General features: G+C 40.3%; 3 protein-coding genes across 13 annotated transcripts; 1 reads left to right on the forward strand and 2 right to left on the reverse strand.

Moving 5' to 3' along the window:
* Window positions 1–10,005: 10,005 nt before the first annotated feature.
* On the reverse strand, window positions 10,006–29,552 carry LOC107521415 (zinc finger protein 599). Its single transcript, XM_016166076.2, has 3 exons — window positions 29,353–29,552; window positions 24,931–25,057; window positions 10,006–13,734 (listed from the first exon to the last, which is right to left on the reverse strand). Exons 1-3 carry the CDS (start codon window positions 29,365–29,367, stop codon window positions 12,641–12,643), a joined length of 1,236 nt encoding a protein of 411 aa, XP_016021562.2. The 5' UTR covers window positions 29,368–29,552; the 3' UTR covers window positions 10,006–12,640.
* A 6,949-nt stretch (window positions 29,553–36,501) lies between these two features.
* ZNF181 (zinc finger protein 181) lies at window positions 36,502–44,724 on the forward strand. Of its 10 annotated transcripts, XM_016166075.2 has the most exons (6): window positions 36,511–36,777; window positions 37,351–37,498; window positions 41,413–41,533; window positions 41,803–41,901; window positions 42,468–42,541; window positions 42,764–44,724. In XM_016166075.2, the coding sequence occupies exons 2-6, from the start codon at window positions 37,490–37,492 to the stop codon at window positions 43,952–43,954; spliced, it is 1,494 nt and encodes a 497-aa protein (XP_016021561.1). In that variant the 5' UTR covers window positions 36,511–36,777; window positions 37,351–37,489; the 3' UTR covers window positions 43,955–44,724. The 10 variants fall into 10 exon arrangements, with proteins under 10 accessions (XP_036088055.1, XP_036088056.1, XP_016021556.2 ...); XM_016166070.2 differs by having other exon boundaries at window positions 36,509–36,777; window positions 42,468–44,724; XM_036232160.1 differs by having other exon boundaries at window positions 36,511–37,498; window positions 41,341–41,533.
* Window positions 44,725–54,090: 9,366 nt separating this feature from the next.
* ZNF599 (zinc finger protein 599) lies at window positions 54,091–67,980 on the reverse strand. 2 transcript variants are annotated; one of them, XM_016166064.2, is made up of 4 exons: window positions 67,284–67,980; window positions 65,157–65,283; window positions 63,160–63,255; window positions 54,091–57,189 (listed from the first exon to the last, which is right to left on the reverse strand). In XM_016166064.2, the coding sequence occupies exons 1-4, from the start codon at window positions 67,305–67,307 to the stop codon at window positions 55,832–55,834; spliced, it is 1,605 nt and encodes a 534-aa protein (XP_016021550.2). In that variant the 5' UTR covers window positions 67,308–67,980; the 3' UTR covers window positions 54,091–55,831. The 2 variants fall into 2 exon arrangements, with proteins under 2 accessions (XP_016021550.2, XP_036088071.1); XM_036232178.1 differs by lacking the exon at window positions 67,284–67,980 and adding an exon at window positions 66,747–67,212.
* Window positions 67,981–72,089: the final 4,109 nt, after the last annotated feature.

Raw genomic sequence — 72,089 nt, forward strand, 5'->3', positions numbered from 1 at the left:
GATGGTTGTTGCCTGTGCTGGATCTATAGGTAAGTGGAAGAGACAACGCCGTAGGCGGTAGTCTGGATATCCCCCATCCCTGACCTAGGGCAGTTTAGCAGAGGGACCAGTGCTCCTCCAGGTCTGACATTGCCTCTCAGTTGCCCATAAGTCTCTGAAACTGGAAAAGCCTCTGGGTGACATATGTGTTGGGTAGCGCAGGGGATCCGCCTGCCACTGCAGTGTCAGTTTACATGCCAGCACTGTCTCTGTGGCTCCCTGTACAAGTTTCCAATTACAGCAAGGTCAGCTGCTGCCATCTTGGGCCTGAATGCACCACCCCAGGGCAGGGACAGCTGCCTATCAATGTGCAGCAGGCACTTTGTGTATTGGATGACACAAGAGCTCAGGGAGTCAAGGACTGTCAGGCCAATACAGACCCCTGCAATCCTCTCAAGAGATATTGCAGCTTGTACAGGCAGCAGTGGTCAGTCTGAAGAGGAGTTTTTCACTCAAATGGCTAACCTCACAACCTGCTCTTTGTTCTGCTTCTGTAGACATGCTTGCCACATAGGCCGAAGGTCAGGGTGACCTTGAGATCAACTGAAGACTCACCCTCCCCTTTGCTTGTTCTGCCTAGATAAGAGATGTATCCCCTTTGCTTGTTCTGTATAGGTAACAAATGTATCCCCTTTGCTTGTTCTGTATTGGTAACAAGTGTATCCCCTTTGCTCATTCTGTATAGGTAACAGATGTATCCCCTTTGCTTGTTCTGTATCAGTAACAAATGTATCCCCTTTGCTTGTTCTGTAGAGGTAACAGATTGTCCCTTTGCTTGTTCTGTACAGGTAACAGATGTATCTCCTTTGCTTGTTCTATAGATAATAGATGTATTGCTTTTGCTTGATAACAGATGTATTGCCTAAATTCTTGTCTGAGAATCTCGTGAGCCAATTGGCCCATGCCAACTGTAACTGTTCAGATAAGTCCTATAAAATAAGGTTGCCCCTGAGCTTGGGGCCCAGATCTTCAGAGTGCTAGCTCTTCTGGGATCGCCGGCATAATAAACCTGAGTTCTCCAACTCTCCAAGTGGTGCTTGGTTTCTTGTCAGTCTGGTTTTTCTGCAACAAGTCCACGACTGTTTTCCCCGATATATGCTTACTATGTTAGCCAAGATCTGCTGCCTGTGCAGACTGCACAACCTCAGAGCCAAGCAGGGCAGGGGAGGGTGCCTGTCAGTGGTCTGCAGGCACTTTGTGGCTTGGGTGAAGCAGAATCTTAGGGAGACAAGGGCCATCGGCCAATACAGCCTCAGTTTTGCTACACCTTCTGTGCCTCGGCATTCCTGCTGTAGTCAAAGATCACGGTGAGACAAGTGGCCATCTGGGGCAGTCCCACAGAACCCTATTTTTCCCGGACGCAATACTGCAACTCTTGCAGGGAGCAGAGTTCTGCCTGCAACTGATTTCTGTGCAGTGCTCACCCTGGGCTAGCAAGTTTGTTGCCTGTGTGGATAGGGAGACCTGGTGGGGAGGGGCAGGACAGTGGCAGTTCACTGTAAATTGGCCACCTAGGGCAATTTGTGGGTAGGGCGGTTTGGGGTCTCAGGGAGACAATGGCAATTAGATCAATACAACCTCAGTTTTGCTGCAACTTCAGTTTGTGTGTTCCTGCAGAATTTCCAAATCACAGCAAGACCAGCTGCTCTCTGGGACTTGGCCACTAATCCTTCACACCCGCCCAAGTTCGTGTTGGCAGCAGTGTCTGCCTCACCTCACTGGCTTCCAGCTCTGAATGCCAGGCCCTGAACTGGCACAGGGTGTGGCAGCCATCCAGCAACAAAAGCCTTGGACAATCTGCAGGTTGGGTAAGGTGGGCTGATCCCCTCAGGACATCAGATTCCTAATGGCCCTGTGGGAGGGGTCTGCACAGTCAAGCTGGTGAGGTCTGTAGATTGCCTGGTAAGGGTGCCAGACTAAGGCACAATGGTGGCTGCCCTTCTATCCCTTGTTCTGATGCCAGGTAATACAGACTTTCTAGGTATGAATCCCACATGAACTTCTGACCCACTGCCGGAGTCCTGGGTGAGTGTTCACAGGTCAGAAAGCCTGCGCGCCAGTCCTTCAAAGGGGTGTCTAGGGTTTCAGTCTTCTTCTGTCTCACTCAGATGGCCAGAATCCCCTCTGGTTTATACAGTCAGAGTTATTGGAATCTCTCCACTTCCCTCGGTTGGGATCCTGGGCTGGGGAGCCCTTGAATAAGGCCAGGATCCCCCTCTCTTTCAGGGGAGTCTCGTTCTCCCTCCTGGTGATCCTCCACCACCTGCGGGTGCAGGTCCATCCTGATTCGAGACTTTGCCCCTCCTACCGGCTTTGATGGGGCTCCTTTAGATTACCAGATGTAAGTGTTACAACCAGCTGAACTTCAGGTGATTTTCCATATCTATTATTTTATAATTTGGTTGTAATTTCACTGCAGACCTGGATGGAGGCAAACCCTGCTTTTATTTAGTCTGCCATCTGCCCAAGCCTCAGGGAACAGTTTTTAAAAGGCTTGCACGTGCAGATTCATCCGCCCCAGAGCCCATGGTAGAGACAACTAACTGAAAAGCACTTTGTGAAAGAGGCTTATTTGCTTATCTTAAACCATTGGTCCAAGGAGCAGGCATCTAATTTAACACACATCTACAGGCCTACTGAAATACTCTCTAATGACAAAAACTAATGGGCACCATCTTTGCACTCGCCCTCTGCCTCCAGCCCTTCTAGGAAGGGGCTTGTACCCTCATCTGGTGCTGTGACTTTTGCAGCTGCTGCCCAAAGGACACCTCTAGATCGCCTGGCTCTGGTGGCAAACTGGGCTCACATTTGTGGTCCAATGAGACTAACAAACAGACATTGGCTGGCTATCATCCCTAGGACACTAAAACATACACCCTGTCTGTAAAAGAGGTCTATGTGTTTGTCCGAGAGCTTCAGCCTGAAGTGTAATCTGGTTTGGCAGACATCTCGGGGCCTACCGAGGTGCTTCCTGGGGGCGGAGGCTGGTGGATGCCATCTTTATGCTCTCCCTCTGCTTCACTCTAGGTTGCTGGTATCCTGAAAAGGAAGTTGCGGGTGCTGTCTTCCTGCTCTCCCTCTGTTGTGCTCCAGAATGCCAGGTATCTCCCAGAGGGGAGCTTGTACCTGCATCTGGTGCCCTGGTTTTTAAAGCTGCCATCCAGGGAACACCCCTTGATTGCTGGCTCTTGCAGCCAGAAGGTATTATGTTCACCAGTTCAATGAGATGGTAGTAAAGAAAGAAACAGTTCTTAACTTGCTGTCACCTCAGGCTCAGTGCAGAGAGGTCAGACAGAAACACTCATTGTCAGTGCCAAGTGGATCATGTCAGCTATACCAAGTGTCAGCACTATTGCTTCCCGAGAAGGGAAGGTTCGATGGTGAGACACCCAGTTGGAAGAATGCACACGAGGCAGACATGAGAATGAAATGGCAGGCGCCGACTTTATTGCATGGAGCGCGCTTCTGTTGGGAAGTGCAGCTCTATGGGGGGGGGGGGTGCAGTATTGCGCACACTTCTACGCCCCTTTTTGTGCTTCCCTTCTTCTCTCCAGGGGACCACATGGCTCCTCACATAGCAGAGTACAATAGTGGCCTTCAGCCACACATGCGTGATACAATAAGCTGAAGTATGTTTACATAATATTCTAAATCTGGGGTCCTATTCCTAGCCATGGGCCTGGGTCACAGTCATACCTTGGGCCAGTCAGGCCTTGGATCAGCCAGGCCTTGGATCACAGCCAGACCTTGGGTCAGCCAGGCCTGGCGCCCATACTCATCTCCTGAATTTCCCTGGAAAGAGGTATATATTTCCATGCTTTAAAAGCTGCTGCCTCGGGGTCTGGCTTTCAATCAGCCTGAATCTAGGTGCTGACTGAAACCTTATTAATTAATTTGTTTGTTTGTTTGGTTCTCATCTTTATTGAAATATAATAAACAATTAGTTGCTTGTATTTACATTGTACAATTCCATGAGTTTTCCCTAATTATAGTTGGCATACAATAATATACCAGTTTCAGTTGCATAGCATAGAGTCAGAGACCCACATAACCTGCAAAGTGATCCCCTACTAAATCTAGTACCCCTCTTCCCCCCACCTATTTATTACATTATTAACCATCTTCCCCATGTTACACTCTACATCTCCATATCTATTCTGCGACTATCCATTTGTACCTCTTAATCCCTTTGCCTTTTTTTGTCCCCCCAACTCTGTTCCCATCTAGTATCTCTTAAAATATTCTCTGTGTGTATGTTTGTTTCTGTTTTTTTTGTTGTTGTTGTTGTTATTTTGTTCTTTAGATTCCACATGTACATGAAATCATGTGATATTTGTCTTTATCTGACTTGCTTCATTCAGCATAATACCCTCTAGGTCCATCAAGACGATATCTTTTTCCATCCCCTGCCTTTTAGTCCATGTGTGTCTTTTAATCTGAAGTGAGTCTCTTGTAGGCAGCATATGTAGGAGTCTTGTTTTCTAATCCATTCTGCCTCTCTATCTTTTGGTTGGAGCACTTAATTCTTTTCCATTTGAGGTGCTCGTTGATAGGAATGTAGTTATTTCCATTCTTTATTCCTGTTTTTGATACATATTTCTTCTTAAAGAAGTCCCTCTGACATTTCCTGTAATCCTGGCTTGGTGCTAATAAATTTCTTTTATCTTATTTTTGTCTGGGAAGCTCTTTATCTGTCCTTCGACTCTAAATGATAGCTTTGCTGGATAAATAAAGTATTCTTGGTTGTAGATCCTGGGTCTTCATCACATTGGATATTTTGTGTCAAGCCCTTCTGTCCTGCACAGTTTCTTTTGAGAAATCAGCTGCGTCTTATGGGTGCTCCCTTGTAGGTAACTGCTTTTCTCTTGCTGCTTTTAATATTTTTTTCTTTGTATTTAACCTTTGGCATTTTAATTATGATGTGTCTTGGTGTGGGCCTCTTGGAGTTCCTGGTTTTGGGGCTCTCTGAGCTTCCTGGATTGTATGTCTATTTCCTTCACCAGGTGAGGGAAGCTTTCCATAATTATTTTCTCAAATATATATTCAACTTTTTGTTCTCCCTCCTCAACTTACTTCTATGATATGAATATTTTTATGTTTAATAGTGTCCCATAGGCTCCTTAAATTGTTATTATAGTCTTGGCTTCTTCTTTCTTGCCATTCTGATTGAGTGTCCTTGGCTTTCCCATCCTCTGTTATAGGTTATTTGATCCTCTTCTTTATTCACTCTGTTTATTCCATTTAATGTACTTCTCATCTCAAATAATATATTCTTCATTTCTGACTGGTTCTTTTTAAATTTCTTTTATATATTTTATCTCTTTGTCAAAGTTCTCACTGAATTCATCTACACTTCCCCAAAGTTTATTGAGCATCTTTATAACCAGTGTTTTGAACTCCGCATCTGTTAGATTGCTTGACTCCATTATTTCTGGATCTCTGTTCTTTTCTCTCATATGATTTCTGCTTCTTTGTCTTCTCATTTTGGCTGACTCTCTGTGTCTGTTTCTATGTACTAAGCAAAGCTCCTAAGTCTCCCAGTCTTATTAGTGTGCATTTGTGTAGTAGGTATCCAGAGGCACAGTCCTGAGAGGGGTTCAGCTGCAGGCCAAGTTTAGTCCCAGCCTGTGCCCCTTCAGGGCCACCTGTTAAGATTCAGGAAGCAATTAACAGATGCTGTACTTATAATTGCCTCAAAAGTCCACACCAGAAACTGCGATCTGCTGTCACCAGTGTGAGTCTAGGTGCTGCTCAGCAAGGGGCACCTGACTTGCTGAGGAAACACCTGGATGTGGCTTGGGTGGGGGCCACGAGTTGGGGGATGTGGAGTTACAGGGAATTCTCTGGGTGGAGCAACCTCTGTTATCCAGTTTGATGATGTCTCAGCTATGGTGGCACTGAGTCTGTGCACTGGGAGTGGGAAGGACACAACAGAGGAATGGTGGATACCTTCAGCACTTCTGTACAGAGCGAGTCTTGCCTCAGCCCTCATGCTGACAACTCAGTTTCCTCCTGTAAGTCCCTGGTGCCCCTCGTGCAGCCTAACCAGGCACTAGTGCTCAGAGAGAGCAGGTTCATTGCTGCAAATGTCCGCTGGCAGACACGTCCTTTTTAAGAGGCATCTGCAGCTGCCGCTGCTATGGCATCTGTCCCCCTCGGCTGCTCAGGACAGGACAGCCTCGTGTCCTTGCCTCATCTTACCTTCTGCCATCGCAGGGTGATTTCTTAGATTTCTCCCTAGTCATGTGGCTTGTTCATCTAGATCCAAGGTGATTGTCCTTGCTGTTTGCTCCTTGTTTCTGTCACATCGTTGATTTGGTTGCCAGAGGAATGAACAGAGCCTCTATCATCTATGCCATTTCCTCCCCCCCACCTCTGGCCAACTAAAACCTTTTCTTTTGGAACTCCGAAAGATCTTGGCACACTCTCAACTACTGGGAGACATTAAAAATAAAGTAGACTGCTTGGACAGTCCCAAAGGTTTGAGAGACAAATAAGAGCTAGGGCAGGGTTGAATGATAAGATGATCTCCTACATGAGGCCACTCCTTCAAGACTGGGAGAGGTGACTGTTTTATCTAATGCATAGAAACCAATACAGAGATGCAGGAAAAATGAAAACAACAACAACAATGGAATATGTTTCAAATGAAAGAACAAGATAAAACCTCAGAAAAGACCTTAATGAAATGGAGATAAATAATTTACATGATAATGATCATATTTTAAAATCATGATCATAAAGATGCTCACTGAACTCAGGAGGAGAATGAATGAATTGAGAATTTCAACAGAGAGATGGAAAATATAAGAAAGGACCACACATGGGGGTGGCTCCATAGTGTAGTGGTTAGCATGTCTGCTTCCCATGCAGAAGGTCCTAGGTTTGTGCCCCAGGTGTGCCATGGCCCGGGTGCGCCAGATCCCGGGTACGCACTGTGAATGTGTGGGAGGAGATGCCCCGCCTTCAGAGATTCAGTTCTTAAGGGAAGACGGCAACATCCATAGGTCAGGGGTGGAAGTGGGGGAGGGAGGGATTAAAGTGGGGTTGGCGGGGAGAAAGGACCATATAGAGGCCACCTTGTGACATCTCATTTGGTTTTGACTTGCATTTCTTTGATGAATAGTTATATCTAGCATCTTTTCATATGCTTATTGACCATTTCTATATCTTCCTTGGAAAAATGTCTATTGAGTTTTTTTTCTTATCATCTTTTTATTGTTCAATTGTAAGTGATTAAATATTCTTGATACTGGTTTCTGATTTACAAATATTCACTCCCATTCTATCGTCTTTTCACTTTCGTGATTTTTTTTTTTTTTGCAGCATAAAAATGTCTAATTTTGATTTAGTTGAAATTTTTATTTTTGTTTCTTGTGTTTTGGGCCCTATCTAAAACTTCCTTTGCCAAATCTGCTATCAAGAATATTTGTCTATGTTTTCATCTGAGTTTTATAGTTTTAGCACTTATATGTAGGTCTTTTATCCATTTTGAGGTAATATTTAAATATGGTGTGAAGTGTGGGCTCGGTGGCTTTCTTTTCATGTTGTCCTGTCACCATTTGTCCCATCATCCAGCAAGTCTTGGCTCCTTTGTCAAACATCACTTGATCATAATGTGAAGATTTATTTTGGGGCTATCTATTCTATTCCACTGGTCTATATTTCTATCCTTGTGCCAATACCATTGTCTTGATTACCATCATTTTGTAATAAGTTTTGAAATGGGGAAGTGTGACTTCTCTAACAGTGTTCTTTTTCAAGAATTAAATTCCATATTAATTTTAGAATTAGCTGATTTCTACATAGAAGTCGGCTGTGATTCTGTTAGGTATTGCATTGAATCTATAGATCAGTTTGGGTTTATTGACATTATTAAGTGTGCTGATCCATAAAAATAGATGTTTTTCCATTTATGTAGATATCCAATTTCTTTTAACAATGCTTTTCATCTTATAATATTGCACTTTTTTAAAATTTATTTTTTTATTAAATTAACATTGGTTGATAACATAAATTTCAGGTGTACAATATTATAATTTGATATCTGTATACTCTATTGTGTGCCCACTACCAAAAGTCTAATTTCCAACTGCTGCCAAATATTTACCCACTTTGCCCATTTTGCCCTCCCCAATCCCTTCTGCTCTAGTAACCACCATTCTGTTGTTTGTATCTATGTTTGTTTTTATTTTGATACTTCATTTGTTACTTTTTGTTTTATATTCCACTTGAGTGAAATCATATGAATTTCTTTCTTTCCCATTTGACTTATTTCACTTAGCATATATGTACATGTGGATATGTATATTAATAAATGTTGTCTTGATAGATTATCTTTTTTATCATTATAAGATGTCCATATTTGTCTCTTACTATATTTTTTGTCTTGAAATCTATATTGTCTAAGAATGGCTATACCTGCTTTTCTCTGGATATCATTTGATTGGAGTATCATCTTCTGCCCTTTCATTGGAGCTGAGATGGGTCTCCTGAAGGCAGCATATATTTGGGTCTTGTTTTTCAAGCATCGGGCTACTCTGCGCCTTTTGTTTGGTGAGTTCGGTCCATTTATATTTAGGGCAATTATTGATATGTGAGAAGTTACTACTGCCATTTTATCCTTTGTTCTATGATTGCTTTGTACCTCCATTGTTTCTTTTCACTGTGTTTCTGTCTGCTATTTTAGTTTGGTGGTTTCCTATGATGTTTTCCTTTTTCCTCCTTTTTTTTCTGTTTTGAGCAGAAGAACCTTTGTTGAGTTATAGATGGCTGACTAGTTGTAGATAGATTTAAGGGGAGATACAAATGGGTCTTCTCATTCCACCATGATGCTTACATCACTCCTTCCATTTACTTTTAAAGTCATGGACAGTTGAGCGCTTACCATCACCATTGTGTTTATTCATTTGTGTTTGTTTCGTAGTTCTTTTTTTTCTTCCTTTCCTGTTTTACTTTGTAAGCTGATTTTTTTGGTAGTGATATACCTTTTACCTTTCTTACATCTGCTATAGATTTTTTCTTTGTGGTCTCTATGAGGCTTGCATAAGACTTATTAAGTCTATTTTGAGTTAATTACAACTTCAAACACATACAAAAATATTTTTACTCCAACACATTTTATATTACTGATGTAAATTCATTTTTTCTATTGTGTACCTACTAAAGAAATCTCGTGGTTATTCTTAATTTTTACGCTAAGGTTAAAATTTATCTATGAATCATCCTTAGTTTTACTTTATATTTGTCTGCATATGTATCTTTACCTGTTGCTTTTCTTACTGTTTTAAAAAATTCTCTTTGATTTTTGACAAATTATAATGTGTCTAGCTACCTACCTCTTTAGGTTCAATTTATCTGTATTTTTTGGGCTCCCTGAATTTGGATGTCATCTTCTGTCATTAGATTTGGAGTTTTCAGCCATTTTTTGTTTAAATACACTTTTCTTCCCTTTCGACTTCCATAATGTGTACAGTTATCCCTTGCTATCCTCAGGGGATTGGTACCAAGACCCAATGTGGATACTAAAATCCTTTATATAAAATGGCATAGTATTTGCATGTAACCTAAGCACATCCTTCCTGTAATTTAGACTGTCTCTAGATTACTTATACCTAATACAATATAAATGCCATGTAGCTTATATTGTATTAAGGAATAATGCCAAATAAAAAGTGTATGTTTTCAGTACAGAGGCAGCCATTGTACTAAACTACATATTACATAGGCCTAACTACATAGTACATGTCAGCAACAATATAACTTTTTTTCCCAAATATTTTTGATCTGTGGTTGGTTGAATCCGATGATGTGGAACCCATGGATATGGAGGTCTGACTGTATATTGGTTTGCTTGATGGTGTCTGTTTTGTACTGGTCTCAGCCTATCAATAACCAGTGCTGTGGCTGGACCAGCCCATGTGTTTATTATGACTGCAAAAAAACCCTTTAACAATAACCATCAGGAAACTCTGAAATGATATAGGTTTATTACAAGACCTAGAAATTACACAGCAAGTTCTCAGGCAGAGAGAACACATAAGCCTGGGGTTCCGCTTTTATTGGGGTTGAGGGTGGTGGCCTAGGGTTTTACAGGCTCACTCTATACTGTTGAATTTAAAACATAACGTGGGAATTTAAAGTGCTGGAAGAGAAAACAGGTAGCCCACATAGTTATTAAAATCAACAATGACCTCTAAAACAAAGGAGCCTCGGTGGGCTGGTTCTTAGGCTGTGTGGCTGGTGATGTGTGGATGCAAGATAGCTATTTTTGAAATAGATGCCTCTGAAATGGATGCTTCAACAATCAAAGCTGAATCAGGCACTAGCATTACAATAAAACAAAACAAGCAAATATCGGCTTATTCCAGTGTCCCAAAGTCCAGTAAATAGCCTTTCTTCACTTTCTTCTCTTTTGGTTTCTGTGTACTTTCAGAACTGTTTTTGAACTTGCTGACTGATCAAGTTTGCTCTAGGTGTCATTATATTTAGTTCCATAATTTGGTTCTTTTTTAAAATTTCTATTCCATTGCTGTCTTGTTTTATGTATTGTTATCCTGATTTTGCTTAGGTGACTATCTGCTCTCTTGTAGCTCACTAAGCCTCCTTGTTTTGAGTCATTTTTCAGTCTATTTGTAGATCTCTATACATTTAGGGTCAGTTATTATTACTTTCATTCCTTTGGTGGCACTGGTTTCCTGATCCTTCATGATTCCTGCAACCTTGCATTCGTGTCTGCACACGTAAGGAAATTACTTCTAGAAATTACAGGTTTCTACGTGGAGAGTCCTTCACCAGTCAGCCTGGGTAGACATTCTGGGAGCGGCTGCTGGTGGTTTCCTCAGGAAAGCCTAGTACCAGAGTCCATGGGTGGTCAGGACTGGTGCCAGGACCTGTAGGAGCTGGTCTGACACCAGCCCACTCACCAATAGACCCTGGCACTTGAGTCAACCAAGAATCCAGCCATATAGCCTATCGATATGGACAGACTTGAAGCCTGGGTGCATAGAGTCTGGCTTGTAACCAGGAACCAATGTGACTGGCCTGGAGCCTGGTTCCACTGGGGCTGACCTGGCACCTGGATCATACGGGGTAGGCCTGGAACCTGGGATTGAGGGAGTGGCCTGGTGCCAGGAACACTGGGGCAGGCCTGTTGCTTCTGTTCATGGGTCCTGGCCTGAAGCTTGAGTCTGCAGGGCACAGCCTGGAACCCAGGTAGGTAGGTCTGGATCCTGAGTCTGACGGAGAAAACTTGGTCCCAGAATCCACTGGGGAAGGACTAAACCTGGGTCTGTGGGTGCAGGCCACTAGGATGGTGGTTGGTGGGGGCTGGAGTGGGGATTGGAGTAGTCCTGGAAACTGCTAGAACCCAGGTCTGCTGGGGTGGGCCTGGTCCCTGGATCCGCAAAAGTCAAATACTCAGTCCACTCTTTTCTCTGGGAGAAAGCTCCTGAGTGGAGAGAATCTCTCTCGATGCTCACCTAAGTGGGTCTGAGGTAGAGGTGATGCAAGAAAACAAAATCTGTTGATTCTATCCTTGTCAATGCATCTTTTCTCATTTCTATGTTCCACCTGAGCGCTGAAATCTCTCATGTGGATACCAGAGCATTCCAGAAGGCATTTCTGCATGTGGATCATTGTCAAACTGGAGTTTCTGAGAGAAAATGAAGGACGAAACTTCCTATTTCACTACCGAGCTGATGCTGCTCTTTATGTCTTAGTACCATGAAATTATTCATTCTATGTGTTTCTACTAGCATCCAGATGATACAGATCCCTTGAAAGACACCATTTGTAGATGAAGATAAAGAAGGTCAAGGAAATAATCTGACTTGCTGAAATGGATAAAATGGTAAGCACTTGATTCAATTTGGGAATCAGGTCTATCTCTGATATCTATGCTCTTTAACCAAAACTTCACAAAATTGCTCCAAAAGGTCTTGAATCCAGGCATAACACAATGGGACTGTAACTGCCAATCGACATAGACTCAGGGAGCAAGGGACTCTATTCTCGGGTTTTGTCATACATGAAAACATTTACTCTCACAACAGCCCTGTGAAGTAAGTACTATATTACTAAATTACCCATTTGACTAATGAGGAAACCGAAGCAGAGAGAAATGAAATAACTCTGCACAGGGGCAATACAGCTGCTAGCCAGCAGAGCTGAGATTTGATGGCAACTGTTATGGCACCAGAGACTGGGCCCCAGAGACCTGTACTAAGCTCAAAACACCTCATGGCTCTGGCAGGAGCCAGTAGCCTTGGAGGAAATACGCCATGGTGGTACAAGGGAGAGGTGACTGAGAGGATGTAATCATGGGGAACACGAGAGCAAGCGGGGGTGGCATTTTGGTTTCTTCATGAATTAAAAAATACATTTCCTACAGTGAGGATCCTATTATGCTGGATAAAGATATTAAGTGAAAGCAATTCCACACTTACTGGCTTATCTTATGTGAATCTGCTGGTGTTTTAGAGGTGTAACTTGAGAGTGAAAGCTTTCTACACTCATGGGGCTTCTCTCCAGTGAATCTTCATGTCATCCAAAATTAGAGCAGCAGCAAAAGGCTTTCCTACACACTTTGCCTTCAGAGTTTTTATCCAGTGTGGGTCATATGATGAATACGAGATGAGCGTTGGTTGAAGGCCTTTCTATATCTGTGGCGTTTATGAGGCTCCTCTCCAAAGTGCTGCACATTCACGTGCTGACGTAAATTAAACTTGGAGCAAAAGGTTTTCCCACATTCTTTGCACTTAAAGGGTTTTTCACCAGTGTGAATCCAAGTATGCTGGACAAAACCAGAGTGGTAGGAGAAAGACTTTCCACATTTACTGCATTCATAAGGCTTCTCTCCAGTGTGAATCCGCCGGTGCTCTGTGAGGTGCGATTTGCGACAAAAAGCTTTCCCACAGTCACTGCAGTTATAGGGCTTTAGTCCAGTGTGAATCTGCATGTGTTGAGTCATATTATACCTGTTGCAAAAGGCTTTCCCACAGTCTTGGCATACAAATGGTCTTTCTCCAGTGTGGATCTTCTCATGCTTAATTAAATTACACTTATTGAGGAAGGCCCTGCCACATTTACTGCATTCATAGGGCTTCTTTTCAGTGTGACTCTTCATGTGTTGCCTGAGAGCAGAACTGTTGCAAAAGGTCTTCCCACATTCATGGCACTCAAAAAGTTGTTCTCCAGTGTGAATCTGCTGGTGCTGCATGAGGTCTGATGTACAGCTGAAGGTCTTCCCACACTGTATGCATTCATAGGGCTTCCCTTCACCGCGTACACAGCCACGTGCAAGATCCCGATTCCTGATATTCCTGCATTCACTGTATTTGTAATGGTTCTTCCCTGCTTGATTCATGGGGTCTTTAACTAGTCTGTGTGCATGAGTTTCATGGAGAACACCTACTGGAGGGACGTGCTCCTGTAAAATCTTTGCGTGTAGATTGTCGTCTATCCCCAACTCATTGCATTTATGATTCACCTTCCCAGGGCCAATCTCCTTGTAGGGGTCTGCCACTGGTTTTAAGATTCTTTCCTGCATTTCTGATGGTTCCACCTCAGTCTTGGTTTTTCTAGTCCCAGAGTCCCTTGAAGCTCCCTGTTCCAGCCATACCTGAAGTGAAGGTTGCTTGGACAAAAGCAGCTGAGAAGTGGTTGGTCCTGTAGTCTCTGATTTTGTTCTGGCTCCTGAAAAGAATTCAACACAAAGTAACCTATTAGTGATGCCAACACAGAAGAAACATAATCACCACTTTTAGAGGGGAAATGAAGATGAAAATAATGCATCTGAGCCTGTTATGTTTTCACACCTCTGAAATCCAGGTTTACAACTTTGTTCCTTTCTGTTCCTTTGGCTCTTGACATTTAAAGAGGGAAATTCAAGGGACAGAGGACAGAGGATCTGCTGGGAGAATCCTTATAGTCCTGAATCAAGGAAGGTAGACAGAATTATGGTGACATATACAGTGTGTTGGCTCTAAGAGAGAACATCTCATCACAGTGCCAGGGGAGATGCACCAATTCTGGTCCAGAAGGGAGCGTGAAAGAGTCTCAGGAGGTGTGCCATGAGTTCTTTCCTAATAGAGAGGTAGAAACTGCCTGACAGGGGAAGTGGAAGGGAGTGCTGTATGCAAAGGAGAGAGAATGTCCAAAATCAGCCATGTGAAACATGGATGCCTAGAGAACTTCAGGGCATGAGAGGATGTTGGAGATATGGAGGTAGAGGTACACAGAGGCAGAGGGCAAGCAGAGACCCAGGATCCTGACTCAGACAAGGTTTATAAGGCAGAAGTGAACGGACATACTGAGTATGCTGTGCCAGAGGAACGGCCGGGTAAAAAACACAAAACACATACAATCTAGATACTGAAAATTATAAATATTTACATGGAGACATTATGTAAATGAAAATATTAACAATATAAAGGTGTTCATCTTCCTCAATGGACTAATAAATTCAATAAACTCTACATAAATTCGCTAGTGTTTTTCGTAGAACTTAAAAAGATGATTCTAGACCTTATGTAGAAGAATAAAGGGCCAAAAACATAGAGCCAGGTTATTTACTGCTAAATTTTATGAAACATTTAAGGAAGAAATAACACCAAATATCACTTCGAGAAAAGAGGATGGAATACTCTCCATCTCATTTTATGAGGTCATAAAATACTAAAACTGAAAACAAATTATTACAAAAACTACAGACTAATACCTCTCAAGATCATAGACACAAAAATAATGAACTACATATTAGAAAACTGAATCCAAAATATGTAAGAAAATACATCACAAAGAACAGACAGTGAATGCAGGAATAAAAAGCTGTTTCAACATTTAAAAATAAACCGATGTAACTGGCCCTATTGAAGGACTAAAAAAGAGAACTGTATGACTACATCCAGATAGAAAAATCAAACAAAATTCCACACCCATTAATGATTTAAAAAAAAAAAGACTGTCAAAAACATATAGAATAGTATTCGTTAAGTATAAATATAATAATATGTGTAGAATTTGTATGCTAAAAATCACAAAACATTGGTGAAAAAAATCAAAGCAGATCTAAATAAATGGAAAGATATTCCATGATCACGGATTGGAAGACTGAATACTGTTAAGATGTCAATTCTCCTAGATTTAATCTTTCAAGTCAATGCAAACCTAACTGAAATTCCATCAAGTTCTTTTTGAAGATATTGAATAGGTAATTATAAAATTTATGTGAAAAGGCAAAGAAAATAGAATCGACAGAATAATTCAGAAAAAGAACAAAGTCAGAGGATACACCTTACCAATTTAAAACCTACTATGAAGTGACAGTAATCAAAACTGTAGTGTTGGCAAAAGTATAAAGACAGAGAGATCTGTGGAACAGAGCAGAGAGCCCAGAAATAGCCACCCTAGAATACTGTAAGCTCCTTTCGAAGAGTCGCATAGTCAGTTCAATGGAGAAAGGATAGTCTTTTCAATGAATGGCTCTGGATGTTCACTGGGGCTAAAAAAAAAATACACCTGAACACATACCTCATATCTTAGAGGAAAAAATAACTCAAAATAGATCAGAGACCAAAATGAAAATCATAAAAATATAAAATTTCTAGAAAAACACATAGGAGAAAAGCTGTGAGACCTAGTGTTTGGTGATGAATATTTTAATAAGAAAAGCACAACTACTGAAAAAATATGGATGAATTGGACTTAATCAAAATTTTAAAAAAATTGTTCTATAAAAGATACTGTTAAGAGAATGACAAGACAAGCTGCAGATGGAGATAAAATATTTGCAAATCATATATCTGATAAAGGACTCATCTAGCATAAAAAATCCTTAAAACTCAAATAGAAGAAAACAATAACAACAAAATGAGAAGATCTAAATAGACAATTCACAAAAGTTATACATGAAAAACGAGCACGTTATTAGACATTAGATTGTCTAATGACAATCACTTCTCATTATAGAAATGAAAATTAGAACCTCCACATATGTTAGAAATGGTGAAAATGCAAAAGAAAAAAACTGACAATACCAAATGCTGGTAAAGATATGGATCATGAGGACTTCTCATTGCTGGTGGGAATGCAAAATGGAATAGTCACTTTGGAAGTCAATTTGATAATTTCCTAAAAAGTTAAAAGACATACCATATAACCCAGTGATCTAATTCCTAAATGTTTTTGCAAATGAATGGAAATCTTATGTTCATACAAAAATCCGTATGCAAATTATTACAGCAGTTGTATTCATAATAGCCAAGCATCAGAAGTGGCCAAGACGATGAATGAATAAAAAAACTGGTACATCTGTATATTGTGAAACTATTCGACAATAAAAAAGAATGACTTGTAGATTCGCCCAATGCCATGGATATTAAATGTATTTTGTAAATGAAACAAGCCAGACTCAAAAGGTTACAGATTCTGTTCCTATAACATTCTGGAAAGAGTAAAACTATGGACACGGAAAACAGATCAGGGTTACTAGTGAATGATGAAGGGGAGAGTGGCTGATCATATAGGAGACGCCGAAGGAAATTTGTAGGTAATAAAACCATATTGTATTGTACTGGGGTGTCAGCAACATGCCTCTACGTATTTGTCAAAACCCATAGAACTGTATATCAGTGAATGAATATTAATGTGTGCAATTTAAACCGAACCAAACCAAAAACACAGGATGTCAGGGGATCTCAAGATAGAATGCAGACTGTGACAAATGAACCTATGTGAATTATAAATGTATGGCATAACCTCACTGAAAGAGGTGGAGGAAAACGAGTTGACCTAGATAACTTTGGAGAATGGTGTTTAGACTGTACACTGTAAGCTAAAAACAAAAATAACTACAGTTGACACTTAAACAACACGGGGGTTAAGAGTGTCCACCATCCACGCAGTGGAAAATCCCTGTAAACTTAGGTCATCTCTCTGCACAGCAGATTCCCAACTGCAGTTCCGCAATTTGTATAAACATTGTACTCTCTAGTTGGTAAATCTGTTTCCCAGGGGAACTACTTTACATGTGTAATAAAAAAGTCAATAAATTGTAGATAATTCAGGTAGAAGCCAGGTTTGTCATGGTCAGAGAAGGAAGTTAAAAAGAAGCAAGGAGGGAAGGCTAGAATGAACCATGTCCGACAAGACTGGAATTGAGAAATAATTATAGTACACACACCCATACTCCTTAGCTCTGTTCTGAGAGGGTCTAGAAGCAACACTGTAGCCGCAAGCTCACCGGGGCCTAGATCTTGGTTCTTCGCACTATTATTTGACAGTATTTTGGAAAGAAAAGCAAGGATCCCTGAAGAGATGGCTGAGTCCATGGCAGAGACAAGGAAAAGAGAAATCAGAAGCCTCCCACAGTACCAGAAAATGAGAAAGTCCCCACATCAAAGGGACACAGGAGCCACCCTGAAAGCACTCACGAGGTCCAAAGTTTGCACAACAAAACGAATAAATGTAATATTAGATTACAACTCAAAGTATAAAACAAATATACATGAGTCCATACTGATATAAATAAATGATCAACTGGATAAATAAATAATGTGGGGGAAGGGACAAATTCTTTTAATAGAGGATCCTAAATAATATATGTAGGTGGTTCTCTCCTTGAGTGTGGGCTGGACTTGAGACTCACTGCCAAAGAAGAAAGTGTAGAAAGGGAAAAATAATAACTCTGCAGTGAAATCTGGTAAATGCTACCTCAAACCAAGTGCTTGGAGTCACCATCGCCATGATGTTGTGTGGAAATTATGTATTCCTCATATGCGGTGATGAGACAGACACTTTGCCCCTGTGGCAGTCTTCTCGAAACCTATCACCTCAGTCTAAACACGAGGAAAGCATCACAGAAGCTAAATGGAAGGACATTCTACAAGATGCCTGACTAGAGTTCTTGTTCAAAGTTGCCAACAACAAAAAATAAGGAAAGACCGAGAAACCATCACAGGCCAGAAGAGACTAAGGGTATGTAACAACCAAACAGGATAGGCTACCCCAGATTAAATCCAAGGAAAGATAAGGAACATGTGTGTTAAGACTGGTGAGATCCAAATGAAGTCTGGAGTTAGTAAACTGAACTTGACACACGTAGCACGGTGATGTATGATGTTAGCATAGAGTAACAGGTGAAGAAAGAGTATACAGAAACTATACTATTTATATAACATTTTTGTAGACCTCAGATGATTCTAAAACAAAGTTTACGTAAAAATGAACTTTTGAAGTTTCCTTTGAAAGCTATACAATAAGTTGTTAAATGCGGTACCACAATTATACCTATAAAAATATTTAAATAAAGTACACAATTCTCCTAATGCCAGTATTAAGGGAACTTGGGATTTGGGATAAAATCTCTTACATCAATCACGATTCATCTCAAACAGTACAGACAGGAGAAAATATGAGGTGGGTACTGTATTAGATGATGACAATGCCAAAGTTGAATAAATGAATAACATTCATTCATGTATTGTCAAAAAGTATCATTAAAAAATTCTAGTCAATAAAAGACAAGTAAAAGATACAATAAAAACTAGAATATATTTGCACTATATATAGTTAATAGAACATTAATATAATGTATAAAAATTTTTAAAAATCTAAAGCAGGAGTGCAAAATACTTTAAAAAAGGACAAAAACCTATGAACTTACACTTCACAGAAGATATACATTGGCCAAAAAACATGAGTTCAGCCTCAATGGAAATGAAATGTGAATAAAGACCAAAGTGAGAAACCGCTTTGTACCCACTCAATTGGATAAAATTATAGAGCTGGACAATATTAAGTGTGGAACACGATGTAGTCTATGAATCTCTTATTCATTGCTGGTGAAGTTAACAAATTTGTAAAACCACTTTAGAAAACACTGTGTAACATCTTGTAAAGTTGTTTTCCATCATCTAGTCGTTTCGCTCCTTAAAAAAATTACAACTCAAACTCCTGCACGTGTGGATGAATACACATATATAAGGTTCTCCACAGCAGCAAAAAAAAAAAAAAAAAAAAAAAAGGAAGAAAAGTATATTTGATTGATTAGTTTAGAGTCATCAGATTTTTTTGGATATAATTATGGAAATAGGTAGATGTCCACAAAAAATGGACAAATACATTGGGATATATTGATGTAACAGAATATTTTGAGAAGGAAAAAAACTACAGCTAACATACCATGATTCTTAGTTGTATCATGCTGAGCTCTAAAAATGCATGTATCAGAAGACTACATTAATGCCTTAGTCCATTTGGGCTGCTATAACAGCATACCACAGACTGGGTGGCTTATAAACAACAGAAATTTATTTCTCCAAGTTTTGGAGGCTGGGAAGTCTAAGATCAAGGTACCAGCACGGCTGAGTTCTGGTGAGGGCTTTCCCAGCACCTTTTCACTGTGTCCCCACATGGCAGAAAGGGCCAGAGATCTCCCCTTCATGAGGGTTCTCTCACAGCTTAAGCGCCTCCCAAAAGCCCCATCTCCTAATGCCATCATCTTTGGAGGTTAGGATTTCAATATATGAATTTTGTGAGATATGTTCAAACAACAGGAATCAACTATGACACTATTTATCAGAAGTTAAAAAAAAGAGAGCGATACCATGCACTGTGTAAATATGCTTACAAATAGTTATGACACTATAACAAAACCAACAATAAAATGAGAACTAGATGAAACAAATTGTTTGAAAGATACAAAATAACAATACCAACACAAACAGAAAATCTGAAGTGTACCATCTATAAAAGAAATCCAATTTATAATACGAAACACTCCCATCTATAAAGTAATGAAATTATAAAAGCAAAGTTAATGGAAGTGATTCTCCATGGGGAAGGGAGAAGATGGGAAAGGGAAGAAGTGTATAGACTGACACAGGGCACCGGCCATGTTCCTGTTCTTGCATTTGCTGATGGTACTCATTATTACTTTTTTAGAGGGAATACATGGCTGGAAAATTTTTTAAATAATCACAACAGCTCATTGACAAATGTTGAGAGTGTGCTATAAAATAAGGTTTGTGATCACTATGACTCTGTACGTCTGCAGGCAATCACAAATGTTAGAAGCCGACAGAGTACTGCGCTTACCGTCACAGGACCTAGAGACAATCAGCTCAGGCTCAAAGCCCAGTAACAGCCTTGCTAGTTTTGTACCCTTTGGTAACCAATCAACTCCCACAGGGTTCTGCTCCCTCATCTAAAAACTGGGGATAGAAACAGAGCCTGCCTCAAGTGAAACAGTACATTTACAGTGCTTAATAGTGTGAGCACCGAAAAAGCAATCGATAGGGTTAACTACCCTATCTCACAGCTTTGATATTGGCTGCGACATCTCTGAGTTGAAGCTGAAGAATGAAGTAGAGGTGGATCATTCTGGGAGACTAATGACAGTAAGAAGAGAGGGCTGTGAGATGCCAGGTGAAGCCAATATTGAGGGGGCGATTAAGGTAAGAGGCAGACAACAATGCAGTCAGAAAAGAGGGAGCAATGGGACTAAGCGCTACCAAAGTTCAAGTGCATTAAAGCGGAACAAGTTTTTCCGCACTGAAAAGCAGTAAAGTGTGGTGAAGACTCGCTTCAGTTCAAATCCTGTCTCCACCAAGCAGTCATCTTGACAGTTGTTAACTGCCTCTAAATCTCAATTTCCTACCCTGAAAAACTGGGAGACTCCCAGTTCCTAACTTACTAGCCCGCCGTAAGCATAAACAATACCTATAAAGTGTACGACATACTGTCTGGCACAGCATGATGTTCGGTAAATTGCGGGTCATTATCCATTGTCATTATTATTATTGTTAACATTTGGCATTTAGGATAAGAACAGCAGCCTTAAAAAAAAAAAAAAGGCAGGGGAGAGATGTCAAGTGCTGAAGAGGCCGCGGAACAATGGGCGCTCTCCACGCGCTGCTGGGGGTGTGGAAGGGTGAGACCGTGTGCGCAACTGTGAGGCAGTTTCTGTCCAAGCTAAGCATATACTTACCCTGAGACCCAGTCATTCCACTCTTGTATCTATTCCCACCAAAAATAATGAGAAGATGAATATGCATAATATCAGATGCAGGAAAAAAATTAAAGTGGCAATGGCAGGAGAAAGGATACACTTACAATGAGAAACTGCTGAGTATGGAGTAAGATCGGAGTTCAACTGTATGCTGCTACGAGAATGAATCTCACAGGCATACTGGTGATCAAAAGCAGACAGACATGACAGACTATACGATGGGGTTCCATTTCAATTAACTCGAGAACAGTCAAAACTACTCCGTGGTGATAGAGTCTAAATACTGATTACTGGTCTAGGAGGAAGTATGAGAAGCCTCCCAAATTGCTGGAAGTACTGTATGTGTTGACCTGGGTGGTGGTTACTTGGGTTTACATCTATGTATAAATTTCTCAGACTTGATTCTTAAGATACATGTATATTGCCATATATAAGTAAAAAAAGAAATAAGGAGTAAACTGGAGCTAAGGAAGTCAAGTGTAGACAACTTTTCGTTGAATAAGAACTCCTCCAAGAGTTTGTTTGTACAAATGTAGTGGTCAATGCTACTCAGAAACTGCCGTGGAGCCAGGACTGTTGTGTTTTATTTATCCCGAGAAAGCACCCTGAGTATGTTTTTTAATGTTGAGTAGAGAAGATAAAGATACAAAAGAAACAGAAAATAAGTGAAGAAACAAGGTCCCTGAGAAGACAGGAGATCTGATTTGGTCTCTGGCGCAGGAAATGGCCATGGCAGGAGGCAAGACCTCTGCCATAGAGATTAGAAAGAAAGCTACAGGTACGAGACAGACAGATAAATCTGTAAGGTCGAGGGACAAGCTCAGGACATGAAGTAGGTTGCCTGCTGAGACATCGGTGGCTCAGGGAGTGGTCAAGGTTTGGATCCGTGGCCGAGTGGGTAGGGGAGCTGGTACAGGAGACAGAGCTGACCAGACACAGAGCGCAGATGTGGGCCGACCAGTTAGCAGTGTGTTCATGTCACCCTGGCAAAAGGTGATGAAGGGCTGGACGAGGATGTTAGTGGTGCAGCTCATGGAGGTGGTGGAGGTGACACTCGATGTGAAAACTATAAAATGAGCCAGATGATGGCTGGATGTTTAGATGGACGCAGTGTAACAGGTTTGTACAAGAGTGTTTCCCACATTCTCGACTGAGTGACAGGGCCATCCAGTGACACTGTGGAGGATGAAGGAGTGGGAAAGATCATGATTTCCTTCTGGGCATGAAGAATTTGATGGAACACGTGGAATGTAATTGAAAGATAAGTGGAGGAGGCTCAGGTGGGCTGAGAAGGGGCTGGCCAGAGCTGGCTGAGCAGTGCAAGGAAGGAGAGGGGCGAGACCATGGCTCTGCAGTGGCGCCGACCAACACACTCGACGACTCCGACTGCCCTCAGTACCCACATGTGAGACAGACAAAACCAAATGCTGCCTTGAGGTTTTACAGTAAGGAGGGACAGGAGGCCACTGGCGCTAGGAATTGCTTCTGCCTGACAAATGGGAGGATGGGTGAATGGAGGAGGGTGGGATGCAAAGTATAGGCAGATAAAGATAGGCTCTTTTTTCTGAGTCCAGAAGGACATGTGAGATAGTATGCATTGTGATGGATATCATTACATGAAAGATCCCAATAGCTGACTTTTGTTGGGCTCCTAATTACAGCTCAGGCACGGTGCTAAGCAATTTTATGCATTAAATGATTACAACTTCAAACGACCCAATGAGTTAGAAATTCTTACCACTTTCATTTTTCAAAAGTAGGCTGAGTGCAGCAGACTGGGTTGATGTAAGCCAAACCCATCTGCTCGTCTCCTTGGGCACACAGCTAAACCTCATCTCCCTGCTGCATCCAAAGAGAAAAGGGCAACTGCTGAGTTCTCGAGTAGAACCCGAGGGAAAGTGATGTGCATGTGCAACTGGGTGTGACTCTATCCTTTCTCTCTGGTTTCTTCTCTGCCAGCAGAATGATACCACGATAATCATAAAGCCACATATGACAGAAGGCACATGGGTCTCTGAATAATGTGATATGAACTCCCACGCTGACTGACATGGATCCTCCCATAAGTGAGAAAAATATTTTTCATGTGTTGAGCCACTGAGATTTTGGAGGTTATCTGTTACTGCTCACTGCATATAACTTAGCTAAATGAGGCACGACAAAACCATGCCACTTCCCTATTGTCACAGGGCTGGTGAGCGGCCAAGGCAGGTTTTAAGATCAAGCAATTGAAGCCCAGAGCCTCAGTCTTACCTAACAGGACAGGTTCTTTACCCAGTGGCGGTAAAGAATGTACTGAGGTGAGAGGACAAGGGGCCTCAAGATGAAGGGCTCTACACTGACCCACGCACCCAAGGAGGTTGCAAGAAGAAGCTTCTCATGGAATTCCAGAGGCAGCTAAGGCTGCCATGACACCCACTGCCTAAATCTTGGCCACCCACCTGGACAGACAGTTTGGGAGAGGCCTCTCTTCACCATCCATAGCTCCTGCCTGTGCCCTAGTAGATGCATTGGCTCTAATTGGGTAACTGGATATTCTGTTTGTGGAGAAAGAAATGAGATATGCACATTTTAGCAAAGACAAAATCAAATGCCTCAGTGCCGTCTGGGACTTTGGGGTGGAGCGGATGCCTTGGAATGAGGTTGCTCTTGTTCGAGTGGACATGTGACCTGGAAACCAAGGCCAAGAATATCATCACCGGGCTCTAAAGTCCAGGTAAGGTAGTGCTGGCTGTCTAGGCTGACCCGTCGCCCTTGACTCCACCCCAGAGAACCCTCCCAATTGTTCAGACACAGTCCCGGGACCTGAGCACACAAGTGATCACAGAACATTAATTATTACCATTGCTATTAATTGCTTTTTAAAATACTGACCAATAGTCAAAAGGGCATTAAAAAAGACTCAACACAAAACAGATACTTTCTCCCTAAACAATCAGTAAGCAGGAAAGGAAAAGGAATGGTTTTCTCTGATTGCCCATTGATGCCATTTGTCACATTTATAACCCCTAAAATGATCTTGCGTACCAGGAGAGGATCACGGTCCAGACTTTAGGACAAAAAGGAAGAGCAGGTAGGCCTCAGGGGCCACAGAATCCTTTAAAATGAATTGTGATGCCTAGAATGATAGTAGGACTCACAAAGACGCCTCCTGGTGTCTTGTCTGGTTGACTCATTTTCTGAACAACATCCCATTACCCATGGGTCCTGCTGACTGGGCTGTGAACCAACCAAGCCTGGCCACTCAACTTCCATCTTGCGGGAATCCAGAGAAGGGAAAGACTAGGGCCAGCCTGTGCCAAGTACTGCAGTGAGAAGTAAAGAGAAGTGTGGCTTAAGGTGGCTGTTTCCTGCCACTAGGACATCTGCACAGAGACAACCAGGCAGAGAGGAAGACAGAGAAATGAAAGAAAAAAACATACGTAGAGATAAGAAATTGGAGGGTTTCTTAGAGTGAGGACAGGGATGGCCACTTCTGGCTATCAACTCCACATGGCAGAAAAAGCCAATTTGCTGAGAATGGCTCAAGGAGACCTACAAAGAGACATAAAGATCAGAAGTCCCCGAGGCCAAGATCTAATCAGGATTTCTTCCATTTCCTGAGTTTAGTCTTTCAGGTTCCCAACTGGATATCTTGCCTTTGGATACTAAAAGAAGCCCATATGCCCTCCTACAACTCCTCCTCCTTTGGTCTCGGAGATATCTGGAGGGGAACTACATTTCTTGCCCAAAATTCCCTGTAGGAGATTATAGGAAGACAAGGCAGGAGAAGGTAAAACCAATACATGTTGGGGCTGTGGGGATCCTGCAGAAATCTTCTGAACAAAAAGTGGAATGAAGAAGGCTGTAGGTCCCCACAGAAAGGAGCAGTGAGGCCTTACCCAGGGAGATCAGGAGCCTACAGGTCTCCAGCATCACTTCCCAGTATAGGGTCCTCTGGGCAGGGTTCAGCTGCTCCCACTCATCCTGGGTAAAGGTCACTGCCACGTCCTTGAAGGTAACTGATGTCTGAAAAGTCAAACAGAGGTAGCTTCGTTGGACCAGGGCAGGTGAGATGAGAGTAGAACCCAATGCCAGGTCACTGGTAAATGACCATTGGGCCCTAAGGCCGGTATCGATGAGCACTTCCTGGGGGCCTAGCTTTGTGCCAGGTTCCAAAGAGTCAGACCCTGCCATTGTACAGAACATGATTGTGTTAGAGACAAAAGTTTTTTATGCCAAAAACATTCAGGGAAGACACAAGGCAATGGCATGGCTGTGGTACCTAAGAGGCATAGACAGCCAGCACTTTGGGAATGAAAGGGAATAGGGAGGACATGACAATGATCAAAGCACTAATCACGACAAAAGCAGCAGCAGCAGTTGAGTCCCACTGGTCCTTACTGTGTGCCTAAGCCATGCTGAGTCTTCCCAACCCATTCCGGTTCTAGAGCAAGATTCTGACTTTGAATATGGCCTACTGGGAATGATACCCACCTTCTATAATCTGAGGGAAGTCAACTTATTTCTCTGATCTCTGATTTCCACATCAATATAGTAACAGTTCCCACTTCACTAGGTGGTTGGAAAATTACTTAAAGAAAAAATGCTCACGAAGCAAACACTGGAGTGTTTTGGCACATGTCAGTGCTTGGCATGTTTTCCCTACTTCCGTGAATCTCCCCACAGCTATGATGTAAACACCATCATCAGCTCTAGGGCACAGTCAATGACCTGGGGTTCAGCAGTTCTAGCAAGTCACCCAGAGTCACATGTTCCAGGAACACAGACAGAATTTGAACATCCATAAAAGACCACACAATCGCACCCTCCCGAGACACATCTCAGAAATACTCCCTGCCAGTGTACATAGACGTCCATCTGGCTGGAAGTTCTGCCATGCCCCCTCGTTCCCAAGTCCACATGCCAAAGGGACACCTCCTGCCTTGCAAAGGTTGCATTAGGTATAAACTCTGGGCCTACTGTGGTGAAAGGATGATTAAGGAAGCAGGCTATGGTGGTCAGTGTACTGGGTGTTGACTTTGGCTGCTTAGGAGCTCTGTGATCTTTGGCAGGTGTGGGGTTAATTTAGAACATAGCCTTTCCATGTACTCAGAAGACAGAGGGCTGCCTGGTCAGCAGCCATAAGGAAGGCAGTGATAAGGGCTCTCGGCACTGCCTGATCCCATGGACATTATCTGCTTAACCCGTCTGAGAAGGTGGCTGCTCCCTCAATGAGATAACCCCTCTCTGCTTGTGTGAATAAAACGATGCTTCCTCTTAGCTGCGTGCAGTATTTTGCAGCTCAGACCAGCCACCATTGGAGCTCCCCTGCCTCGTGTGTAATAAACGGCATGTCTGACCCCTTTGGTCCTCCTTCCTGGTGGTTTTTGGGAATATCCAAAAAAAACCCCAAAAAACCTCAAAACAAATGAGACCCCATTTCTGCTTTTGTAACTGTATCAGAATCTGTACACAAGATTTCAGAAGATGGGCAGGTGGGGGCAGGGAATACTTTATCTAGAATTAGCAAGGCTAGGGAAAGGCCCTTCTAAGAAGTGACAGTGGCACAGAGCTGCGAAGGAAGAGGCAGCCCTGTGGAGATCCAGAGGTGGTTTTCCAGGCTGAGGAAACTGCATGGGCAAAGCCCAGGAAGTGAGAAAGAGCTTGGAATATTCAAGACAGCTTAGCTGGAGAGCAGTGAGCAAGGAAGAACAGGAAGAGAACAGAAGGGGAAGAGGCAGAGCTGGGTGGAGATGAAGGAGAGCCTTGTGGGCCATGGCAGAAGTGTGACAGCAAGCCCTGGAGGAGTCACTCACTTATTAACCACGATGGAGTGCTGGCCACAGGCCCTGTACTGTTCTAGGCCTGAGGCTAAAACAGAAAACAGGAGTCGAGGACCCAGGTTCCCAAGAAGGAATGAAAAATACTATCTTGAAGAGCCTTATGGATTCTACAGACAACAAAACAATGAGGGCATCAGGGATCGGGATGACTTTAAATGTGGTGAGTGGAGAAGGCCTCTCTAAGGAGGGAACACTGGAGGGAGCATGAAATGAAGTGAGAAAGGGAACCACATACACAAACAAGACAGGTCCTGACAGTGATTAGGTTCATGACAAAAGTGAACAGGGTGCCAAGCTAGAGAGCAATTCAGGGCTGTCATGTGTTTATGTCTAAAAAGACACAACACTCCTGCACATCATCATTACTGATGTTGATATGAGAAACATCCAAACTTGTAGAGGAGTTTCAGAAGAGTTTATTTGAACCAAACTGGCAACATTGCCAAGAAGTAAGATCTCAAATACTCCAGAGAATGCCAGTTTAGCAGTCTCTTTTTATGTATGCAGAATTAAGGAGAGGAGTAACGATTACACAAAGGTGGTAGAGGCTACTAAACAAGATCATGTGCTCTCTTGTGGGTGGTTACAACATCCAGGGGTCTGGAAAAGAGGACTGCTTCTGGCATTTCAAAGGTATGTTAAACTAGAAGCACAAGAACAATGGAAGGGTTTGCTTAAGGCGAAGGTAAACCATTTACTAAGGAAGTTATATGTCTGTGGCATGCCTACCCGCCAGGACCTGCCCAGTTAGGAATTTGTGATCAGATCATCCAGTGAGGTGACTTTCTGTCACTGATTTAGTATAACACCACTTTGTTCATTCACACTGAATATGTAATGGATTTGCTTTTCACATGTGTCTTAAACATGTAGATTGATTCACTGTTGTCAGTAGCAGGTTAAACCCATTTGCAAGATGTCAATTGCCAAAGATGAATTTAGGAGCCTTCTTGGCCCTCAGCCCGACCTGTGATCTTCAGTGCTTCAGCAGAAGAGCAGCAACTCCAAAAGTGTTTTTCCCATCCACCTTTCCCCCCAGGCTATCCACCTCCCACTCCACTCATCACTCTGTAGAGGCCAGAGCCTAGGAAGGCTCAAAGGCTGTGGGCGCCAGGCCTGGCTGGCCCAAGGTCTGGCTGTGATCCAAGGTCTGGCTGTTATCGAAGGCCTGGCTGATCCAAGACCTGACTGGCACAAGGTCTGGCTGGTCCAAGGTCTGGCTGTGATCCAGACCCGTGGCTAGGAATAGGACCCCAGATTTAGAAAATATGTAAACATACTTATTTATTGTATCACGCATGTGTGGCTAAATGCCACTTTTTACTCCGCTATGTGAGGAGCCATGTGGTCCCCTGGAGAGAAGTGCACGCAATACTGTTCGCCCCCTGCAATACACTGCACTTCCCAACAGAAGTGTGCTCTGCACAATAAAGTTGGTGCCCGCCGTTTCATTCTCATGTCAGCCTCTTGTGCATTCTTCCAACTGGGCATCTCACCACCTAAACCTTCCCTTTTCGATCAGCAATGGCGCTGACACTTGGCGTAGCTGACATGATCCACTCAGACCTGACAAAAGCCAGATTCTTCTGGGGGTGAAGCCTCAAGATCAACGCGGGCTCTGGCAAGAGTATAGAAAATGATGTACCCTGGGCGGTGCTGGGGAATGGACACATATTAACACCAGTGTCCTCTCCAGTTCCCTCAACCAAGAGGGAACAATCATTAATACTCCCATTTTATACCTGAGGAAATACAGGCCAAGGATAATGAGTGGACTCAGACAAGGCCCTGAGGTCTCTGCACGCAGCAGCCCATGTTCCACCTAGCGAGAAGGTTTATGCAGATGGAGTGTATTGGAAAGCTGCTGAGAAGCTACATTTCTTCCTTCCACTCCTCAAACGGGTGATTGCTAGAAAATAGAACCCATGCAAACTCCATCCTGGATTGCCATGGGCTGCCAGTGATCCATGCCAGGACCCTCAGATCCAAGGGCAGCAAGGGGAGGGTGAACACTCCCCCAAGTAAAACCAGCTCCCACTGTCAGGAAGTGTTGGGTGAGGGGACTGACAAAAGGAAATGGATGCAGTCAGCCTCCTTCCCAGCAAGCCCAGCGGCTTCCCGAGGGCCTTAGCTACAGCGTCCTATGTAACCTTAAGTACGGCGTCCTATACAACCTAGAGACCGCATGCGCACTGTGATTGTGATTGATTATAGGACCTGGCCTTAAGCCATTATTGTGATAAAAACAGCCCCGACTATGCAGCCTGGGAAGCTGGAGCTGTGCTTGTGTCCTGCTGTATCCTGCCTTAGATATGTCTGAATAAAGCTATGTCGCATCTGCCCACAGCTCATCGCATATTCTTCCAGCTGCCAGAACAGCGCACCCCAAGTTTTGGTACCTCAAACCTGCAGAACAGGGCGCCAGACAATGAAGGTAGGAGCTGCAGTGGGTAGGGATCCGGGGCACGCTGCACTCACCTGCGCCAGATCCATGAGAGTTAACACCGACAAGGAAGTCCGTGTGCGGAGCGGAGCCAAGAGAGGCGGCGAGAGATGCCTTCCCAAGGGCTCACTGGAACGCTCTTCCAGGTCCTACAAGGCGCAGAGGTGGCTGTCCTCTTCTTACAGTGCTTCTCTGCAAGGTGCTGAAGGGCCGCCGGTCGGGAAAATCCGGTAAGCACAGAAGCTTCCGCTTTGAAGAAGAAAGTAGCCGGGGACACCGGAAATCCCACCCAACAATGCGGGACGCAAGAAACATCCTCCTGACGGTCCCTTATTGGATCAACTATCACCGCTTGATCCGACACAGACTTCTGGGTAATGTAGTTTCTCTCCTGCACACGCGGTCAGGCGAGGTTAACTCTTTAATCTCTAGTGGAACCACTACCTGAGCGGGTGGGGCGCAGGGAAATAGTGATGTTTAGAAGGGGGCAGGAACTTCCATCCTCTTAAAGGGGAGGCACCCAGGTTTATATGCAGCCCATCACAAGCAATGCTCTTGTTGCAGGCAATGCTCTTCTGCCATGGCTGGCATAATGGCATCAGTGAGCAACCACTCCATTGGGTCTGCACAAAATTTCCAAAAATGGCTCCAGCCAACCTCCCCTGACTGATAGAACCGGCTGACGCCTCCACCTGGCAATGGCTGCGTGACTGGAGCAGCACAGATGTGACCTGCAACACCTCACAGCAACTTTACTACTGATTTGAAGAAACTTACCATGACTTATGACTTACCTTGCCACAATTAAAGGTCTAATGAGGTTTTTCTAACTCTCAGTAACTTTCAAGGTCTTGCAGATGACCAGAAATGTAAATGCAGCCAATACTGCTAAGAATGAGATAACTGAAGAAGAAAAATGGGCACTTTTAAAGATAAGTGGCTAGTCTCACAAGCCGCACCCTGCACCCACATTTTTCCAAGTCTCCTTAACGCTATCAAGGGCAAATGAAAAATCTCAAATCCTCAAGGAAGAGGAAAAAATGTTGTAGATGTAGAGGCTCTGTTCATCCTCCTTGCAACCAAATCAAAGTTGTGACAAAAACGAGGAACAAAGAGCAAAGAAAATCACCTGGGATCCAGATGAACAAGTCCTACAACTAGGGAGAGAAATAAAAAAATCACCCTGCAATGGTAGGAGGTAGGAAGGGATGAGGATGCGAGGCTGCCTGATCCTCAGTGGCTGAGTGGACAGAGGCCAAAGCAGCAGCAGCTGCCAGCATGGACCTCTCTTAAAGGGGCCATATTAGCGAGCAGACTTTCGTGGCAACAGACCTGGTTGCTATGAGCACCAGTGTCTGGTTGGCTGTGCAAGGGGCACCAGAGACTTACAGGGGTACACTGAGTTGTCAGAGGAAGGGCCGGAGGCAATGCTTTCTCCCGGGCAGAAGTGCTGGTGGTGTCTATTGTTCCTCTGTTGAGCTCTCCCCCATCCCAGTGTGCGGACTCTGCCGCCATAGCTGAGACGTCATCAAACTGGATAAGAGATTGCTCCACCCAGAGGATTCCCTGAAACTCCAACTTGCTGATCCACCCAAGCCACATCCAAATGTAGCCTCGGTGGGTCAGATGCCCCTTGCTGAGCAGCGCCTAGACTCACCCTTGAAGCAGCTGGCCTTGGAATCTGATGTGGTCTTTTGAGGCAACTATAAGCACAACATCTGTCAATTGCTTGCTGAATCTAAACAGGTGGCCCCAGGGGGGCACAGGCTGGGGCTAAACTTGGCCTGCAGCTGAACCCCTCTCAGGACTTTGCCTCTGGACACCTACTTTACAAAGCTGCACTAATAAGATGTAAGAGTTTTGCTTAGAAACAGACACAGAAAGGCAGCCAAAATGAGAAGACAAAGAAGCAGAAACCACATAAGAGAACAGAACAGAGATCCAGGAATAATGGAGTCAAGCAATCTAATATAGACAGAGTTCAAAACACTGGTTGTAAAGATGTTCAATGAACTTAGGGGAAGTAGAGATGAATTCAGTGAGAACTTCAACAGGGAGATAAAAAACATAAAAATGGAAACTATAAAAGAGAACCAGTCAGAAATGAAGAACACATTATCTGAGATGAAAAGTACACAAAATGGAATAAACAGAGTGAATAAAGAAGAGGCTCAAATGATCTATATAGAAAATGGGAAAGCCAAGAACACTCAATCAGAATGGCAAGAAAAAAGAAGCTATGACTACAATAATAATAATGAGCCTATGGAACACTATTAAATATAAAAATAGCCATGTCATAGGGGTACTGGAAAACAAACAAGATGTTGAAGATCTATTTAAAGAAATAATGATGGAAAACTTCCCTCACCTGGTGAAGGAAATAGACGTACAACCCCCAGAAACACAGAGAGTCCCCCAAACAGGAACCCAAAGAGGCCCACACTAAGACACATCATAATTTAAATGCCAAAGGTTAAATACAAAGAAAAAATCTTAAAAATAGCAAGAGAAAAGCAGTTAGTTACCTACAAAGGAACACCCATAAGACTGGCAGCTGATTCTCAAAAGAAACCATGAAGAACAGAAGGGCTTGGCACAAAATATTCAACGTGATGAAGACCCAGGATCTACAACTAAGAATACTTTATCCAGCAAAGTTATCATTTAGAGCTGAAGGACAGATAAAGAGCTTCCTAGACAAAAATAAGCTAAAGGAATTCATCAACACCAAGCCAATATTACAAGAAATGTCAGAGGGACTTCATTAAGAAGAAGAAACATGTATCAAAAACAGGAATAAAGAATGGTAGTAACTACATTCCCATCGACAAGTACCTCCAATGGAAAAGAACTAAGTGCTCCAACCAAAAGATAGAGTGGCTGAATGGATAATGAAACAAGACCCTTACATATGCTGCCTACAAGAGACTTCAGATTAAAAGACACACACACAGACTAAAAGGAAGGGGATGGGAAAAGATATTGTCTTGATAGACCTAGAGGGTATTGTGCTGAATGAAATGGGTTGGATAGAGAAAGACAAATATTGCATGATTTCATGTACATGTGAAATCTAAAGAACAAAATCAACAAGAATAACAACAAAAGCAGAAATAAATTCATAGATACAGAGAATATTTAGAGGGATACTAGATGGGAGGAAGGTTGGAGGGGACCAAAAAAAGGCAAAGGGATTAAGAGGTACAAATGGATAGTTGCAGAATAGACATGGAGATGTAGAGTGTAACGGGGAAGATGGTTAATAATGTTTCAATAAATATGTAAGGGGTAAGAGGGGTACTAGATTTAGTGGGGTGATCACTTTGAGACATATGGATATCTGATCACTATATACAATTAAAACTGGTATATTATTGTATGCCAACTATAAGTAAAAAAAAAACATTGTACAATGTAAATTAAGCAACTAATTGTCTATTTCAATAAAGACAAAAATATTCTGAAAAACAAATACACACATATGCAAGAATGCATTTAAAAGAATATTCTTAACACATTTAAGTAAAAATATGAGCTAAAAGCAAACAGTCATCAAAAAGAGACTAAATTTGTTACTGTTATAATTACTAATATGGAACACTGTGGATATTCTAATGGCAGTGTAGGTTGTATGTTGCTAATATTGTAAGACATTCACAATGGATTGCGTGAAAAAATGACAGTATACATAATAAATCCATACTTATTAATAAATGATACTTTTCTCTCAATATATTACCATCTTGTCACTTTCGTAGGTAAATAGAATGAGTTTTTTAAAAATTTTGCAGTAGTGTTTATTGAACTTTTAAAAATAGTGACCTTCCCTCCATCCACTTTTTGCCCAAAACTAACATACATATTGGAATTCATCTCCCTTAAGCTATTTTTTTAAAAAGAGAAATCATACAAAATCAACAAGTAGGGAGAACTTGAGCCCTCTACATATTAACCCACGAGAGCATTTTCAGGCTTCTGATGGAAATAAAACAAGGTTTATTCCAATTCTTCTGTGATCCAAGAGGGAGGAAAGGAATGAGATAGGCATCCTCCTATCATATCTGCAGGGCCCTTGACACCTCGTTTCCCTCAGGGACCAAACAACTTATCAAGCAATGGCTGGACACTAACTGGCCAACTATCTGCATACCTGACACTTACTATTTAATTCACCCTTTAGTCTGGTGTTACCTGATACTGGTCACATAATCAGAGATGCTGGATGTCAGAGGTCTTCAAGGATGGAAGGAGAGAACACATGAAGGTCTTGTTGGAGGTTTTGCACAGGTTCTACATTGGGCATTCTGTGGTCAGGTTTGGGCCAGATTGGGACTGCATAGGGCTTCAAATTAGTGACAGGAGAATTGGGACTAGGTTCTTGGATTTAAGTCTTTGTCCCATATTGGACTATGTAGGCTCATTTCAAAATGATAGATAGAGGATGAGCTGGGAACAAAGACAAAGATCTCTACCAGAGGTCTCAGCCAGAGTTTCTTCTTATGGCAAATGTATGATTTTTGATGTCTCTGGAAGCTAGAGTTCCAAACTTCTTTATTGCCTGAGTCTTGGAACAGTTTCAAGCATCAACATAAACTGGCTTTTCTTTTCTCAAGTTCGTATTCTAAAATGTGCCCTTGACCAGATAAATTTCAGTAGCAAGATCATTTATTGTAAACGTTGCCTAATAGAAAAGGGAAAGATGGCAGCTCAAGGCTAGTGGAAGGGAGTGGATTCAATATGACATGTAGAGTGTTTTCTTTTCTCCTTATTGATCTCTCCTGGCCTATTTTCTTTCTCAAGTGACTGGCATATGTGTTTGAAACTTTACCTGCCCCTCGATTTCTCTTCCTTAGTTTCTACTCATCAGAGGGCCTCTGTCTTTTCTTTTAATAATGCAAGCATGAAGCACTCATATGTTAGAGATTCAGCTCCAAAGCAATGTTCTTTAAGAAGTGGCCAGAAATAGCCATTGAAACAAAAGGACTAGCCTTCCATTTAAAGTTCTTCTCACCTCTACTCCTAGTCACATCTAGTGCTTTAATGTAGCCACCCCCTCCCATGAACTTAATCATGTTCCAAATATCTGAGGGTTCATACTGGAAAAGCTTCATAATTCCTCCAGGAAGCTCACAAGGAAAAGCAACAATGAAGAATACCTATGTAAGATTTTCTAGATAGACCAAGCAGGAATTTTATGTCTTAAATTTAGTTTACGGTAGTTCTAGATTGGTAGTAATTCCAGATCTTGTCTGAAAATAAAATTACATAATCTGTAGAAAAGAAAGGCACTTTCTTCCAAGGACATTGGGAAGCCTCAGAAAATCTCTTTTCAAGGACAGTGACACACAAATGTGATCAACGAAATATGAAATGAACAAACTGAAGAATTTAAAAAATAAATTGATAAAGAGATTTATAAAATCTTCAGTTATTGGTATTAAGAGATGCATATTTTGAAGCAACTGTGCCTACTATGTTACAATATCTTTGAAAAACTGACATAAAGAACACTCTCTTGGAAAGGGAATTACGAATGGTAGATAGAGCAGAAAAATTATCCAGAATGCAATACAGAGACTGAAAGGTGAAAATTATAGAGAAGGATTTAAGACATTTGGAGGATAGAATGAAAAAACCTACCTTATAATGAATTGGAGTTTAGAAGAGGAGAAAGAATGGGGAAGTATATAAAGGGCAAAAAAATTTGCCGAGCACAGTAGGATGCACTTCACAGATTCAAGTTGCTTAACATATTGCAAACAGGAGAAAACTCAAAGAATTTCACACCCAGAAACATACAAAAAACTGGAAGAAACATATTTGGTGTCTGAATCCAGTTCAAAACCTAGGATTCTAAGGGGGAAAAAATTCTAATTTCCTAGTCTCTGCACACCCCTTTAAAATTTTGTATTGTTCTGTGTGATTTGTATTTTAATATAACAAAGGCCATTGTTCCAAAAGAACACTGAGCAAAAGATGCGCAAGTCTCAGAGAAGGAAATACTAAAGATCTTAATGTTATTAACAATTTTAAAAAATGCAAATTTAAGCCACAATGACCTACAATTTCACACTCAACAGACTGGCAACATTTGGAAGTTTCACAAAAACAAGTGCTGGCATTAAGAGTTGGCAACCAAAATAACTATAAATTGGTTCAAGTTTGTAAAACAACATCTTTGCATAACAAAGAGCAGATAGGAATATACTTTGTACTGGCAAATCTTATTACATACTCTAAGCCTACAGAGGATTCTAGCTGAAGCCACAATGTTTTTAAAACTACTGCCGCTATACAGATTTAAATACCAGTCACAAGAAATATAAAGGTAGAAGCAATGTCTAATGAATCTTATGCATATAAATACTTGACATATACAAGGAAATTCAGTTATACTATTTATAATTAAAAATAAGTAAAATTAAATTAAATTTTTAAAAAGTAAAGGTTAACAACCCAAATATACAACAGATTGCTCTGGCCTACATACATCTATGTACAGCACCGTTTGTGTGGGCTGTGCAAGGTCGGAGACTAACAAGCGCTTCCAGGGTTTATATGGAGTGATTCTTCCTAGTACTTTGGGTCTTTCTCCTCAAAGCGCTCATTAGAGTCAGATAATTTTGAGCCCTTGCAGGACGTGTACTGTACATCAGAGTGACAGTGTGTCATAAAGACAACGTGACTTTATATGAACTTCCGGGGAGTTTTAGTCCACATATAACCCTATTGTTTTGACAGCCGGGACACAGGACATCCTGGGAAATGCAGTCCAGGGCAAGTGGGCACCAAATACTTAAAGCCCATATCAGCTGGTCAGCGAGGCAGCGGGGTTTTGGTTGAGAGGAACCCTTTCGCGGGCAGAGGCCAGTTCTTATGCAGCAGCAGCCATGATTGCCCAAATTCGGACAGGAGAACGAACGAACGAGCAGACAAATAACCTGAAGACCTTTAGTTCGCATAATTTTCTAGGAAGTGTAGTTTCGTGATTTGGACACTATCGTCCTTACAACGCAAGTAGAGGGTAGCTGGGTTCAACAGAGGCGACCGTTGTTCTGATACACTACACGCACGTCGTGAGAAGCCACTCTGCCCGATCGCTCCAGGAAGGGTAGTTTCTTAGCAAGCCCAGGCGGTTCTCGCGATGCTCTGAGATCGCGCGCAGTCGCGTAGGCTTCTGGGAAGTGTGGTTTTGTAGACGCGTAGGTACTGGTGACTTGTGTCCCTGACGCCCAAGAGTCTTGAGAAATCCCGCTTCGGTGTGGGCTCCGCCCCTGGTGCACTCCGCGGTAGTCTCGTGCCAGGCGGCAGTATTCTCCGTCCTGGAAGCTGGAAGGAGTCTGGGCAGTGCAGTTCCCAGCGGCCATTGTCAGCTCGCAGCGACCCGACGCGTTCCGTACGCGGTGGTGCCCGCTCTGGACGTCCCCTGCCGAGCTTCGGGCCGGCTGAGGATTCGGGCAAGTGTGGGTCCTGGTGGGTGGCCGGGGCCGGGTGCTTTGCACGGCCTCCAGACCTTGCTGGTCCTAGGTTCTACCCTGCTGTGTGAACCCAGCCAGGGCCATAGCTTTCTGGGCCTCTCTGTCCTGCTCTGCAAAAGGGGCATCGGGATGGCGCTTACCTCATAGAGCTTCGCCAAAAGAAAATGGGCGAGTAAGTGTACACAGTCCGCACTGAAAGAAAATGCCATCTACAGTTGTTTTCGTTATCCAGTCATAAAACTGACGCTTTCCAGTTGTATCAGCTTGAACAAGTTGCTTCAATATCCGCCAAGTTTCAGTTTTCTCATCGTTTAAAAAAGAAATCTGGAATAATGTGATTGCCCACCATACACAGAGTGGTGCAGATTGAACGAACTCATATTTAACATTATTATTAGTGTTGCTTTATGAGTTTGTCTCTTAATGTATATAAAAGTTGATTTACACGCAGGTGGCACCTGGTAAATGGTTATGTCTTGCCAAGGAACACTCTCTAAGTCCAGGGAAAGATTGGAATCCTAGAAAATGGTTCTCATTTTACTTTTCTATCAGGCATGTCACAGAGCTGCAGGATAGCCTGATTTTCGTGACTGCTTTTTCCTGTTCTTGATCTGCCTTCTCAGGAAACTGCTCTTCTATAAGACAAGAGCCTGGAAAGAGAACTATATTGACTACTGGAAATTGCAAAATCATGTTCCAGGTAAGTTGGTATTTCCCCAGATCTTCCTGAGTCAGGATTCTTGAGTATTTGCTTTGCTTCTCTACCAGTTCACACCTAACAAAGTCCTTTTAGGAATTGGATCCATGATTCCTTTCATTACAGCAAAGGATGGAGCCCACAGAACTCCAAAATACTATCGTCTTTCAGTATCTCCTCTTTTCTGCCAGTTTTTTACTAGAAGCCTTTTTAGAATCTTGAGCAAAACTTTAAAATTACAATTCAAAATTCAAATTTGGAGTTTTAGGTTATTTGCTTTATAGTTGTCAGAACTCTATTGTGTAGTCTCAATGGTACGTCAATCCTTTCAGTTGTTCAAGTGATGTTTGGAGTCATCTCGATTCCTCCCTTTCTCTTATAACTCACATTCAGACACTCTAGTTGGTTCTTAAATTTATACAAAATATAAACAGAATCTGATCATTGGTTATCCCATCACTGCCACCACCACCACTGCCACCCTGATCCAAGCAACCTAGATTATTGCAGTAACCTCCTAGCGGGATTTTCTGCTTCTGTCCTTGAATCTCTTTAGTCTCTTCTCAATAAAGCTGTCACAGCGATGTTCTTGTTACATAAATCCTGTTATTCCTCAGCTTACAACTGTTTACTGTCCCTAACTCAGAATAGAAGTCAGAGTTCTGTTGTGACTGAAAAAGCTTTGTACGTTTAGGGTATTACCTCTCTGATATCATCTTTCTTCTCTGTCCCCTTGCTCCCTGTAGGCTCCAGCCACATTGGCTACTGCCTCCAGGCCTTGGAAGCTGCTGTCCCATCTGCTTGGAGTATTCTTTCCCTAGATGTGCACAAACTTGCATTCTTACTTTCTTCATGTCTTTGCTCAATGGTTCTTTCTCAGTAAAGCTTCCCTGAACACCTATTTAAATTGTCAGTCACCTTCTTTGAACTGTCGCTTCCACTCCTTCATCACTGTTCTGCTGTTTGTCATAGTGCTTATCACTAGCTGATAGACTATATGTTTAGTATGCTCATTATTTGTCTCCTCACACTGGAGGGATTTTTTTCTTTTTTATTAACCCAAGGTGGTAACTAGCACAAAACAGATGCTTAGTAAATAGTTGTCGAGTGAATGAGTGATGAAAAAATGATGGGCAGAATCATGGGGTGGAAGGTGAAGCCTGCACAGGACAAGGTGTGAGTGGCAGATGTGCACAGGACAAGGTATGAGTGACATGCAAGACCTCATGTGCAGTACTGTTTTAAGAGACTTTTCTACAGTGGTAGAAATGTCCTAAACGTGTGCTGTCCAGTACAGTAGCCACTAGCCCCATGTGACTATGGTGAGTATTGAGTACTTGAACTATGACCAGAGTGACAGAGGAACTGAATTTTAAAATTTATGTATGTATGTATTTATTTTTTTATTAATTCCCTCTTTAATTTCCGTGCCCCCCCCGCCCCCCCCCCCCCGGCACTTCCACTCCTGACCCATGGATGTTGCCGTTTCCCCTTAAGAACTGGATCTCTGAAGGCAGGGCATCTCCGTCCCCTTCCATGCACTTGCGCACACACACATCCGGTGCCTGGTGTACCCGGGGCCCGGTGCACCTGGAGCATGGTCCATGGTTCCATCGGGGGTGCGAATCTAGGACCTTCTGCGTTTAAAGCAGACTTGCTAACCACTACACTATGGAGCCACCCCAACACTTATCTTTTGTTTAAATTTATATAGCCAAATATGGCTAGTGGCTACTGTATCAAGTGGCACAGGACTGGTAGAAAAGTAAGAAAGCATAAGAAATTAAGATAGGTGCTAGGACAAATATCCTGAATTCTTCTGGGGACAAAGATGAATGAACATCCCTGGCTGCCCAGGTAGTTGAAGGGGAAGAAAGAGGAGAAGCATCCTGGGCAATCAGGGCTGGAACTGGTTTTGGTGGCCTGTAGTACCTGGGAGGCAGAGGTGGAAGCGAAGTTATACTGAACTGAGGGAACACCTTGAGCACAGGTAGAGATGCCTAAGAGAGTCTTTGAAGGAACTGCAGTTGTTCTCAAATGTGAGATTTTGTTCCCCTTGACCCTACCCATAGGGCACATTTGGTAATATTTAGAAATATATTTGGTTGTCGCAACCATGTTAGGGGAAGAGGGAAGTTGCTACTAACATCTTATGGATAGAGGCTAGGGATGCTGCTGAACACCCTACAATGCACAGGACAGCTCTCCACAAATAAGAATTATCCAGCCTAAAATATCAAAGTGTCAAGGTTGAGAAACCATGATCTAAATGAAGAGCAAAGAGTATTAATGAGATTATGTGACTTTTCTTCTCTAGACTTTTAATACAGTGCCATTCATTAATGTGTTCAAAACTTAAAATATGAAATATCTTTGCATCGGTAGAATAAAACATAGTGTTTTATGCATTTAATATAGTGTTGGCAAGAGTAAATACAAATGGAAAAAAATAATTTTCCCTGGTGCCAAAAGGAAAAAAAGACCTTCCCCTTCCTTAGAGTATTTCCTTGAGAAAAATCTGTCTTTTCCCTGTCCATTCGAGATGTTCATAATCTTCTTCAAAGGAAAATAAGCCTCTGCCAAATTTACAAGGCAGTCAAGTCTTTCTTAGGGCCTTGGAGCCATCTCTTTGAAATGCAAACAAAAAGGAAGATGTACCATTAACTACCTGTGTGGGAGTTTAGCCTAGGCTCCTGGCTCCAAGTTCTAACTACCTGCTTGTCATAATGATATGAGAAGTTTTATTTTTCTTATTACCAGGTGAATTTAGGATGAACTATGTATAGCAGATGATGCTATCAAATCCTTTTAGTGGAGGACAAGTTTTCATTTATTTTGAAAGCATATATGTAATGGATTCTATCTACCTGGCTTTATGAAAGGGTGAGATTTCTTTCTGTCCTTAGAATCTTGTTAGTGATTGCCTGTCAAGTGCATTACAGTCTGGTTTAATGCTTATTCAGCAATAAAACCTGTTTCATTTCTACATCGTAGGATTTTCTGCTTTGCAGATGTGGTTTTTAAATTACCTAGTGAAGGTAAATTCCTGCTTTGAAACCAAAGACTAGTATCACTGGTAAACATACATGCAAAATATCCCAATAAAGTAATAGAATATTGAATCAACTACTCGTGGGGTGAAAATTTACCATAGCCAAACAGTATCTATTTCACCAGTGAAAGAGTAGTAATGTCATTTTACATGAGTACATTTTTACACGTAATATAATTTGACTAGCCAGTGAACTATCATTGAACATTGAAGCTTTTTCTAAAGATTTGCTATTTTAAATAATACCATGAATGGGTACCTGAGGAGAAATCTCTTGCCTTAGAAATTCACCTTTTATTCTTTACCTTTATTTTAATGTCCTTCTCAAGGTCTGCTATGGCATGAAATCATCCTTCAGTCTTCTTGCCCAGGGGGGTCACAAATTATTTTAATTATAGATTGATTATTAATACAAGGTTTAAGTATATACCGTAAATGTTTTTCTTTTTGTTTATCTCTAATATAAAAAAAAAATTTCTGAATCCATTGGATTCTTCTTCTTTTTTTTTTAACCATAGTGGATCATCATTTTTTATTATTTATAGCACGTAGCTATAAAAAACACTACTAAACACTTGATTATGTGCTGTCAAATGTTGAATGCTGATTTTAAATTTTTTTACAATTCTATTCCCTGACAGAATTAACCCTCCAGAAGCAAAGCCCTTATATTTGTCTCTCACCCTTACTGTACAACAATGCCAAGAACATAATTATCCAATTATTACTTAACTTAGATCAGAGTTCTGATTATCATCACAACTGCTGAATCTTATTCCCTTTCTTCAACCAGGGTAATTTTACCCCCGTCCAGTGACAGAAGAGGCCTGGGCTATGGGTGAGCCTAGTATGTTTGCCGTTTCAGGTAACATTTAGTGATGTGGCCATAGACTTTTCTCATGAAGAGTGGGGATGGCTAGATTCTGCTCAGAGGAATTTATACAAGGATGTGATGGTCCAGAATTATGAGAATCTAGTCTCTCTAGGTAAGCATCTCTTTCCCTCCACCTCAGTAGGGGAGATCTCTCATTTGCCACTCTGAATTAATGGAGAGCCTCCTGAGTAAATTTCTATTTACCGAGTGAATTTCTATTCCACATTCCCAAGGAAATGTGTATCTCTGTTGTGCCCTACCTGAAGCTTATCTTGCCATTTCAGTGAACATCCTTCAAACCATCCTTTGGTCTTTTTTGTAATGATAGCTTCTTCTCCTTGAGGTCCACAGCTTAAACAAGTTCTAAATTTTTCCTGTAAGCAGGTCTTTCTATACCTAAGCCATATGTGATCACTTTATTGGAGGATGGGAAAGAACCTTGGATGGTGGAGAAAAAACTGACAAAAGCTATGTTTCCAGGTAAGTCATGGTAAATTTGGTCTTTGTTAAAGATGCTTGTAGAAAGTGCCTGGTGGGGAAGGGGGCATTTTAGGATATTTTCGGGAGACTGGCTTCAGAGATTCCCAAATGTGATAAAAATGCAGGATCTACTTAGCCTAGGTTTCAAAATGACCATTCCTCCATCCGAAATTATTTTCTGTGCAACTCATGTCATCAAATTAAAAGTGGAGTTTTCTGCCATCATGATCATTCAAATTGTTATTTTATTTGAAACAAAATAAGGCAAATTACTCTTTTTAAGTACACTTAAAAAATATACTAGTAGTTTTAGGTTCAGAAAAGCTGTCAATTAGATAGAAAATCAGTTTTCCACTAAGGCTGATCTTCAAAGATCAAATATGAATGTAAGTGTTAAAGGAAGTAAGGAATGTATGAGATGGTCTCTAAGAACAATATTTTCTAATGTCCAGTAAATAATATGATTTCACACAGGTCTAATTTTAATCTAGTTCCATTTCTACCATAGAAATTGCTTTTCAAGAAATACCAAAGAAGCAGTGTTTTGCTTTCTTGATATATTTCAGGTTGGGAATCAAAATGGGAAAACAAAGAATTATCAGTGAAGGAGGATATTTGTGATGAAGATTCACACCAAACGGTAATAATAGAAAAAAATTATAAAAGTCATGAATTTTCAAATTTTAACAAGGATGGGGAATATATAGAGAAGTTGGAGGGGAAGCATGAAAATCAGTCAGAGCGTTTCAGACCAGTGACTCTCACCTTTAGAGAAAGTCGCACTGGGGAAAGTGTTTACAAATACAATACATTTAGAAGCATCTTCCATTTAAATTTAAAGTCTGTTCTTTCTGAACCACAGAGCATGTCTGCTGGAGTGAAATCATATAAACATGATATATTTAAGAAGAGTTTACCGAAAAAATCACTTATAAAAAATGAGAATATCAGTGGTGGGAAGAAACTTTTGAATTCTAATGAAAGCGTGGCAGCCTTCAGCCAGAGGAAATCTCTTACCCTTCACCAGACTTATAATAGAGAGAAAATCTACACATGCAGTGAGTGCGGGAAAGCCTTTGGCAAGCAATCAATCCTTAATCGCCACTGGAGAATTCATACAGGAGAGAAACCCTATGAATGTCGTGAATGTGGGAAGACTTTTAGCCATGGCTCATCCCTTACTCGACACCAGATAAGCCATAGTGGAGAGAAACCTTATAAATGTATTGAATGTGGAAAGGCCTTTAGCCATGTCTCCTCACTTACTAATCATCAAAGCACTCACACTGGAGAGAAACCATATGAGTGTATGCACTGTGGAAAGTCTTTTAGTCGTGTTTCACATCTCATTGAACATCTGAGAATTCATACTCAAGAAAAACTCTATGAGTGTCGAATATGTGAGAAGGCCTTCATTCATAGGTCATCTCTCATTCACCATCAGAAAATTCATACTGGAGAGAAACCTTACGAATGTAGTGAATGTGGAAAAGCCTTTTGCTGTAGTTCACACCTTACTCGACATCAAAGAATTCACATGATAGAGAAACAGTTCGAATGCAACAAATGTCTGAAAGTCTTTAGTAGCCTCTCATTTCTTACTCAGCATCAGAGTATTCATACTGAAGAAAAACCCTTTGAATGTCAAAAATGCAGGAAGTCCTTCAACCAGCCTGAATCACTGAATATGCATTTGAGAAATCACACTAGATTAAAACCTTATGAATGCAGTATATGTGGGAAAGCCTTCAGTCATAGGTCATCCCTGCTTCAACATCACAGAATTCATACTGGAGAGAAACCCTATGAATGTATTAAATGTGGGAAGACCTTCAGTTGTAGTTCAAACCTTACTGTACATCAGAGAATTCATACTGGAGAAAAGCCATATAAATGTAATGAATGTGGGAAAGCTTTTAGCAAAGGCTCAAATCTTACCGCGCATCAGAGAATACATAATGGAGAGAAACTCAGTGCAATAAGTGTGGAAAAGCCTTTAGGACATATGAATCACTATACATGTGAAAAATCATGTAAGAGAGAAACTGTATGAATGCAGTATTTGTAATGATACACTTCAGCCATTGATCCTCCCTGATTCAGTATCAGAAAATTTATATTGGAGAAAAGTCTTACGAATGTGATGAATGTAATGGGAAGGTCTTTAGCCGTGGTACAAGCCTTATTATTCATCAGAATTCACACTGTAGAGGAATCATGAAGGCAATAAATGTGAGAATGCCTTTGGCCAGTATTAACCCCTTAATTGACATAAATCACACTGTATTTACTGTTACATATATGTAACAATTATGAGAAAGATTAGGCAATATGACTCATAAAACATGTATAAACATGTACAGGAGAAAAGCAGTATGAATATAAAAGTCGTGGAAGGTCCTTCAGTTGAAGTGCACTCCTCATTCTACATTAGAGAACTCACACTGGAGAGAAAGCTTATGTAAGAAATGGAGTAAAATGTTCACTAAGTTCTTATTTTTCTAGACATCAGAAAATTAATGCTAGAACAACCTGAAGGACATACAAATTATGTGTAAATCTGCAATGATGCCATTTGTAAACAGTTCCACAGGAGAGCAAACAAGCATGTTATAAGTGAATATGCATTTCTTACAGTACTACCTTGCAATTTTACTTGAGTCCTACATAGAATTATCTTTAGTTAATGGGCATGTGAAGATATTTAGTCACCCAGTGGAGCCAGTAAATGTTATAAAGTTGGAAAATTAAAGCTGTGAAAGAAATAAAAAGTGATGTGAATAAAATTCTTGGTCTCTAATAAAATCATTTGTATATAATGAACTCTTTGACATTGATATTTCTTGCAAAACTTCCTACTACTTTTGTCTTGAAGAATTAAGATAGCCTTACTATAGCCTTTAATGGAAGACTAGCAAACCTATGGAAAAACAGCTTGATGTCTGTGCTAAGAATATTGTTATTTGGTAAGGATAATTCACAGTCCACTTCCAGTTGGATTAATTCATACATTTTAAGTTTTACAAGTACTGTGAGAACATAAACAAGAAACAACATACTAAAAGAAATCAGAACAGGCTTAACTGTGGATGTGCTTTTTAATCTGAATCCTAAAGGATGAGTACTAATTATGTAGCTGTGGGTGAGCACACACACTCTGGGGGGCATTTAGGCAGAACAGACAAGTTCTGTCATGTTTGTTGCACTAATCCGTATTGGACTCCTATAATCCAGTGTCTGGTTTCAAGTTTTATAGCTTTGAGGAATTATTGCTGGCAGCATCACTTAGTAACAACAGCAGTCACTTCTCCATCCCTGGGTCATAGTTATAGGGGGTTTACCTTGAAATTAATAGTTTAGAGCTGTCTCCATTACTTCTGCCTGCCTACCACTTTTGAAAGCATTAATTTTCTGCAGTACATGTCTCAAAATACTTAAGAGAATTTTTGTTTACTCCACTGAAACTTGACAGATAATTATGGTTTGTAAGGAGGATGGCTTCAAATATTCTAAGTTGTAGATAAATAGAATTGTCTTACTGGCTCCCACGGTTTCCCATCTTGTGACTAGAAGGGTAACAGATCAATGACTAGGATTATGTGGACACTTGCAGGTAAATGGCAGTTCATGTAGTTTATATTTCAGATTATGTTCTCTGGCATTTGATAATTGTCAATAAGAAATTATATTAAATGAGAATATTTATAATAATTCTGGTGTGGACTGAGTGATAGGGTTTCTGACTTTAGACAAAATACCCTCCTACTCTAGTACATATGCTACCTTAACTGAAAACTAAGAGGTGAAGGCACATTCCATAGCAATTCTCAATAGAAACAGTGAGGTTGGAATGGAATGATGAATTTTAATATTAAGCAGAGGTTTATCTTTCCTTGGATTTTTTAGTCATGCGATTCATTTTGAAATTCTAGGGAATGTTGAAGGATGAGGAAACATGGCATGGTATCAAAGTTTTAAGTGCCGGTATAATTATGGCTCTCATTTATATCTATATATATCTATATCTATATCTCTATATATCTATCTGTATATATATCTACATCTATATAGATGTAGACATATATAGATACAGATATATATATGTATGTGTGCGTGTATATATAGAGAGAGAGAGAGAAGAAGGAGGAGGAGGAAGAAGAGGAAGAAGATTCTTCAGATTTGATTTGCTTTCACTACACAGTTTTATGCCATCTTGTTATTTTATTATGAGAGGATACATCCAAATACCTGTACTTTGCCACTTAAAAAGCATGAGCATACATAGTTTTACAACATTTTATTTAAAATGTCTTCACAGTGACACTAGAGTAAATAAATAATGAAGGTTTTAAGAAAGCAATAAGTATATTACCTTGTTATGGTAAAATATTAGGCTGAGATAATGTTATAATATTGATGGAAAATCATGCTCAGTCATGTCAATCATTTCTGGAGCTTCTACTGTGGGCCAGATAAATAAGACATATTCTACACCTTTCAGGAACTCAAAAGTGCATGTGGATGCACATGCATATGTGTGTATCAAGAACATAGCCTCAGCAGCCAAAGTCCTTGGGTATATATCCAAGTTGCATGTATACAGGCTTTGTATGCCATTGGACTGATTACTTCACCATGCTTCAGTTTCCCCATCTGTAAAATGGTGATAATAACACCTACCTCATAGTAGTATGATGGTTAAATGACTTAACTGGTGTAAAATGCTTACAATGCCTGGCACCTCAAAAACATTTAATGAGTATTAGCTATTTTCATCAGCATTATTTATATGGCTGTTTCATCATTCTGGTCTCAAATGTTACATCTAGTGGGTCTTCCTAATCACCTGTCACTCTTTTCTGCTTACCGTTTCACTTTTTATGGGGTCCTTACAAGACACTCCCATCTCCTTCCAACAAATTCTCTTCTGGTCTTTTAGCCATTTCGAGGGGGAATATATTTATTACCCAAAATGTTTTGAGGAGACGAGCACCTTATAGAAGGTGAGACAAGAACACAACAGGGCTACAGGAACGAGGGCGGGCACCCTGCAGAGGTGGTTTGGAGAAAGGGCAGAATGAAGGAGGCTTCAGGTCCCCATATGGAGGAGAGGTGAGGCTTTAGACCATGAGATGAGAAACATGAAAGACTTCAGCATCAGTACAGGGTTGTCTGGGCTGAGTATGCTGCCCTCACTGTTCCTGAAAAGAGGTTACGACCATGTCGTTGAAGGCCGCTGATGCCTGAAAAGTCCAAGTAGTTTCAGTAGTCTTGGACTAGTCAGATGTGCAGAATGTTGTGCAGTCATTGGTAAAGACCCCTAAAGAACCAGAGCACATTTCATCAAGTACTTCCTGGGAGATGCTCTGTGCTGAGCATTAAGGGGGAGTTAGACACTGTCTTTAAACAGGATGCAATTTTGTTGAGACAAAAACTGCCTATATAGGACCCACTGATGAAAGGTAATGACAAGGCTGTGTGGCTTGAGAGGCACAGGAAATAAAGAGCTCTGACATTAAAGATGTTGACTAGGTAAAGGGGGTTAAATATATGGTGACAAAGAAATTTGACGTTGGGTGGTGAAAACAATGTAATATACGTATGACATTGAAATTGTACACTTGAAACTTACACAATTTTATTAACCAATGTCACCCCAATAAATTTAATAAAAAGTAAAGATACAAAATAGGGAAAGAATTCTAATGATAACATTGTTAGCAGCAGCAGCTGAGCCTCATGGGTGTGTACCTGCACTGTATACTGTACACTGCGCTGTATGCTGAGTATTTTTATGCATCATTCAAGAAATTAAATGTTCCCAGCTCTGGACCCAAATTCTTGGGTTTGAATCAGCCTGTGAGAGACTGACACTTGCCCTGGTGAAGTTGCTTCATTTGTCAAGCCTTGATTTTTGCATTAAAAAAAAAAATTCTCTGTGTTAAAGGCATAATATTCATAAAGCAAACAACGGAGTGTTTGGCAGTGTAAGTTGCTGGGTATGTTCTTTTATTAAATGGGAAGGTAGTTGTAACACTATCTCCTTGCAGATTACATGATCCTATATGCAGAGAATCTTAAAGAACTCACAAAAACTAATAAGGCTAATTAATGAACTAAGCAACATTGCAGGAAAAATCAATACCCCCAAATCATTTGTGAATCTATAGAACAGCAATGAACAACCTCAAAAGGAAATTAGGAAACTCATTTACAGTAGTGCCTACAAGATTATTTAGTAATGAATTTAACCAAGAAGGTGAAAAACTTCTAAGTGAAAACTAAAAAAACTGCATGAAATTAAAGAAGACTCTAAAAAATGGAAAGATACCTCATGTTCAAAAGTAAGACAAAATTGCAAAGATGTCAGTACTAACAAAGATACATACAGATTCAGTGCAATCTCTATCAAAATTCCAACAGCCTTTTTTATTTCTGCAGAAACGTGAAAGTCAATCCCCAAATTCATATGGAATTGCAAAGGGCCCCAAATAGTCAAAACAAACCTTAAAAGAAGAATAAAGTTTGAGGACTCATATTACCCAACTTCAAAATGTAGTATAATGCTACAGTAATTACAACAGTATGGTACTAACATAACAGACATACAGACCAATGGAATAGAACAGAGAACCCAGAAATAATCCTTCACATATATGACCAATTAATTTTCAACAAGGATGCCAAGACCATTCAAGGAGAAAGGACAATCTCTGAAAAAATTGAAGAAAAGGCAACATTTCCTAACTCATTCTACGATGCCAGAATTGCCTTAATACTAAAATCAGACAAAGACACAAATAACTAACAGACCAATATCCCTTATGAATATGGATGTAAAATACTAGAAATACTAGCAATAGCCATATCTCCAAAGAAGACATTTAAATGGCTAATAATCACCTGAAAAAATGGTCAACATAATTAGTCATTAAGGAAAAGCAAATCAAAACCACAGTGAGATACCACTTCAATACCACTAGGATGTCTACAGCAGGAAAAAGGAAATAAATGTTGGTGAGGCTGTGGAGAAATTGACCCTTTGAGCATTGCTTGTGGGAATATAAAATGGTATAGCCATTGTGAAAAACAGTATGGTGATTCCTTAAGAAGCATAGAATTACCATATTTTTCAGCAGTTCCACTTCTGGATATCTATTCAAAAGAATGGAAAGCAGGGACTCAGATACTTGCTCATCAATGTTTATAGCAGCATTATTCACAAGAGCCCAAAAAGGTGAAAACAATCCAAATACCCATTAACAAATGAATGGATAAACAAAATGTGGCATCTACCTATAATGGAATATCGTTCAGCTTTAAAAGGAATGGAATTTTATATTCTACGATATGGATGAACCTTGGAAACATGCAAAATGAGATAAACTAGACACAAAAGGATGACTACTGTATGATTCCGTTTATTTGAGGTACCTAGAGTAAATTCATAGAGACATAAAGTGGACTAGAGGTTATCAAGGCTTGAGTACAGGGTGTAAGGGGTGTTATTGTTTAATTGATCCAGAATTTTTGTTCAGGTTGATGAAAGAGTTCTAGAAATGGATAGTGCCAGTGGATGCACAACATTGTAAATATACTTAATGCTATTAAGTTGTATAGATTAAAATGATTAAAATGGTAAAATTTACATATACCTTACAATAAAAAAAATACAGAATACATAGTCTTCCTTGTTCTTGGAAAATTAGATACTATGTCTTTGATTCTAACAGAAGTATAGCAAAAAGGAGAAACCCAAGCAAATTATCCAAATCTCATTTAAGATATTATATATTTCAAGGTAATTTTCAAAGTGCTACAAACCATGCCTGCTAGCACTGATCTCTTTTGGAAGTGAACAAACCTATTTCTCTTAGAACCCACAAATAGGCAAGTTAATGGAAATTAAACACTAAGGTTGGAGCATTGTCAAGAAAGACAGAACAACGTCCATTAAGTGCTCACTAGTTACACTGAGAAGAATCAGACTTCCTGGAAAAGTTGCAGGTCCCAATATGTAAAGAAATTGCTTAATTGTTTGTAGTTTTAGTTCTTTAAAAATTATTTTTGTAAGAATAAAAATCTCATACAGAATTACTCACCAATAATTAGTATTTATGTGAGAAAATAACCAAGTCTGCAACCATGTTGATGACCTTTGTTTGCTAACTATGATTTAAATTTTGTAATTGATATGGAAGAGAGTAGCCCATTTACTGGTTGTAAAACTTGGGAGAATTAAGACAATAAAATAAGGCCCAATACATAGACACAGGAAATATTCAGAGGACATGCAAATTTTTATAATTGAATGAATCAGTAGTTTACAGTGTGTGGTCCCTAGACCTGCAACATCAGCATCACCTGGAAACCTGGAACGATGTAAATTCTCAGGAGATTGTTCTTGACAAAAAGGAACACCTGAACAAAGGCCTGGCAGCAGGACAGACTGGGTTTTAGGGAGGGAGAGATCCGTTGGGGTAGAGGTAGTTTGGGGTGGTTGGGAGAGCATTCATCAAGGCAGGGAGGGGAGTGGTTGTAGCTTAAGGTATATTTCCGATCATTATGGGTTTGGATTTCATCCTTTAGGCAAAAGGGAACCTGAATGGAAACAAAAGGCACCCTCTTCATACCCCAGGGACAGCTCGGGTCATTAATAAGGGAACAAGTTCCACCTGTAGAATAAAAGTCTCATACAGGATTACTCTAGGAGACACTGTTGCAGCCATCCAGCCTCTATTGTAGGCTTTCCCCATTTCTCACAGGAGTCCAGTCTCAGAGCTATTATAAAATTGCCCAGATTCTCCATGGTGGAAATTGATTCAGAATTTTATTTTAAAAATATAAATGCTTTGGATAGCCAAACCACACCTCAAGGCTGGATGGAGGTGGACTCCCAGGAAGTACCTGGTTAGAGACAGAACTGAGAAGCTTGGTGCTATAAGCAACCAGTTATGCTTCCATTTATCAGACACAACATCTACCCAATGCAAATAGGATGGATAAATTACGGTTATTCATAACTGTACAAATGGTGTAGCTGTGATAAGGTTCCATTTTATTAAAAACATAAAAGCCAATCAGTGGTCACTTGAGTCCCCATGAGACATACGTGAGGACAGACCCACAGGTGCCCACAGGTGCCGAAATGCAGAGGATTGAGAATTCATGATGGCCCTTCAGAGGATTTCACCTTTTCTAAGCATTGCTAGAATTGTCAGTTTACATTTGTTTAAGAGTAATTTTTTGCAAGAACGTCAGTCTCCCCACTAGAAAATTTATAGGAATACAAAAATGTTCCCAAATCTCTCTGACATCTAATAAAAAACAAACAGTGATATACAGAAGCAGGAAAATATAACCCCAAATAAGAAATCGATCATTCAAAACAGGTGTATTATTACAGACAGTAAAAGTAGAAGACATTAAAACACAAAGAGGTACTCCATATGTCCATGAAGCCAAAAGACTGAATATGTTAGAGATATGAAAAATATAAGGAAGACCCTAATCTAAGAGATAAAAATTATAACTTATGATATGCAATACAGTGGATGGGACTAAGCACTGAGTAAACATTGCAGAAGGAAATATTAGGAAACTGGACGCAGTAGTAGAAACTTCAAAATAAAACTAAGAGAAAAAACTAAAAAAAAATTAGTGAGCTATGAGACTTCAAAAGGACTAATACACACATAACTGAAGGCCCTGAAAGAGAGGCAGAGGGACAGAGAACCATTTGAAAAAATAATGCTGGAAATATTTCCAAATTGTTGGAAACTATACACCCACAAAACAAAGTTCAATAAATGTCAAGCTCAAGAGATTATCACTAAGGCACATCATAATCAGTTGCTTAATCCAGTGACAAACAGAAAACCTTAACTGCAACTGGGGAGAGAAGGGAGATATTTAAAGTGGGAAAAAGATAACAGCATATTTCTTGTTGGCAAAAATGCACAATATAGTTGAATAACTTTAAAATGTTAGAAGAAATAACCTGGGAAATATATTTCAAAAGCAAAGTGAAATAAAGGCAATTTCATGTACTATACAAAGATTGAAAAAATTCAGTGCCAGCATACTTTTACTATAAAAAATGTGATTTTCCTTCCAGAAAAATAGTACTTGAAATGCCAAAGGAAAACCAAAAGAATGAAGGACCCCAGACACAGTAACTGCATGGGTGAAAATAAAGATTTTGTTTATTGACATTTAAATCTCTTTAAAAGATAATCAACTGGTTAAAGAATAATATCCATTTGTTGTGGGGTGTATGACATGGAGAAGTAAACATCCAGTAATGGCACAAAGAATAGGAGGCAATAAACAGAAATATACTGTTGTTGTTATGCTCTGTGTGAAGCAGTTTAATATCACTGAGAGTAGACTGTAATAAAGATGCATATCAGGGGTCAACATACTGTAACTCAGGGGCCAAACTTTTCTACCACCAGTTTTTACATGGCTCATGAGCTTAGAATGATTTTTACACTTTAAATGCTTAGAAAAAAATTGAGGAGTACCACTTCATGACACGTAAAAATTATTTGAAATTCAAATGTTTCCATAAAAATGTCTTAGTAGATTATAGCCACATTCTACCTTATATATTGTCTATGGCTATTCAGGTACTTCAGTGGCAGAGATGAGTGGTTATGAAAGAAATGGCACGTGGTACTCTCACTGCATCACAGTGCCGCGTGTGCACAATGCTGCATGTGTACAACAGGTGCAGTGATGCAGTTTTAACTTAAAAGCAGGTCGAGTGACACGCATTTGTAGTTTGAGTTTGTTTATGTTTTATTATGTTTTATTTCTGTTACCAATGTACATCCATCATGTCAAAATAAGAACAGAAAAGTGGACTTCAATTGTCATGCTTTTAAGGCACAATAGTCAGTTATTTTGTTATTGAATTAGATGACATTGTGCTTAGTATGCAATGTTATAGCTGTAATAAAAATAATTTAACATTACTAGATAAACACAAAAAATGGTCAGAAAAATAAGGAACTTTACTATGAAATATCACGGCAGGTACTTTGTGAAAAATATCTGAATCTATCATGTCTGTGAGCAAGTAATGTCAATGGTTTTATTCATTCACATGGCCTAAACCGTTATCAGTTCCAGGAATTTTGGCCGAAATAAACTGAGTATTCTGAATTATTCCATGATATAGGAAGTTTGGTTGCTTAGTAGTGGCAGTGTATTATGATTTTTACACTTAGCGCCAAGAATAAAATTTTCTGAATGAGAAGAACTTTCAACCACTATTACTGAACACTGTATACCTATAAATTAGCTTTTGCTTCTAACTTGATGTTTCCTAATAAATTCAACCCAAAATTACATGGCAACATGTACTTATACATAAAAGTTAAGCTGCAGTAAAGTCTTTTCATCAAAAATTAACTTTGTTTCAATCACAATATTATCAGCAGCTTTATGTCTCATGCCGACAATCGACAACAATCGACAATCGTTATAACTAGGAGAGCGTCACTGAACACACATTTGTATTTAACATACTTCCCAAACTCAAACTACAATTCCCTCATTGATTTTCAGACCTTGATGCAAGTGCAAAGGAAATTTCCTTATTTAAAAATCCATTTAACTAGGCCACTGAGAAATTTTCACTTTGATAGGAAATCACCTAAATTGGAAGTAATCTGCAGTGTAATTACATGCAAAAAGGCAAATGTCAAGAGAAGAATCTAATGGAATTTTATTCCTGTCCCCCAAGTGATAAATGTGCTCTATTTAAATTGTATGCTCATGGACTATTGTCAGTATTTGACAGTACTGATGTCTGTATAGAGACATTTTAAAATATGAAACAGATAGTAACATTTTATAAGTGTTATATTGCATTAGATTAAAATTCATTGCAAATTTTAAAAAAACGAAGTAGGTAAATTCAGATTTGCATTAACAGATGAACATTTGTAACCTATTTTTATAAGAAATAGTAACTTTTATCTCTAGGTAAGTGAAATGTTAGCTCTCCCTAAAATAATATTCATCACATTGGTATATCTATATTAGAAAAATATATAATCATTATTATATTTTGAATTTTCTAAATTAAAAATGCATCATGGTGATCACTTTTTGAGGTATATAAATGTTGAATAACTATGGCATATACCTAAAACTAATGGAATATTGTATGTTAGTTGTAATTTATTTTTTTAAAAGAAAAAAGAATTAAAAATGTATAGAAATTTATTTTCTCAATTGTTATATATGTGCTAACATAATATCTTTGATTTTGTCTCCTGGCCTAAAATATTTACTGTTTGGCCAATTAGAGAAAACGTCTCCAACCTCTGATGTAAACCATAAACTCTAAATCAATTGCCAAACTTAAAAAAGGTAATAAATTAATAAAAGGAGATAAAAAAAGAATAAAAACAATCCAAAGACAGGATAGTAAATGCTGAACCATTGCCACCTTGGGGACATACAGCTTTGGATTCCTGAGAGCCTCTGTTCACAACCACCAATCAGTACGTTATCTTTTATGGAATTTTTTTTTTTTTCTGTTTAAAGACACCTTATTTAGCATATGTTTCTCTCAAATAAATTATATGCAGTATTTCATTATAATAAAATATTTCAATTTAATCGTTTTGGTAATGTACTCTTGTTATTGTACTGCTTTAACTTTCAGTCATTCACACAAACAGTACATATGTACAGTACTCAGACAATAATACAGAAACACTGGACAACACTGTGAATACATACACTATGCTGTTCAGTACAGTCATGTAAAGAATTCCTAGGGAAAAAAATTTAAAGATTAACTATTCGTGATTCTTTTTTTGGCCTGAGAAATCTCTTACTCAGTATCCGATAATTCATACTGAAGATAAACATTGTAATTGTCATCCCTGTGAAAGCTTTTTGTGGCAGGTAATCACTTGTCATCTAAAGGGTCATATGAGAAACTGATCCAGCCTAGAGCCATGAGAGAGACCCAGTGGTTATCAGGCATTTAGGAAAAATGTAAAAAATAACTCTTCACCTGTTTATCTTACAAATCCATCTGGAGACTATTTTAAAAGGAGAGGCAGAGAGGAAGATGTAGAAGGGGAAGGAAATAGTGTGTGTAGTTTCTGATTTCCCTGCCATGCTCATAACAATTTGTCATTTTGAGGTGGGAGGATTGGGATATGAAAGATAAAAAGCCCTCATTGCCTCTCTGTGGGTTTGTTTTTTTTTTTAACAACATTCAGAGTCAGGAGAGTTGACCAATAAGGACGGCCCTGCCAATATTTATTAAAAGTACTCATTCCAACATTTTCATGTCTTTCCCTTGAGGAATGTAAGCAAGGTGATATGCAGACCCAAGCAACATGCAGGAGCCCTAGCTAGGTTTGAAGGCGGGGAATAGCAGTCCAGGAAAAGAGAACGGCATATCTAAGGCCCTGAGGCTGGCAAGAACCAGAAGGAACCAGGTCAAGGTTAGTATGGCTTGACTGAGAGAATAGCAATTGATAATTGGTGGAGTGGTAAGAGGACCAGATGCATAAATAGGGCACCATGGGAATCTGGATTCAGTTCTAATTGTTCTGTGAAACCATGGGATGATTTCAGCAGGAACACAAAAGATTTTCTCGTTTTCTAAAAATTTTGTAGTTGACTGTTTTACATTTTGGTTAGAATTTCTCCAGCTTCTAAACACTACATGTTTGACTCATTTTGGCTGCCTCCCTGCATTTGTTTACCTGAGCTGGGTGCTCCAGAGGTTTATGCACATAGTGCACTGCCCATCACACATCCTGCAGCTCTATCAAAAGTAGAATATTAGTTAATATCCATCTTTAGTTATGTTCAAAAGGAAAGGAATTTCACCAGAATGAGTTCATCAAAATTGACTGAGGTGAACACACTTGCAAAAACCTTCCTATACCTTTTAAACACTGCTATGAATCTTCCGATGGTGAGTGAAAGATGAACTGTGGCTGAAGACCTTTCCACATTTGCTGCATTCAAAGGGTTTCTCTCCAGTGTGAATCCTCATGTGCTGAGTTAAGGCAAAGTTGTCACAAAAGGCCTTTTCACATTCTTTGCACCCATAAGGTTTTTCTCCAGTGTGGATCCTATTATGCCGAACAAAATTTGCAGGTTGGGTAAAGGCCTTTCCGCATTCTTTGCATACATAGGGCTTTTCTCCAGTGTGAATCCTCATGTGTCGATTAAAGGAAGAGCTATAGTAAAAGACTTTTGCACATTCTTTACACTCCAAGGGTTTTTCTCCACTGTGTGTCCTGTTATGTCGTATAAAAACAGAGTGGTGTGTAAAAGCCTTTCCACATTCCCTGCACTCATAGGGCTTCTCACTAGTATGAATCCTCATGTGTTGAATTAAGGAAGAGCTGTCACAAAAGGCTTTGCCACATTGTCTGCACTCAAAGGGCTTCTCTCCAGTATGGGTCCTCTTATGCCGGATAAAAGTGGCACGATAAGTAAAGGCCTTGCCACATTCGTTGCACTCATAGGGTTTCTCTCCAGTGTGAATCCTCATGTGTTGAGCGAAGGATGAGTTGAGGCAAAAGGCTTTTCCACATTCTTTGCACCAAAAGGGTTTTTCTCCCGTGTGGGTCATATTATGCTGGATGAAAGTGGAGCGGTGAGTGAAATCTTTACCACATTCTTTGCACGCATAGGGCTTATCTCCAGTGTGAATACGCTGGTGCTCTGTGAGGTGAGACCTTCGTTTGAAGGCTTTCCCACATTCAATACACTTGTATGGTTTTTCCCCAGTATGAAACCTCGTATGTCGAATAAAATCAGCCATATACCGACAGGCTTTCCCACATTCATTGCATTCATAGGGTTTCACTCCAGCATGAATCTGTTGATGCTGAATAAGAATCCAATTCTTGCTAAACCCCTTTCCACATTCTTTGCATTTGTAGAGGTTATTTCTCGCACCAACCATAGAGTCTTTCCCTGGTCCTTGGGAATCATGTTCATGCAGAACATCTTGTATAGTGACTTGTTCCTTTAATCCCCTTAAACATAGACTATCATCTGTCTCCAAATCATCATGTTTATGGCTGAGCTTCCTATGGCATGTCTCCTTGTGGGGGTCTGTTCCTGGCCTTAAGCTCTCTTCCTGCACTTCCGACAGCTTTTCCTGATCCCCCACTTGCTCCGACCTGGAATCCCTTGAGACTCTCTGCGTCACTTCTTCCTTAAAAGCGGCTTCTTCAGTAAAGGCCAGCTGTGAAGCAAAAGGCTCTTTGGTCTCAAATTTTGCTTTTTCACCTGAAGAAAATCCAATACAAAAAAGGTATGTATTAGTGATGTCAACAAAGAATAAATAAAATCACCACCTTAGTGGAAGAATGAAGATGAAAGTAATGCTTCTAATGCCTGCTGCTTTTCACATCTCTCGAAACCAGGTTTATGATTTCTTTCTTTACTAATCCTTGGACTCTTGATATCTTAAAAAGGAAATCTAAGAGGGGAAGCTGAGGCAGGGCATAGAGAATCAATCTCCAGAATGGGGGAAGATGGGTAGAGTGAAGACTACATTGTGTGTAATGACTGTGCTCTAAAAGAGGATATTTCATGGTGCTATGACAGCATAGGGAAGGTGCACCTAATTCGGCCCAGATGAGAAACAGAAAGAGGTCAGTGGGGGCTACCTGGAAAAGGTAATATATGGACTTATTTCTATAGGAGAGTAGAAAGTCCCAGACAGAGAAATTAGGAGGGAAATTACAGCAGACAAAGTACAAAGGTTCGGAGTCTTAAGAGATTGCTGTATGCCAGACAAAGTAGTGGATGAGAGGATGGAGGAGATGAGGATGAATAGGCAGGCAGGGACAGAAGAGCAACAGATTCTGACCTGTGTAAAGTGGGGGAGGATAAGAAGCCACTGGGTAGACATACCAAATTTACTATGTCTGAGTAAAGACTAGGTGAACAGACATAAAACTGAAAACATCTAGATGAAGACTATTATAAAGCATCTATAAAAGAACATTTTATACTCACCTGACTGAAAAAAACTTAAGAATCTGACAATGTCAAGTGTTGGAGAGGATGTGGATTCATGGACTTGTTCATACAATGCAGGTGGTGTAAAATAACCATTTTAGACAACAACAAGGCATCATCGAGTAAAGTTTTCATTCTGCTTACTTTAGAATCCCAAAATTCCAATCCTAGGAACATTACTAAGAGAAATTCCTACATGCATGCACAAGAACACGTTTGTGAATTTTCATGACAGTACTATTTGTGGTACAAAAAAACTGAAAACAAGAAAATGCCCATGAAAATGGATGAATACACTGTGTTACATTCATGCAACTGAATACAGAAGGAAAAAAAATGAGTGAGTGATAGCTACATATATCATGAACCTTAGTAATATACTGTCGAGTAAAAAGTACAAATCTCTTAAGACAATATAAACTATGATATACTTTTTATAATGTCGAAATAAAGAAGCAACATATACACATACACAAGTATGATGAAACAAAATATTTTTTGAGAGGTTAGTTTTTAATGGCATTATAAAAATGATATGTACATATCTTAAATTTATTTTTAGTATTTTTGACTGTGGTAAAATATGTACATGAGATGATATTTACTATTTTAAGATGAAACCAACTTAAAAAGTAATAGAATAATTAAAGTTGACAAATTCCTTAAAAGACTCAAATTATCAAAACCGAAAAAGAAAAAAACAATCTATGAATAGCCTCATATGTATCTAAAAACAAATCTGGAATAACAAACCTTCCTAAAGTAATGGAATAATAAATCCAAAATAAAATGTTGTCTATGTAGGAAGGCATCATAGGAATGGAAAAGGAAAGAAATACATTGTTAGATGGAGGGAGTAGATAACTTTATTATATTTAGGTGAATGGTTTGCAGGTATTCATTACAATCTTTTAAAGGAGAATAAACAAATACATGAATAAAATGAAATAAAATAATGGGACATGCATTGACTAATGATAATCGTATCATAAATCACAATTGCTAGTTTTTCTAAATCTGTCTGCTCCAGGACAATTATAAAAGTTAGAGGGCCTACACAGTCTTTATTGTAATTATCTTTAGGGTCTCTGAGATAAAGACCCCAGTTTGAAACTCCGGCAATATCTTACCCTAGTTCTGCAGCCTTGAGCCAGTCATTCGAATTCCTTTAGCCTCCTGAGAGGTCTGTCATGAGGATGAAGTAAGAGTGCATACACAGTGCTTAGTAAGGTGCCAGGCACCAAGTAAGCAATCAGTGCATATTAGCCATTGTGTCTACACTATGGGATCTAACACACTTGGCCTGAAGTTTACGGTATAAACATGAGTAAGTTCACCAAGAGAAAGTGTATAGACTAAAAAGTAAGAGCCGTGAGATTCTTGCTGAAGCCAATATTGAAGAAAGGATTTGAGTAAACATGATGATAGTGAAGGTCAAGTCAGAAGAAAGAAAACAAGAGCAAAATGTTACAAAGGACAGGCATGATAAATAATGTGGGAAAAGTATTTGCTGAGTTGATAGGCAGTAAATCATCATGGTTGAAAGTGTGGTGTATGAAGCTAGAATATCTCAGTTCCAATTCTGCCTCTACCAAGTTAGGTGTTCTTGGGTAAATGATTTAGCTTTCTGTTATGAACTGAATGTTTGTGTTCTCCCCAAATTCATGTGTTGACGCCCTAACCTCTAATGTGTATTTGAAGATAGGGCCATTAGAGAAGTAATTAAGGTTAAACGAGGTCATAAAGTTAGGGCCCTGATCTGATAGGAGACATCAGAGAGCTCTCCTCTCTCTTCTCCAGCAAACAACCTACCTAGGAAAGGCCATGGTCTCTTCCACTTCTTATAAGGTCACTAATCCCATCGTGGGGGCTCCACCCTCATGAGCACATATAAATCCAATTCCTCCCAAAGGCTCCACCCCCTAACATGACCCCATAGGGGGTAAGGGTTTCAACCCATAATTTTTGAGAGGATATAAACATTCAGTCCATAACAATGTTACATGAGAAAAAGCATGTAAACCAATTAGCAACAGTGCATCGCAACTGTTCAGTAAACTGCAGCTCACTATTATTATTATTATAGCTGTTGCATTTGACAATAAGAATGTCAACAGAAACCTGAGAACATTTTCAGTGCTGAGGTGCTGAGAAACACCACTACTGGGCCTCAAAGAGGAAAGGGGAAGATACCATTTGCTCAACAGCAAGTGGATCAATGAGGATTCTTACACATGGCTGGTGGGAATGTGAAACAGTGCAGTCACTTTGAAACAGTTTGGTGGTTCTTATTAAAGCTAATCATTATCTATAGCATGATTCACATAGTCCACTCATATGAATATTCTCAAAAGAAATGTGTGCTTATAGCAAACTATAATTAAGACTATGCATAGCAGCATTCTTCATTATACTTTGAAAATGCAGACCAAACCAAATGCTTATCAACAGGTATATGCAATCTGTTCACTCAGATATTGCATAGTAATAAATAACCTCCAAATGTATGCAACCAAACCACATGAATGAATCTCAGAGTCATAAGGATCATCAAAAGAAGACAGACATGACAGGATATTATGTACTGTGGGGTTCCATTTATAAGCCTTTAAAACTAAGAGTCTAAACACTTTTGTAGAAGGGGATATTGACAAGGAGGGAGCATAAAAAGCCTGTGAGGTGCTGAAAATTTGGTATTTCTTGATCTGTGTGGTGGGTACTCTGGTTTATATGAACCTTTAAGATTTGTACATTCACTATGTGTAAATTACACCTCAGTATAAAAATGAAAGAAAATCATAAAAAATGGTTCAGGGGAGGTCTAGAAGTCCTGTGTAAATGTCTCTTCCGAGAATGAGAAATCTCCTCCAAGAAGCCTGGTTTTTGGGTCAGGCAGAGTCAATTTTGGATGCTGTTGGAAAGCCAAGAACACTTTTTGTTTTAGATTTCCCCCAATTGTCAGAAACTTCACCATGTTTTTTATGTTGCGTAGAGAGAAGAGATATAGAAGAGGTAGGAAGTGAATGAAGAAGCATGTGCCCTGATGCAGCAGACAGAATCATGTACGGCTTCTCACAATCCCTGCCTCATGATCCCCTCTGCCTAAATGCTGGCAGGACCTTGATTTGCTTCTAAAGAATAGAATATGACAAAGCGGAGAGAATGAAGGAGATAATGTATATGCGTAGCATTTCCCTTGCTGGAGTCTCTCACACTCTTACTTGATTTGAAGATGTGAGCTGATACATTGTGAGCTGGTGATTACTGCAGCTTTGCAGAGGACCCACCTAAGCTGTGTTTGGACTTCTGATCCACAGATGAGAGATAATAAAGGAGTGACAAGTTAAGCTGCTATGTTTGTGGTAATACTGCTACACAGAAATAGTTAACTAACACACCTGAGAAGGCAGGTGAATGTCTGATCTAGACTCTGCTGGGAGAATAAGCCATGGCTGGGGATGAGAACTCTTACTCAGAGGTGAGAAGGAAGCTGTAGGGATGAGTCAGTGAGAGGAAAAGAGCAAGAAAAACAAGTGCATAGCCTTTATTTTTGACATGAGGTCAGTTGTATGTCAAGAAATCAGTGGCTAGGGAAATGATGATATTTGGAATAAGGTGTGAGTGGATGGGAAAGTGAATATAAGTCATAGAGCTGAAGAGAGGCAAGGGGCAGATATAGGAAGACCAATTAGGAATTTGTTAGCATCATGCCAGCAAGATGATGATAGCTCGCGCTGGAACTGATAGAACTGGCAAAGGTGATGGGTTCGGGAGATATATAAAATGAAATATGATCGAGTTTTTGGTGATGGCTGGATATTGGGTATGATGAAGATAAGAGGTGTTGAGAGGCTGTCCAAGTTTGTTACTGGCTTTCTTGACTTACTGAATGACAAGGCCATTAATTCAAAATGGGGTCCTTTATAGGCAGGATGGGTGTGAGGTGCCTTTGCAACATTTAAGTAAAGACATGCAATTGTGGAAAGGGGTGAGGGGTGAAGTTTGACTCTGAGGGACTGAGAAGAGAATGGCCAGAAACACTCAATGGCTGATTGAACAGCCTGAAGGAACACTGCAGGGGAGAGATCATGAATCTGCCTGGGTGCCGATTCACATACCTGGTGGTTCCAGCTGCTCTCAGCAGTCCCGATGTGGGGCAGACAAGGGCAAATGTTCCCTTGCTGTTTTACAAGATAGGAGGGCAAGAAGATAACAGGACTAGATATTCCTTCTGAATATCTGATTCACAAATGGATGGATGAATATATGCATGCATGGATGTATAGATAAATGATTGGATGGAAAGGTAGAAAAGAGAGGGATGCAAAGTATAATTGTAGGTAGTAACCTTTAGAAGAAAAAAGGATTGTATTTTCTGAATCTGGAAAGAAGTTTGAGATGTCACTATTCATTATGACTAATAATACATGAATATTACTAATAGTAACTTTTGTTGCTGCACTTACTTTGGGTCAAGCAGTGATAAGCAGTGTTATTTAATTACATTCCCCAACAATCCAATGATACAGAAACTGTTATTACTGTAATTCCAACGTAGCCTAAGTTAAAGAGACTGAGTGTATGTGCATCATAACTCATGGCTTCTGCTTGGGCACAAAGCTAAATCGCATTTCTCAGTCAGTGCCCAGTTCTCGTCAATGGAATGTGAATGGAAGTGATGTGTGCATGCAAGTGGCTATGACTACTTCCCTTCTATTCTTCTTGGCCAGCTGTATGATGCCCGGGCAACTTTAAAGCCATGTATTGACAATATAATGCACCTTGATCCCTAGATGAAAAAAAAAATAAATCCTTGGATAATATGGTATGGAGTTCCCCTGCTAAACCACATTAAACATGACATGATGAGAAAAAAAAAACTCATGAATCCATTGACCGACCAAGATTTTACAGTTTATCTTTTAAAGCAGGTAGCATTAACTCAGCCTAATTTGTATACCAAAGGCACAGAGAGATCATGCAACCTTCCTAGGGTCATGAGGCTGGTGAGTGGCTAAACATTTAGAGCATGTTTCTTATCTAATATACCACATTTCAACCCCAGTAAAGGCAAAGAGTGTGATGGGGATGGGAAAACAAGGGAAACACAGATCAAAGTGCTCCATGACCACACAGGAAGACCACAAAAAGAAACTGCCGCCTGTGGAATTTCAGACAGTGATCACCTACCAACTGCCATGACACTCACCTGTCAGACTCTCAGTCACGTACCTGTACAAGTGCTTTTGGAGAGATCTCTCTTAACTGTCCATAGTTCTTGCCCATGCTCCAGGAGATATATCAGCTCTGGAATGGGAACAGGCTGCCCTGTGCACGTAGAAATAAAATGAAGCATGGGTATAAAGGCAAATACAAAAAGCAAAGTCTGAAGTATACAGGAGTATGCACTTATAACACATTACCATGAAACTCCAGAAAGGGGACTCCTTCTTTCAGAAGATTTTCTCTAATTAAATCAGTAGGATTCAATCTCCTCATGCATCAGAACTACCTAGAGATGTCTAGTTCTGAACACAGAACAAATTAAACCAAACCTCTAGGCACAAGGACTGAGTCTTGGTAGTTTTTAATGCACCCCAGGTGATTTTGGTAACCATGGATGGCTAAAAACACTATACTAAATTAACTGGTGAATGGCATCTACTGACAGTAGTCTGAGGTAAGCTGTGACCTAAAACTGCTACCCTTTCTGAAGAAAAAGCCTTTAGTGCAGACTGGAAAGATAGGGCCAAATGTGGAGACCGGCAGCCCTTCGTGCTGGTGCATCATCCTATGCCTAATTCAAGGATTCTGGCCTGATGACCTGAAACAAGGAGAAAAGGCAGACAGGGAGAGACTATATGGATATGATGCTGGGAGAGCCCTGTCAAGGGACTATTTGGACATCTGGGAAAAGGGAGACCTCGGGCCTCCATTCAATTTGTATTCAGATTGCTTTCTGGGTAAAGTGGATGTTTAGGATTTAGGTGGAAGAACATTTGAGATTTATTAAATTATTTTATATCAAAAATACACATGTAGCATTTACTATGTTCCCAGTTTTATTTCTAAGCATTTCAAAGATATTAGTTCACTTGGGCTAAATGAAAGAATACTATAAAAGTATGATCGGATCAAAATAGTCGTGGTCCCAGCAAGCTTGTGCTGCCTGCTCAAGTTTGTGAGCACTGCAGCTATTCTGCCTGCTGAAGGAGAGTGAGCAAACAGCCATGGGGGTGTTAAAGATGTAGCACAGAGCCCAGACACTCTCAACGACAATCAAGAGGCAGGAAAGGAAAGAGAAACAGCTTTCTCAGATGCCCATCACTGCCATTTGAAAATGTGTCTGTGCATCCTCTAAAATTAACTCCTGTAGAAGCAGAGAAGCAAGGCACAGGCCTTGGGAAATAAGGGACAACTATGCAGGTACCCGGGGCCAAAGAAGCTTTTTAACTGAGGTTGTGTTTCTCAGAACCAGTAGCACTGATGACCAACCTTCTTGTATGTCTGATTCACCCCCTTCTTGGAGAACCTCCCATTATCCACAGGTCCTGCTAACTGGGCTGTGGGGGCATTTGACCCATTTAACTGGACCATTGAGAAATTTTCACTTTGATGGGAAATCACCTAAATTGGAAGTAATCTGCAGTGTAATTACATGCAAAAAGGCAAATGTCAAGAGAAGAATCTAATGGAATTTTATTCCTGTCCCCCAAGTGATAAATGTGCTCTATTTAAATTGTATGCTCATGGACTATTGTCAGTATTTGACAGTACTGATGTCTGTATAGAGACATTTTAAAATATGAAACAGATAGTAACATTTTATAAGTGTTATACTGCATTAGATTAAAATTCATTGCAAATTTTAAAAAAACGAAGTAGGTAAATTCAGATCTGCATTAACAGATGAACATGTGTAACCTATTTTTATAAGAAATAGTAACTTTTATCTCTAGGTAAGTGAAATGTTAGCCCAATCAAGCTCAATCAATCATTTCTGCCTTATGGGAATCTGGAATAAGGACATCGGAATGAGGCCTGCTTGTGCTGGACACTTGGGTAAAAGCGTGGAGAAAAACTGTTTCTTATACAATAATCCATGACGTACACACAGGGAAACCAAGGAAAGGTGAGTTCCTAAGGTCTTCTCAACCAGCCATGCTTAGAGAGAGAGGATGGAATGAGTGAGATTGTGGGTCCAACATGGGAGAGAGATGAGGCCTTACCCAGTGAGACCAGGAAGCCACAAGTCTCCAGCATCACCTCCTGGTATAAGGTCTTTTGGTCCAGGTCCAGATGTCTCCATTCCTCCCTACTGAAGGTCAGGGCCACATCTTCAAATGATACCAATGCCTAAAAAGTCAAACAGAGATGGTGGGGTGGCCGTACACCTACTGAAAGTAGAGCCTGCTGCTTGGTTAGTGACAAAAGTCCAGAGAGGCCCAAGGCCTGAATCACTGAGTATCTCTTGAGAAATTAGCTCTGTGCTGGGCTCAAGAGAGAAGTAAATAGTGCCTTTGACAGAATACAAAGGTGTGGGAGCGAAAAGCCTCCTATATGTGAAGCCATTGGAGAATGACACAAAAATAACCTCATGTGGACTGTGAGGAGCTGACAGTAAGTGCTTTGGGATGTTCAAAAGTTGGATAAAAATAATAATTCCAATACTGATAATATTATTAATAATTCCAATAATGGTAACAGCTGAGCCTCACTGGTCCACTGCTTGCCTGTACCTGAGGGCTTTAGATGCTGTGTTAAAGCAACTCAAATTTCTAGGTCTGGAGTTAGACTCCCAAGGTTTACATGCAGCCTTTTGAACCAACACATGCTAATTTCTTTGAGTCTCAACTTCCCCATTAATATGATAGTTCTAAAAATAAAATAGCTCTAAAATAATAATAATAAAAAAATATGATAGTTTCCACTTCATCAGGTGGTTGTGGGAATTAAAGAAAAAAATGTTCATACAGCAAACACTGCAGTGCCCAGCACATGTCACTGCCAGATGTGTTTGTCAAATTCATTAACCATTATGCAGCCCATGAAGTAAATATAATCACTGTCTTCATTTCACAATCAGCAAACAGAAGCTCAAAATCAAGTCACCCAGAGTTGTATGTCTAATGAGAAGGGGCAAAATTTGAACCTAGGTACCTCTGGTCTAGCCATGGTGAGGGGTTTAGATTTAACTTAAGTATGACTGGAGCCCTAGAGAGTAGTCTTTCATTCATCAACCACTCAATAAACACCCAACACAGGTTCTAGGCCTGGGGCTAGGGTAAAGAAAAGGAAGTCAGTGGGGAAAGACTGACAAGAAACTAAATATTACCCCTAAGCGCTTGGAAAACAACAGAGTGAGGTGACTACAACAATTGGGGGTGGGGGGAAGAATTTAGATAGAACAACTAGGGAAGACCTCTCTGAATGACACTGGAAAGAGACTAGAATGAAGTTAAGAAGCAAGCCAGCTGAGGAAAAATGAATAAATAAGTCCCAAAGGTGATCAGAGCTATGATGAGAGCAAATAGGTGGCATGCTGGAGAGTAACTTAGGGCCTGTTGTCTGTTTACATCCCAAGAGGCACATTTCTGTGCGCTGTCATTCATGAATATTGTAATGGATTCATTTTTCAAACCTAAGTAAATGTGTTAAACAGGAAAATGGATTCACTGCTGTAAGTCGCAAGTGAACTTCACTTGAACTACAGAGATGGTATCTGCAAAGATAAATCCAGAGATGGTCTTGTCTTCCAGCCTGTCCTTGGAACTTTTATTAGGGGAGCAGCAATTCCAAACAGGCTCCTTCCATCTCACCTCTGCTTTCCAGGCTCTCATCCTCTCTCTCATCTTTTCATCTGGGTCAGGGCCTGAGGCAGAGAGTCCTGAGGGTCAGACTCCCCGCCGAGTGAGCCTAAGATGACAGCTGGACCAGGGGAGTACCTCTAGGAAACCACACCCATAGTGATGCAGTCTGGGTCGTGCTGAGCACTGAGGGACGCACATCACCCGTATACCTTATTCAGTTCTCTCCAATGAGAGAGAAAAATTAATATTTCCATTTTAGACCGGAGGGAATGGAGGCCGGGGAGGCGAAGCGCCAAATTCAAGGTTAAGCCAAAAATAGGGGCGGGAGGGCGGGAGTTGGGGCTCTCCTTATATCCCTCGGCCTGAAGTCAGAAACCTGGGTCGGAAGTGATTAGGTCTGTCGCCCCACACCCCATTTCCCCAGGACCTGTAGAACCATGTGCATTCAGATGGAAAGATGGAGTCCAGGGATACCCTCTATACAAGGGGTGGAACCGTGCCAACGGCGACCCCGGCGCGGGTGGGCCTGCGGAACGCTCCACTCACCGGCACCGGGGCCGGGACCGCCATCGGGAGCGAGACCGTGAGAGGGGGCGACAGAAGCCGGTGCAGTCTGCTCGGACGACCCCCTCACAGCAGCCCGGGCGGAGCGACCTGACACCTCAGCGTCCGTCGTATAGACCGCGCACAAGGCCCAGGGCGCCGCCTCCCGGAGCTGCGGACACGAATAGTTAGTTGATGCCGAAGCTCAGGAGAGCGATCGGCGGACAACCCTGTTACAGGCACCGTCACGGTTCATACGAAGACGTGGAGGTGGGTTCAGTGCTCCTCACTGTCCTTTGCTGGGTCTGGAGGACCCTTCGGGGACTCAGCTCTGCCCACATTCCAGATGGTGAAGCGCGTACGGACACACCCACCACAACCAAATGAAGTAACACGCCGAGACGCCGGAAGTCCCGCCCACACTGCACGAGGCCACGCCCCATTCTGCTTTCCGTCATTGGCCTAGCGCCCCCTTGGGTCGTGGGACGCCCTGCCTTCTGGGTCATGTAGTTTCTCAGAATCCTGTCGAACCAGGAGCGTACTACTTATTTTCCATGAACCCGAGTCCTAAGGTTCCTAAGAGAGGGCGTAGCATCGCTTCGTCTTACAGGAGACGCGCACAGATATCTGGACCACTTTGGGCAATGTCCTGACTGTAAAGGCCTTGAAGAATGATGCATGCTTTGACCTTCTTCCCTATGAACCCCTGCGTGAGCACTTCACCTCTGATCTAGGATTTGTGGTGAAAAAATGAAGATAATTCTTCACTCTAGTAATTTTAAATGTTCTCCGAATCAGCAGACCACATCACAGCAATCGATAGGCCACATCATCATTACTTGGGAATTTGTTACAATGCAAGTTCTCAGGCCCTACTTCAGATTTAACTGAGTCTGATACTCTGGGAGGGGCCAAACATCTGTGCTTAAACAAGCCTTCCAGGGCAGGGGTCTCCATCCAGCCCTTGGTTGGGGCCTCTGACTGGTAGGGATTGTACTGTTAGGAAAAGGGCTGCACAGCAGGAGGTGAGCAGCGAGAGAGCAAAGCTTCATCTGTATTTGCAGCCACTGCCCAGAGCTAGCATTACTGCCTTGGCTCCACCTCAGATCATCAGGCATTATAGGTGTCCTGGTTCCTGGTGTCAAAAATGTTGGGGCCCGCTGTAGGGGATTTTAATGCTCTGACACAATTGAGAACTGACTCTTTAAATTCCAGTGAATAAATGAGACAAAACTACCTACTTTGTGGGAGGTAACTAGAAAGTGCTTAGCACTAGACCTGGCACATACTAAAAAGGACATAAGAGCTATTGCTGTCATTTTATTATTATTATTATTATTATTATTATTATTATTATTATTTTATATACATATTACTGGCAATGTTATCACAAGGGTCTGGCATACACCGAGGTTCAAGAGTAGGTCTGTTATATTTTCTAGGGGAGTCATTGGTGATATTTATCCAAACAAGATACAGTGACTCTCTGACTCAATGAGGAGCCTCCTAAGTAGTAGGTAGTGTTTAAATTTTTTACGTAATACTCTGTCGTACCAGTTATTTCACATGACTTTATTTATTTAAAGCACATGCAGGAGGGTTTCATAACTGCAGGTAAACCTATTGCCCTAAGGTTGCTTTTCTTACAGGCCACATTATTCAAAACAGAATCACTAGGCCTAATTAAGGGGAAAGTGGAGTTGACATAGCTTCTAGTTTGTTACTTAAGATGACGTGTCATTATTCATCTCTAATTAATAGGAAGCTGGACTCACCCCTTTCCAGCCATCCCTCCAGCCTTTGGGCTAGCCAGTCTCAGGCACAAATGAACATGAGACAGTCCGGGCTAATGTCCAGCAACTCAGGTTAACCAAGTCTTATTCTCACCAAGGTACTGCAAACCCATCGCCTGAACCTGCAGTCCACAAGAAGAGCACAATAAATCCAGGGGTTTGTGAGAATGAAAGTATTAAGTACAAAGAGGCATGCCCAGGATGGAGTAGAAATGAGAAAACTTAATAAAGACACAATTACACAATCAAGGAAATTATAACATTTCTATATCTCACTGGAATTAAGTTAGTATGAATCTGAAACTTATTTGGGTAAGCTAAGATGTCTAAGATAAACCCTACAGCAACCACTATGAAAAATACTCAAAAATATAATAAAAATATTAAAGAAATGCAACAGAAATATTTAATGAAAAAGAAAATAGTAAAGGGAAATAGATGAACAAAAAGACATTAGACTTATAGAAAACAAAAAGTAAATGGCAGACATAAAACTAACTATATAACATTAAATGGGAATGGATTAAACAATCCTATCAAAAGGCAGAAATCATCGGATTGGCTTTTTAAAAAGATTCAACTATATGCAGTTGAAAAGAGACACTTTAGATTCTAAGATACAAATATATTGAAAGTAAAAGATTGGAAAATGATATATTAAGCAAGCAGCAATCAAAAGAAAAATGGAGTGGCTATATTAATGTCAGACAAAATAGGCTTTAAAATACATTACTAGAAAGAAAGAGGGACATTTTATACTGAAAAATGGGTAAATCCATGAGGAAGATAAAACAATTATATGCATATAAGTTCATAATAACAGAGCACCAAAATATGTAGAGCAGAAACTGACAGAAATAAGGGAGAACTGGGATATTCAATAATATTATTTGGAGACTTTAATACCCCACTTTCAATAGTGGATAGGACAGGTAGGAAGAAGATAAAAAATAAAACAGAAGGCTTGAACAAAACTATAAACCAATTAGCTCTAACAAACACCTATTGTATACTTCACCCAATAACAGGAGACTATACATTCTTCTCAAGTGCACATGGAATGTTCTTCAGGATAGACCACATTCTAGGCTATAAAACTCAATTAATTTTAAATAATATTTTAAGATATCTTTTCCAACCATGATGGAATAAATTAGCAATTAATAAAAGGAATTTGGGGAACTCAGAAGTACGTTGAACTAAACAACACACTCCTAAATAACCTACAAGTGAAAGAAGAAATCAAAAGAGAAATTAAAAATACTTTGAGAAAAATGAGAAAGAACACAACATACCATAACTTATGAGATGAAGGTAAAATGTGCTCAGAGAGAAATTATAACTGTAAACCCCAACAATAAAAAAAGAGGAAATATTTCAAATAAATTACCCATCATTTTACCCTACAAAACTGGAAAAAGAACAAACTAAACCTACATAAAGCAGAAGGAAGAAAATAACAAAAGTTAGTACATAACTAATGCAATAGTGAATAGAAAATAATAGGAAAAAAATCAGTGAAACCAAAAGCTGTTTCTTTGAAAAGATCAACAAAATTGACAAACTTTTAGCTAGATTGACCAAGAACAAGAATCAAATGGCTAGAATCAAAAATTAAAGAGGAAACATTAGTAAATGACCTTATAGACATAAAAATGATTATAAATGAATATTGCAGACAAAGTATGCTAATAAATTAGATAACTTAGATGAAATGGAAAAATCTCTAGACACTCGCTCACAAAAATATTGAAACTAACTCAAGAAGACAAAGACAATCTGAATAACAAAGTGATTGAATTAGTAAACAAAACCTATCCTCAAGGAAAAGTTTAGTCCCAACTGCTTTCACCGCTATATTCTACCAAACATTTAAGGAAGAATAAGTTCCAGTTATTCACAAAATATTCCATAAAATTGTAAATGAGGGAATTCTTCCCAGCTCCCTCTATGAGGTCAATATTACCCTGATAACAAAACCAGGAGAAAACTAAAGATGCAAAAGTCCTCACCAAAATATTAGCAAACAAGATAAAGCAACATTAAAAAAAAAATTATACACCATGACCAAGTGAGACTTATTCCAGGCTTGCCATGTTGGTTTAACACCACATATTAATTATTGTAATACACCATATCAATAGAATAAGAAACAAAACTACATGATCATCTCAATTGATGCAGAAAGAGCATTTGCCGAAATTTGACACATTTTCTTGTTAAAAAACTCAACAAACTAGGAATAAAAGAGAACTTCCTCAACTTAACAAAGGACATCTATGAAAAATCGAGAGCTAGTATCATACTTTTTCCTAAGATCAGGAAAAAGTCAAAGATATTTGCTCTCAAAACTTTTATGCAACATTATACTGGTGGTTCCAGCCAAGTTAATTAGGCAAGAAAAAAGGTATTAAAGGCATCATTATTGAAAAGGAAGAAGTAAAATTACCTCTGTTCTTAGATGATATAATCTTGTACATGAAAAATTCTAGAGAATCCACTAAAAACTATTTTAACTAATAAACAAATTCTGTAAGTTTGCAGGACATAGGAATGTTATACGAAAATTAGTTGTATTCTTTTTATCATTTCACTTCATTTCCACATCTATCATGTTGATTGTTGCTAAAAAGTTATATATAATGATTTTTCTTAAAATTCTATTTCTTTATTTTTTAGGTTCCTGTGTAAATCCAAAGTTGCACTAAATTTAGATCAAATTCAAATTCCTGACCCTGTCCTTGATGACCTTAGTCTGAAGTGATAATTTCCTTCCATAATTTCTTAAAGCAATATTTACCTGTACATTTAAAATACTATCTTTCCTACAGTTGGTTTGAATGGTTATTCAAGTATTTTGCCGTTAAACTCCTATCATACTCCATGTTGTCTTAATGATGGATCATGCCCTTGTTTCAGTGATATCTAGAACATTGCCTCGATATGGTAAATGCTCTGTATATATTGCTCAGTTTCATTTATCATGCTCTTCAGTATACTTCTCTGTGAGCTGTGT

The sequence above is a fragment of the Rousettus aegyptiacus genome, unplaced genomic scaffold (assembly GCF_014176215.1).
Source record: "Rousettus aegyptiacus isolate mRouAeg1 unplaced genomic scaffold, mRouAeg1.p scaffold_m13_p_14, whole genome shotgun sequence".
Classification (NCBI taxonomy): Eukaryota; Metazoa; Chordata; class Mammalia; order Chiroptera; family Pteropodidae; genus Rousettus; species Rousettus aegyptiacus.

What these genes read in the sequence shown, in the direction of transcription:
- LOC107521415 (XM_016166076.2), bottom strand. An exon ending in TAGGCTCCTGATCTCCCTGG is followed by an intron (nt 13,735 to 24,930) that starts GTAAGGCCTCAC and finishes AATTCTTTTCAG; the next exon opens with GAGCCAGAACAAAATCAGAG.
- ZNF181 (XM_016166070.2), top strand. An exon ending in TGAGAATCTAGTCTCTCTAG is followed by an intron (nt 41,534 to 41,802) that starts GTAAGCATCTCT and finishes TTTTCCTGTAAG; the next exon opens with CAGGTCTTTCTATACCTAAG. An exon ending in GACAAAAGCTATGTTTCCAG is followed by an intron (nt 41,902 to 42,467) that starts GTAAGTCATGGT and finishes GATATATTTCAG; the next exon opens with GTTGGGAATCAAAATGGGAA.
- ZNF599 (XM_036232178.1), bottom strand. Translation starts at nt 66,779, where the DNA reads ATGAGAGAGAGGATGAGAGCCTGGAAAGCAGAG. An exon ending in TGAGAGCCTGGAAAGCAGAG is followed by an intron (nt 65,284 to 66,746) that starts GTGAGATGGAAG and finishes TTGACTTTTTAG; the next exon opens with GCATTGGTATCATTTGAAGA. An exon ending in CTCCAAAAGCACTTGTACAG is followed by an intron (nt 57,190 to 63,159) that starts GTACGTGACTGA and finishes GATTTTCTTCAG; the next exon opens with GTGAAAAAGCAAAATTTGAG.